This window comes from Saccostrea echinata, unplaced genomic scaffold, assembly GCF_033153115.1.
Source record: "Saccostrea echinata isolate AGI-Se365-2 ecotype Australia unplaced genomic scaffold, CSIRO_AGI_Sech_v1 ptg000001l, whole genome shotgun sequence".
In the NCBI taxonomy this organism is placed as follows: Eukaryota; Metazoa; Mollusca; class Bivalvia; order Ostreida; family Ostreidae; genus Saccostrea; species Saccostrea echinata.
Genome location: NW_026889750.1, coordinates 35,873,146 through 35,945,234, shown reverse-complemented (window position 1 = coordinate 35,945,234; position 72,089 = coordinate 35,873,146). Strand labels below are relative to the sequence as shown.

General features: G+C 32.4%; 2 protein-coding genes across 2 annotated transcripts in view; both read right to left on the bottom strand.

Moving 5' to 3' along the window:
- LOC133178809 (uncharacterized) overlaps nt 1-1,392 on the bottom strand; it is a 1,661-nt gene extending 269 nt beyond the window's left edge. Inside the window, exons 1-3 of the mRNA XM_061313501.1 lie at nt 1,126-1,392; nt 443-625; nt 1-127 (exon numbers count right to left, since the gene is read on the bottom strand). The exon at nt 1-127 is cut by the window's left edge and continues 269 nt beyond it. Of these exons, the coding sequence (XP_061169485.1) occupies nt 1-127; nt 443-581 (266 nt within the window). The 5' untranslated portion in view covers nt 582-625; nt 1,126-1,392. The remainder of the gene's footprint in view (nt 128-442; nt 626-1,125) is intronic.
- A 38,550-nt stretch (nt 1,393-39,942) lies between these two features.
- Nucleotides 39,943-64,723, bottom strand: LOC133178798 (atrial natriuretic peptide receptor 1-like). The gene is made up of 20 exons (XM_061313494.1): nt 64,597-64,723; nt 64,264-64,460; nt 63,656-63,781; nt 63,420-63,555; nt 63,048-63,178; nt 62,780-62,888; nt 62,063-62,144; nt 60,238-60,334; nt 58,936-59,103; nt 58,690-58,794; nt 51,626-51,697; nt 49,166-49,331; nt 48,422-48,574; nt 45,667-45,838; nt 43,990-44,130; nt 43,635-43,827; nt 43,279-43,468; nt 42,110-42,193; nt 41,807-41,898; nt 39,943-40,253 (listed from the first exon to the last, which is right to left on the bottom strand). The coding sequence occupies exons 1-20, from the start codon at nt 64,721-64,723 to the stop codon at nt 40,071-40,073; spliced, it is 2,724 nt and encodes a 907-aa protein (XP_061169478.1). The 3' UTR covers nt 39,943-40,070.
- Between the last annotated feature and the right edge of the window lie 7,366 nt (nt 64,724-72,089).

Below are 72,089 nucleotides of genomic sequence, written 5' to 3'. Positions count from 1 at the left end.
TTTCCACTGCTATCTGGCTCACCGGGTACCCATCGAAAGTAGGTGATCGTTTGGCCATCATCGTCCACGAAATTAGAACCACTGGAGCGTGTTCCCTGAAGGTATATCGCTCCTGTGTTGTAGCTGTCTGTAACGTACATGAATTGTGAGGTGGTTAAAATTAAATTCATGAATTGTGCTGTGATATTTTGAGGTGTCTCGAATTGTTTGACATGATTGATTTGACAAAGGAATTTCCCACCACTCAAATAAAAAAAATTATTTATTCCCACTCATGGATATCATTTCATAACTCCTTCCAAATGCTAAATGTAATTGATGTCAAAGTTACAGTAGGTGTCATTGACTTAAATCACTATGAAATTCTCTTATTGATAAGCCTTTGAAGCATAATGCCTGTTTTTCATCTTTGAATGTTAAAAAACAAGGAAAAAGCAAATACCTATGATATTTACAGCAAAGCTGTAAATGGAGTCGGAATTGATAAGTAACAGTCGGCTATTGGGGTGGTCTGACAGACATTGAGATGTAGCGTCAGAATGAATTCGTGCACTACTGTGGAGTTTGAAACAAATGGACATCGAAGATTCCCATGTATAACCGAGCTCGTTACAGGAAATCGTCTCTAGAACAAACATTTAAAATATATGTTTCAAACATTAATATCAAAGATAATGTTTATACGTTTGATACATGTACATTTCCTACTTCAAAAAATGGATTACTGCAGAATTTTTCTCCATAATATTATCCGATAGAAAGATGTATATACTTAAAAGTAACACAAAAACGTTATTCATGCAAAGAGACACTGGTTACCATCTCCAAAATATATAACTCTTCATGGTTAACAAAAGCTATTTTGATAAAGCCTGTTCAACAATCCATCATATAGGACAATTTGGTCATATTAATTAGTCCTTTTGAATAAAAACCCGTCAAAACATTTTCAAAGTTTAAAAGTTAGACCCGTCAAGGAAAAATGAAAGAAAAGATATGCATCTTAACAGAACTCGTAGGTTGGACATAAACAATATCTATGCCAAAAAATAAAATTAAGTACAAAACTCTAAGGGATAAATTTTTTGAAAAGGTAATTTATGCTAGAATTGAATTTTTACTTACTTGATATCTTTGAAGTAAACGATCGGGTTCCAGTTTTGAAGATCAAAGAAGGTGATGTAATCTCATAAACTACGGCGTGTCCTTGACAGATATACTCAGCTGTAAGAAACACTGAAATGCAGTCAGTTGTTGAAATGCATTTGTGGACGCATCGCACAGCAGAGCTATTTGTCTTATAAAATATTGCCGGATCAGTTGTAAGTTTTCCAGTCAGAATAGGTACTACTTTATAATTATAGATGTCCAGATTGGTGAAAATATTTCTCACTTGATATAACAAAATGATGATAGTTTTTGATAAAAAACGCATCCTCGATAAGATGAACTTGAAATCTGTGACGAACAGTTTTTAGAGATTGCTTGTGTCCAAGGTGTTACTTCTGCTAACAGCATTGATTTGATTTTCAAAAGAAAAGTAATCAATTTTTTTTATCGATGTTCCTTTTGATAAATAAAAAGCTAATGTAACATCTATGTTTTGAGCATTTAATTGTGTAAAAGTTTCATGGGTATTGGGTTTTAACGGTTTACATTCTATAGATTGACACAATTTTCTAAAACTTGATTGTTTGAAGAACAATCTTCACACAGAGATATGAAGCTTCTACTGCTAAATAAAATAACATAGGTAAAAAAAAACTTCCGCCAAAGAAAGAACATTAGATAAATATTATAGATGAAATTTGAAAATAACGAACGGTAATGAAGCTCATAAGTACATTGAAAAAATTCAAACTGAGAGCAGAGCAAAAACGGACCTCCAGAGGTGGGATCAGATACCATGGAGGATTCAGCATCTCCTGTCGAGCGGTCATACCGCCGTTTGCTCACTGTCATGATCGGATAAATGACAAAATCCGTAAACAATTCAGTGTGACAAAAATATCCTATCAACTTGTATGAAAACATCAGTCAACATCCGACTTTACAATAAATTGTAGATATACTAATAAGGTCTTGTATAGACCATAGAATTTGCGAAATGTTGACTTAAAACTATTGTTGATATCCTTGAATCATCAATTTATTGGTCAAAAGCTTGTCTTGTTTCAGAAATTGTTCGTACGGAGAACATCCTCCTGCATATCAAATCAACTGGGAGACAGAGACTTCAAATACAGGTGATAATGGTATATTGCTTCATAAATAAAGGAAGCTGACGATAGAAAAGCTAAAGTCATCACTTCATCCTAAAGTTTAGCTGTTCGTTTGCCGTTAATGTCTTTCTCCAGTAATTTATCCAAATATGATACAGATGTGTCGGATTCTGTGGGGTCTTTTATATTGAGTTCACAGGGAAATATTATTGAATCAACGAGGACACTCTTACACTTATTCAAATATACCTGTATATCTTTAATTGTTTGAAAAAGAAATTAAAAAAAAAATACTTTGCTTCTAATGAAATATGAAGGTAACAAGCAGTAATCACGTTCATAAGTCCATTGAACCAATATACATGTAATTGTCCAAAGCAAACACGAACCTCTAAAATATCAGAGATGGGACCATGTGCCATGGAGGAGTAAGAACAACCTGTCAACCGGTCACTCCCGCTGTGTGCTCCTTGTCATGATCGAGTAAACGGAAAAATTATTGTCAGTTCAGTATAAAAATAAAAATTTGATAATCTCAACAAGATTATCAAATAGGAATCTTGTTTTCGAATGGCAATGATATGTTTTTGAATAGGAATAACAAGTTTATTGCCTATAAATCACATAATTATCGAAATAAGAATGACAACATTATCGAATAGGAATGGCAAAACTATCGAAATAGAGTAACATTTTTTTCTTATATGAATAACATGTTATCAAATAGGAAACACATGTTTTCGGAAACGAATGATATATTTTGAATATCAATCAGATTTCTTCCAATAGCAATAACAACTTATCGAATAGGAATAACATTTTATCGAATAGTTAATATATATATATATATATATATATATATATATATATATATATATATATATATATATATATATATATATATATATATATATATATATATATATATATATATATATATATATAAATAAATAAATAAATATATATATATATATATATATATATATATATATATATATATATATATATATATATATATATATATATATATATATATATATATATATTAGAATAAGAATACTAAATTCTTTGAATAAGAATAACAAAAAGTATAATAATGCAATGTTTTACACGCCATAGACGAGCAATTATTATAATTATTTTGATTTAATGAATTTTTGTATTTCTGATCTTTTTTAATCATTGTAGCATTTCAAATTATTGGGGTTGTCAACGAGTTACCAGTTACTCGTCGGCGAGTACTTGTCTAAAGGCCCATGTCACAATTTGTGATATTCCCTCGCTGTAACCAAATCGTTGAAAAAGAACAAAGAGTACGTGCAAACAAGTTTATTATAGTGCTCCAAAAAATGCAAAGAATATCTGCACACCTGCACACACACAACAGGCACATCTACAACACTCGCACAAAAAAAAAACAAAAACAAAATAATAATAATAATAATAAAAAATAATAATAGTATCAATATACCGACTATAATAGAGTCAAACCAGACCCGACAAATGTTTCATTGCCATGTGCGAATAAAATCAAAATCGGAAACACTGACTGGCGAGACCACAGAGGTTGACCCAAGACGTTACCGTATACTGTTCATGGACACACAGTCGTTGGTTACTCATGGAATTACGGTTACGACACTGTCCAAAGGCCACACGTCCCTCTAGCCTTCAACGCCTTAGTACGTAGGATTTCCTCGAATGTCTCAGTATGCCATAATGTTCACCTGCTACTGTAAACACGCACATACACAGCTGATCACCTATAATAACACATTATTTAAAGGTCTGGGTTTCCATAGTCGGTAATAAACGCATTCATAAGGAATACTTGAATATGTCGGGTACATTATCTAGTACAAATAAAACTTAACTAAACAAAGTAATGAAATAATAACTTTTTCTTAAAAAAAAAAACAACAAAAAACCCCTTAGCTAACAAAATATACAGTTCAAACTCACCGCTGCCAAAGTTCTCAAAATTACTCTACTGTCCAGTCAGGAAAACTTCTCGAACACACAAACCATTCAGGCCAAATGCACGCAGCAATTTTTCTCGCGACCACACAGGTCATACAACATTTTTACTTAGGAAGGACACACCTTCTCACTTCTACGGCCTGCTCAGAACTAACTTACACGTAGACAAAATTGTTAAAACCGGTCTGACAGCCGTGACCAGCTATCCGTAACGACTATACGATGATAATGAACCTATGGTACACCATAACCAACATAATCAAATTAAGCAAAATTGTGACAGTCCAAGTATCGAATGCTACACTTAACATTGAAGGACTTATAAAAAATAAAATTATACAATATTTCGTCATTTTTAGAAAATCTTCGAGGAAATCCTACTTTCCGAGGTAATCGTACAGTTAACCCAATTGCTTAGCGTGGATTTAAGTCCCTGTCAATTTTTGACAACTTAATCATTATCGCCTCAGTCAGTGGCAGTGCATTGTTTTGTATACAGGCAGGGACACGCCTTGTTTGAAATCAGAGTTAAAACTTGTTCATTGAAATATAGCATATTCTCTTTTATAAGTTAAGAGCTAGCAAGAATGTTTTATCTTCTAAAATCGGAATATTTTTAAATGAACCGGTAATTCTTAATCTATAAAATGTCAGCCATGTGAAGCTGAATTAAGTCACACGGATGGGAGAAATAATACGTAAAATCATCAGGGTATCAGACATAGTAACATACTAGTGCAATCATAAATTAAAATTCTAGGTTTTGGAAACGATATGTTTTAGTTTTATCATGTATCCTTGTTTACGTGAAAAAGCGGACAAGAAGCAGCTTGAAAGGCGCTAAAAGGTATCGCTATGGTAAGTACGCTTACAGTATTTTTGTTTTTACTTAATTCAATAATTAACACTCAAATATCCACGTAAGCCCATTCTTGGATCTGAACTCTGAACACAGGGATCATGACATAGAAAAAAAAACCCTTAAAAAGAGATCATTGCTCATTATAAACGTTAACATTTTACTTGCCACATGTGTACGAGTAGAAACTATCTTTGAAAATGGCATTTTTTTTAATGGTTTTGGCAAACCTTCCAGGGAGGGATGCAGTCACGAAATTCATATTTTTTTGTTTTTTCATTATTACTGGCATCTATCATGTCTATATAATTCATGTATGAATTAGATTGCTTTATCAAAGACAGTGCAATACTCAGTTATTTCGCTTTGTACAATGACGAGTACTCAAAGTACATATTAGTTATCTCCTTGTTTTACATTTGTGTGGAGGCACTACCTTTGCATCTTGCTAGTCATTGGAGCTTTCTGAATCATAATTGAAAAGTCAATGTAAAATTCCAAAGTGTTTTCCTTGTTAAACTCACCCTACCCCACCCCTTTATTTAACTACTTGTTCTGCGCCTGTGTAAATAATGCATTTCCAGTTTTGTTTGCCGTAAACAATTGATGCGTGATCTTTCGATTTTAATGAAAATGTACCAAAAGAATCTAAAACATCACACAATTTTTCCTTTTCAAATTGTTAGATTCTTTTGCTATATTTCCGAAAATACATGTATGTACACTGTTAAAATCAGTGACTTGAAAATAGATGCACTCAAATGCAACTTGATTACCGGTAGATAAACCCTCCCCCCTTCTCTCTCTGGGATATATAAGGGTAAACTAATTTTTAAAACACTTCTTAAAAACATTAATTCATTTTTAGAATCAAAATGGAAGTATTTCCTCATAGTGTAGATTAAAGTGGATTAATGTTGTCACTTAATCATAAAAACAAATCATTTTATTCGAAAGATTTAATGAGACCAATATATCGTCCACGTATCCTCATTTTACGTATACCTCAGGTGAGTATTTTAGTCCACAGGCCTTTTGATTTATAATTCTTAATCTTTTAACGAAAAAGAAAAATACAAGTATATATCTTTAAAAATCTAAAGCTTTTAAAGGGGTCATTATTCTAAAGAGGCCATTTCTTTTCAAGTAGGGTATGCAGATTTTAGGTTTGATGGCGCTTTTTCTACAGACAAAAAGGTCATTTTTCGACGTTGAATAATGATTAGGAGTCATTTTTCTACGTGGGAAAATGACCGGGAGTAATTTTTCGACATCCAAAATGCCCCCCCCCCCGTCATTATTTCACGGGGTCATTATTCGTCTTTACACAGGCTGTTAATTTTTTCTTCCAGGAATTTGTGTGTACCATTACTTCAAGATAAATGTAAATCAAGACTAAAGAACTAGCATTCTGGTACAGCTTTTTGGCATTGTGACATTTTGGATCTGATTATCGCACTAATGAGCTGCACTGTCAGAATTTGTGATGGAATGTGAAAATGTATAAGTCCTTGGGGTGTAGGGGGCTCAGGATAGAAGAGAACCTTTGTTGCCTGTCGATAGTGGATAGGCGTCACTGGTCTTCATCCATCTCCTATACTCTCACGTGCTGGCTCCTAGCGCCAGTTCCTGGTAAACCGCACCAGTCGGTGGACAAACCCACCTGAGGGGGAGGGGTATGTTAACACGGCATCACTGGGCGTACGAACGTCCACTAAAAAGTCACCGGCCAGAGCAGAAGGGATCACGTGTTCGTGATCAAAGCGTGCCACTTGGGAAACGTGGAACTCGGTTGTGGTCAGGAAACTCGGAGTGAAGTCCCGTAGGCGGTCTCTTGTGCACATGTGACAAGACTCCGGCAACTTCTGCATCTGGATTCATCTCTAGCCGTCTTGACAACGTCTTGCCACTAGGTCAAGGTCAAGGTGAATTCAGACGAGAGAGTGAGGTTGGTGGTGCGCGACCCTACTTCACTTAAATCAAAGTTTCAGCGCAAGTCATATCTCATCTCGTAATATCTCAAAGTCCTGTGGCGATTGAAAGTGGGCTACTACCAGAAAGTCAGTGTGGGTTCCTTTCAGGTCGTGGAACAGTGGACATCATGTTTGCTGCCAAACAACTGCAGGAAAAATGCCAGGAACAGAATAGCAACCTATACATAAGGTTCGTAGACCTCACGAAAACTTTTGATACCGTCAACAGAACAGGCTTATGGTTAATAATGGAGAAATTTGGGTGCCCACCAAGATTCATCAACATGATGCGTCAGTTTCATGATGGCATGCAGGCCCACGTTCTTGATGATGGCAACCAATCAGCTCCTTTTGAGGTCACAAAAGGGGTCAAGCAAGGCTGTGTTTTTGCCCCAACCTTGTTCAGCTTGATGTTCACAGCTACGATCCAGGCATTGACATCAGATACCGTAGGGAGGGGGAAGTCTTCAATCTGCAACGTCTGAGATCGAAGACCAAGGTCCACATTGAAAGACTGAGGGACTTTCTGTTTGCAGACGATTGCGCCCTAAACGCATCAACAGAGGCTGACATGTAAACAAGTCTGAACAGGTTTTCGGATGCTTGTGACAACTTTGGTTTGACAATAAGCACTAGGAAAACTGAAGTCATGTTCCAACCGGCACCAAACAGCTCTTACAATGAGCCTAACATCTACATCAAATCTGAGCGCCTCAACCCTGTGGAAAAGTTTACATACCTTGGTTGGACACTATCCAGAAATGTCCACATTGACGATGAATTAAGTCAACTCTGCCTTTGGCCGCCTAAACAAAGCAGTATGGGGCCGTAGAGGCATTACCGCAGCAACAAAGCTTAGTGTGTACAGAGCAGTTGTACTGACAACTCTACTTTACGCATTTGAGACCTGGACGGTGTACCAGAGACACACCAGGAAACTAAACCACTTCCACACAGTTTGTCTCCGGAAAATATTGGGCATCAGATGGCAAGACAGAATCCCAGATACTGAGGTTCTAAACCGGGCAAAAATGTACAGCATTGCTACGCTCAAGTCAACTCTGTTGGGCTTGACATGTTCGTAGAATGGACGAAGCAGCTTCTATACGGCGAGCTAGTAAATGGTACACGTTCCAGGGGTGGTCAGATAAAACGATACAAAGATTCCCTAAAAGTGTCCATGAAGCTGTTCCATATTGAACCTACCACATGGAAAAACCTAGCACTGGATCGCAGTGCCTGGCGCTCAAGCGTGAAAATGGGGGCAAACCTGTACCAGGAAAAGAGCATCAACCTGGTAGAAGAAAAACGTAAAAAGCGCAAAGAGAGGGAAGCGTCTGTCGACACTCCATTCGGACCTTCTTGTCCGGTTTGTGGAAGGGCGTTCCATGCGAAGATTGGACTCATCAGCCATCTTCGCACTCACAACAAAACATAGAAACAGACGAGATGAAATTATGGTCATCTTCGATATCGAAGGACGAACTATCAAGTCCTTGATCTCTGTACCTCCTAGGATCAAGGACATGAGATGCTTGACCTCTGCACCTCCCAGAGTCCAACACTCTGTAATATCATTTTAAACTTTGAGCTGTGAAAATGGAATATCTGACTTTGTTGCTCGGCATATGAAGTTTGTAAATAATTTGGAAAGAAAATAAGTTGTGTATTGTAAATGTGAATATTTGATGTTGCATATGCTTCTGATGATGCTTTTATTGTTTGTTAAGGCCTGTCCTTTGTCATACTGCTTTGTCATGCCAATCCATTTTGTTTGTAAATACACGCGTGCCCATAAACGACATATTAAAGAATTATGTATTCATATTTTCTCTGTTTTATCATTGCACTTTTCTGAGATAAACAACATGTTAACATTTTATTGTTACAGGTGGAGGAGTAGAAACTATCTTTGAAAATATCAAAAATCTAATAGTTTTGGCAAATCTTCAAGAGGGAGTGGAATCACGAAATTCACAATTTTTGTGAAAAAGATTCAATATCCATTACATTCAAATTATTTCTTAAAGATTTTTTGATAGCAGTAAAACACTTTCCCATGGTTTTGATCATCTACAAAAACAAAAGAAAACAAACCAAAAAAAAAAAAAAAAAAAAAAAAAAAAGTGGTAATCCAATTTTTCCCCATAGCTCCCTTTCTAATGAGGAAATTCTTCAAAATTATATGTCAGTTTTGAATATTTTTTGATATTCCCAACAACTAAAACGAAAAAAACCTCATAAAAATCCTTACAAACAAAGATACATAGCTGGTTCCAGTAAATATTCTACCAAGTCATCTCTTTCTTCACTCCTCAATAAAATATTAACAGCAGTGAAGGAGAAACTTCAGGAGTACTGTGCAACAATATATTCGAGAAGTGGTGTAAATCAGATGTGGGTACTTAAAAACTCCAAAGAACTTTTGGAAAATTTGAAATCCCAAAATTTTACTAAAATCGATAGCATCAAAACGTACTACTTTTTCAACACTTTATACAACCATTCCCCACGATAAATTGAAGTCCAGGCTTTTTGACATCATAGACAGCTGCTTTTTCAATAGAAGTGGAACTCGTAAATATACTTACCTTGTCATCGGTCATTTTACAAAATTATTTTGTTTAAAGGCACTCTGATTGTACACACAAGTACTCTGAAGTTGATATTAAAAAGATGCTTGATTTTCTGATAGGCAATATCTATGTAGTTTTTCGACATCAGGTCTTCCAACAATCTGTTGGAATTCCCGTGAGTACCAATTGCTCCCTCTTATTAGCAGACCTATTTTTGTATTCATATGAAGCAGAATTTATTCAAAAACTTCTACTTGCTGTGGCCTTCAACTCGACATTTCGATATATCGACGACGTATTATCAATTAACAATAATTACGTTCATTCTTATGTCGACTCGATATATCCCAGTGAGCGTGAAATAATTGATACCACAGATTCTGACATATCTTTTTCACATTTAGATATTCTGACATATCTGTTTCACATTTAGATGTTTTACTAGAAAAAGACTTTAATGGTAACCTAACAACAAAGCTTTATGATAAACGTGATGACTTCGGCTTTTCAATCATCAACTTCCCTTACTTATGTAGAAATATACACATATCACCTGCATATGAGGTTTATGTCTCTCAGTTGATTCGATACGTGAGAGCATGTTTTACGTATGAACAATTTCTAAAACGAGGCAAGCTATTGACAAACAAGTTGATGAAATAAGGATATCACCAGTCTCGTTTGAAGTCATCTTTTCGCAAGTTTTACGGTCGATACAATGACCTTGTCAGCACAGACAATCTATCATTGAGTCAAATGCTGACAGACTAGTAACTCGTTAATTTTCTTACCTTGTCATCGGTCATTTGCAAAATTGTTTTGTTGAAAACATTTTGATTGTAGACATAAATACTCTGTAGTTGATTTTAGGAAGATGTTTGAGTTTCTGATTGAGAATACCTAAGTAGTGTTTGGAAATCAGGTCTTCCAACAATCTGTCGAAATTTCCATGGATTAAAAATTGCGCCCCGTTATAAGCAGATTTACTTTTGTATTCATATGAAGCAGAATTCATTAGAAAATCTCTACATGAGAGGATAACACTTCCTGTGGCCTTCAACCCGACATTTCGATATATCGACAATGTATTATCAATTAACAATAGTTACATCCATTCATATACCGACTCGATATATCCCAGTGAGCTTGAAATAAATGATACCACAGAGTCTGACACATCTGTTTCATATATTTATGGATGTTTTAAAAGAGAAAGCATTAAGAGTAACCTAACAACAAAACTTTATGATAAATGTAAAGACTTCAACTTTTTTATCGTTAACTTTCCTTACTTATGTAGCAATATACCTTTATGACCTGCATATAGAGTTTATTTCTCCCAGTTGATTCGATAAGGAAGAGCATGCTCTACGTATGAATAACGACAGTCTCGTTTAAAGCCAATATTTTGGAAGTTTTATGATCGATAGAGACCTTACGATCTATCATAAAATCGAATGCTGACTGACATTTTTCATACTTATTATTACGCCATTATTCATGCACTTAATTGTCTACGGATTTTTCTGTTTGCCCGATATTGAGAAGGAGCACAAGGCTGGTGCGACCGGTCGACAGGGGGTGATTACTCTTCCATGGCATCTGATCCTACCTCTGATGTCTTTAGAGGTCAGTGTTTTCTCTGCTCCAGATTTCTATTGTTTCAATAGACTTTAAATCTTGATTAATGTTCTTTATCCCCATACTTCATTGGAAAAAACGCACACAAAAGTATATTAATGATCTTATGCATAAATTTTAAATTCTATGTCTTCCAACAGGTTTCTACAAACTTGCATACACAAAATGATTTCTGATGACTAGATTTATTGAATTTCAACAGAAAAATAATCAAATTTGTATTTGATATTTAGTATTTCTTTTTCTAATTACCAATTATCAAAAATGCACATATTGTAATTTTTATTGCTTGATTGTTTTGTGTACTGTAGATTGACAGTTTGCTAAACATGCTTGTTTTAGACCTCTGTTAAAAAATTCGAGCCTTTGTACAAACATAATTCGAAATATATATATAAAAAACTTGAAGTTGATAGCTCATGCATACCAAAAATAAAAAAATACTATTCAGAATGTATATCATAGAAAATAAAAGAACATGAGCGAATAAGCGAAGAAAAAACACCAATGTTCGACAAATAAGAAATTGAAGAAGTTATCTCAACCATAACAAATTTCTTGGATACATAATATAAATACTTTATATATAACCTTGATTATGTGTTACAAGTCCATAAGAATTGAATTTATTTGTCTATGAGGTATGGTGCAAACACCAAAGAGGGCAAAAACGATAATTTCTCTATGCTAAAGAACCTTAACAAATTCTAATGAATTTCAAATCACAAATTAAGAACAAAATAAAAAAAAACCATTATTCATTACTTAGCGCTTCCCAGTACTACTTTGATTTGTTGATTTGCTTTTGTATTTACCCCATTCTCATCAGAGTGATTTTCATAAATTTACTAACTTTTGAGGTAAAACATGACTGCATTTCCACTTTTATTGACCGTATTCAGAGGATGATTAAAACTCGCTTTGTAAGGATGCATGGAAAGAGTCGTGCACGCTAACTCTCGATTCCCGCCTACATTTTACATTCACATAATTCAACATACTTGACATTTTTTCTTCAACTTTTACTTTCTTTCAATTAAAACTCTTTTTGAAAAGGGTTGTAAAATTTTGTCCATTGAAATAAGACTTTAAAACGTGACCGGATTTTAAGATACTCAAAGAAGTGGATAAATCACCAGTGAATCTTTCACAATTTAATTCACATTTAACTATATCTGAAATTTGTAAAATTTGAAAAAGAGGATCGATATTCTTCGGTGTATATTTGTCTGTAAACAACCAACCAAACAAACAAAAACAAAACAAAACAAAAAAAAAACATTGGAATGAAAATAACATTTTTTAATACCTAAAATAGATTTTTTTTTATTTCTTAGGGTGTTAAAATATTTTTCATTTATTTCTATTGTAAAATCCGTGAGTTTTTTTTGAAAAAAAATATAGCGTTTTCTCTCTTGTTTTTTGATAAAATATTTCATTTTTCATTTTTAATCTTATAAAAATAATAAATCTATAATAGAAATTTAAAAAATAATTGAAATTTGATAACTTTTTAAAATTGACTTGGAGATAGACGTACGGAATTCTTTCACTCGCAGTTTCATATCAAAATTCTTTTTAGAAATTTGTCTGATTCAAATTGTATTCAGTCGGTTTTGATGAGAAACTTTGTCTTTATACGCGTAATATGTTTAGAATTTATATAATTTTTTTTTTCTTCCTACCAACTTATTTCTTCACTTGAAATTGGGAGCTCTAGTTTTAAAATAAACATTTTGATATGACACAAAATAACATTATGCATTTATTGACTGGGTTCGAGGGCAACATGAGTTTTGTCGAACCCAAGAACCAAACTGTTTGCCTGAAACTGTCTGTCAATAAATGTTTTATAATTTTTTTTGGACATACATGTATCTTGTGCAGTCGTCCATGATATCAATTTCCTTTACCAGCACTGCGTTAAAACTCGGTCACTGTCGAACACCAATGAATGCAAATAAGATTTAGCTTAATCCGACCGCAGTGTCATGTGTCGGCCATAAGCTATGTGCATAAACTTTGTAACGTTAATGACCCAACACATCATTTTGTGGTTCGCAAAATCTTGAAAGGCTGTCAACAGTTAAAAACTTCTCCAGATACTAGAATGCCCATTACTAAGCCCATCCTGCTAAAACTTTTATTGGCTTTACAAAACACTGTATCTGATAACAACAATATCATTATGCTTCGTGCTATTTTCCTTTTGGCTTTTCATGGATTTTTTCGCCTAGGAGAATTAGTTGTACAAGACAAAGAACACGTTACTAGAGTTCTTCAAAGGGCTGATCTTAATTTTGTCAAAGATCAGGGTGTACAAATCAGGCTCAGATATTTCAAGCACATGAAAAACAACCAACCTGTAACCATTTTGCTCTCCCCTAGTAAAGATGTTCAAATATGTCCTGTACGTGCCCTGTATTTGTACACTTGCAGTTTCAGCCACAAATCTGGTCCATTTTTCTCCTTTAAATCTGGTGCACCAGTTTCCCGTTCATTTGTAGTGTCAAACTTGAAAGCAGCTTTGACATTTTGTAACTTAAATCCAAACCTTTATAAAGGACACAGTTTTAGGATTGGTGCGGCAACAGAAGCCGCCCGCCTGGGTTTTTCTGAAAGTTATATTCAGCAGCTTGGTCGATGGCATTCAAATGCCGTTCAACGGTACATAAGGATCAATTCATTTTCATTATAAACGTTGAAGCAATCCGTTTAATTTCCATATTACATGTACAATTACTCCCATTTAATTACACCCTTTTATGAATAATGATACAGGGGGAAACAGGCCAGTATTTGACTGCTGTTTCCGGAAATAGGCCAGTATTTGACTGCTATTTCCCATAACATACCTATGTTAGCAGGATATTTTTGCTTGATGAATAGTTTTTATGATTGATTTTTTCTTAGTTGAACAGGCCAGTATTTGACTGCTGTTCTTATGTGCCATGAACATTGTTGTAGGCCAGTATTTGACTGCTACACAATGTATGCTTTACTGTATATAGACTATACATTTAGTTTTGCCCCCAACTCATGACATTCACTTTGTGACACTTTGTTTTAGATATTTTCAATGTTCTTGAATTTTGTTGTGTTTGTTAAAATTTAATTTGTATCCATTTTACACGGTATTGCACAGGCCAGAATCTGTCTGCTGTGCTTATTCAGTCATCATTGAAATTGCAGTTTTAATTGTTTTACCTGGCTATTCTTGGGTGGCGCAGAAAGTCACATACTGAAGGCAGCATGTTTCCTTTCTTTATGGCTTTTTTGTGCACCACCTTTTTGCTTCTTAAGTGTTTTTTACCAGTTATACTATTGGCTGGGCTATTTTTGTCATGTGTTTAGCAAGAATTATGTCATGTGACTAGTCAGCATTTTTAACTAGTCAATTTGTCATGTGACTAGTCAGCATGTTTATCTAGTCAATTTGTATGTACTATATATTTTGTTTTAAGCCCAGCCAATTAATTGTGATATAAGTTTATGTAATAGTTAAATGTAGTTTTTAGTCATTTGTTAGTTTCAATAAATGACATTTTCACTCGATGTTTCTTTCTTAATACTGTATATAAGAGGTTAAGCAAAAACAAGCTGCGAATAGCCAGAATTGTCCCCTCTCACTACAGGGAAAATTTGTGGATATAAATAAACATTTATTGGTACAATAAATTGTTTTATATGCAAAATTTTTGTATTACCAATAACTTATGTAATTTATTATTTAATCATTATCCCTTTGGGTGCCCCTTACACTTACTACTTGGTCTTTACGATATTGACCAATCAGATGAGGTTATGCATATCACGTGGTTAATTCACTCTAGCCATTTTCAATCGGAGAAGAAGCCACGGAATTTTCCAACAACCTCCTCTTCCCCTCCACCACCCTTTTGTGTAATACTTGCTATCTACCTCATTTAACTTGTATATTTTTGATTATGAAAAATGTATAGATTTGATGTTGGTTATTATTTGTATGTTTTAACATTTATGTCCTTTTGTGCACTGGCTTTTTTGTGCACCACCTTTTTGCTTCTTAAGTGTTTTTTACCAGTTATACTATTGGCTGGGCTATTTTTGTCATGTGTTTAGCAAGAATTATGTCATGTGACTAGTCAGCATTTTTAACTAGTCAATTTGTCATGTGACTAGTCAGCATGTTTATCTAGTCAATTTGTATGTACTATATATTTTGTTTTAAGCCCAGCCAATTAATTGTGATATAAGTTTATGTAATAGTTAAATGTAGTTTTTAGTCATTTGTTAGTTTCAATAAATGACATTTTCACTCGATGTTTCTTTCTTAATACTGTATATAAGAGGTTAAGCAAAAACAAGCTGCGAATAGCCAGAATTGTCCCCTCTCACTACAGGGAAAATTTGTGGATATAAATAAGATTTAGCTTAATCCGACCGCAGTGTACCGTATGCGGTCCAATATTTCATCGAAAGGTCCATTATCTCACTCTGCGGTCAAACATTGATTTTTTTATGACCGCTAAGTAAAACATTGGATTTTTTAGTATAGATTTATATAGGAATTTTTTTTAAAAGGTATACGTTTTTGGCTGAATTTTTTAATCTCAAGAATAAGTGGCAAGTCAAAAAAATCTATCAATTCGACACTATTATCTGCAATGTCGACGCAAGTAGCTGACAAGTCGACATAATTATTTGACAGTGTTTGGAGAACTATGCCTACATGAATTACAGTATTTGTTTAAGATTCATCTTCATATACATGCATTTTAATTTCATTTTGATTTTTTTTTTCAACTTATCGTACTCTAATCTCTTCACACCACCATTAGATACATGTACATAACCCTCTATGGGGCCCTTGCTGGCTCGTCAGTTTTCTATTTTGTTCAAAGTTTACAAAATATACACAAATGCAGTGCTCTTCACCAAGAATACCGTGTTATAGAAATCTGATTGAAGAAAACTAAAATGCAATATATATGATATTCTATTTTTGTTTCACCTCACTCACTATTCTTTCCACATCACTTCAAACATTTCAAACTTGAATGTTAGTGAACGCATTCTAAAAATATCACAGTGACTCATCTATAGTTAACACTTGAGGTCTGTTTTCCTTGCAATTGTTTAAAAAGAAGTATTAAAAATGCATTTTCAGTATGGTCTTGTTGAAAGCATTCATAAAAATCTTTGTTTTCTAGAAAATATTCACGATAGTATACCTTCTTCATCCTTTTATATTTTTATTGTCAATCTTTTTCTCAAACAAATTAAATACTTAATTTTTGTACATTTAATAAGTATTTTACAATATTTTTTTCTTTTAAAAATATCCTCGTGAATTTAAATTATTATGATTTAAATAATGGGTAAACCTAAACCTACAGTCAGATAAACAACAGAAGGAAATTCCGAAAATTCTAAAAACAAACTATAATTCAAGGGATTGAACGTGTTGTCTTAAATTCTGATATTCATAATTAACATTAAGATACAGTTAATATTGCATCACTATTCTGTTAAAAACTAATAAAGAGTTCTCAATGATACTTTTGGCAACACAATTATTTCCTTAATTACAATCTTAATAAATTCAATATTCCACTTTGTTGCTTCATACATCATTGTTAAATTGACAAGTTTGATGAAAAACACTAAGAAATTTAGGTATCCGTTATATGTATATAAATAAGGTAGAATATGCTGAGAAATGTTTTCTGCGTTGAAATACATAAAATATTTGCTTAAAAAATGATTTAGGAATATAACTTAACAACTACTTGTATTAACAATAGTATAGCAAGATTCAGGATATTAGATATCACTCAGAAGAGTGTATCACTACGTGCTAATCGAATCAACATTCGAGGAATATGTCTATTTTAAAAGACGTCCCTTTTTAGCATTTATAATTGAGGAAAGTGTATATAAATGATCCACTTTAATAATAGAGTGAGCCGGTAAGTGTAGCTTGGTACTAGAGACAAATTATATTTGTAAAAAAAACGGAGTGATTGATCTATGTTGAAATACATTTAAGATTTTTTTTACTTAAATAGTGAATGTAAAAAAACAGAAACAATGTCACAGTCCACGTTAAATATGACAACAGAAACTTCATCAAATGAGGAAAGTCGTTCTGCAATGGAGTTGATCACAACCACCCCTCTGGAGTCTACAACATCAGAAAGCAGCACAGAAGTAGAGAACAGTACAATGATACAGACAACCACATCAGAAATTTGCAATACTTCCGTCACAGAAGAATTGACAAAATGTGTTTTCTCTTCGTCGATATCCAGTACAACAACTGGTATAATACTTAATGAATATATTTCTGCTCTTGAGAATTGATATGATATCTGTTAGAATTGACAAAAAATGCAAAAATAATGAGCAATCTTTTTAGTGAGACTGTGTGTAAATTATTTATTATCATACATAATAATAATGGTAATACTGGCTGTTTGGATATGCAAGACAATTACTTAATAGTAACCGTATTAGCTTCCCCGACTGATATGGATCATGCAGTGCTGATATGGATCTGCAGTGCAGTGCTGATATGGATCCTGCAGTGCTGATATGGATCCTGTAGTGCTGATATGGATCCTATAGTGTAGTGTTGATATGGATCCTGCAGTACTGATATGGATCCTGTAGTGCTAATATGGATCCTGTAGTGTTGTGCTGATATGGATCCTGCAGTGCTGATATGGATCTGCAGTGCTGATATGGATCCAGAAGTGCTGATATGGATCCTGCAGTGCAGTGCTGACACGGATCCTGGAGTGTTGATATGGATCTGCAGTGCTGATATGGATCTGCATTGCTGATATGGATCTGCAGTTCTGATATGGATCCTGCAGTGCAGTGCTGGCATGGATCCTGCATTGCTGATATGGATCCTGCAGTGCAGTGCTGACATGGATCCTGCAGTGCTGATATGGACCTTCAGAGCTGATATGGACCTGCAGTGCTGATATGGATCCTGCAGTGTAGTGTTGATATTGATCCTGCAGTACTGATATGGATCTACAGGGCAGATACATATCACACCCTTGCAGACAAAACATTACAAAACCTGTTATTGATAACACTTTTTTTTCATTGAATGTCTCTATTAAAATATTCACGTTGATTTTATAATGCCGTCATTTGATATAATAAACTAGTTTATTTTTTAATAACTAGTAAATTTGTTCAGTTAGATGTGTTCTGTATGTTATTACTTAGATGTAATAAGTATAATAATACATAAGTACATTGATACATAATTAAGGCTATTATCATTGTCTATATATATATTTACTTTTAATTAGAACAAATGCTAAGAATATCATGTCAAAGAATATTCTTATCAATTTTCTTATATTCCTTTCAGACACACCTGGAAATGATGGTCTAAAAGATGGAAGTAAAGTATTAAATATAATAAATTATGAAATTCCTTCGTTTTCATCACTTGATTTTTTTTCACTGTCAGCTTGATTTTTAAATGAATATCTCATTTCATCTCATAGATTAAGCATTAAAATTGATAAACATTGCCAAATGTGTATGTGTATAAATATAAGAATTAATTATGGTTAACATTCACAGCTACTGCTAATATAAATTAATTAATACTATTCTACTGATAATCAAACCCTTATCTTATTTCAGTTGTGATTGCTGCGGTGCTCGGAGCTTTTGTACTGGTTGTATTTACAATATCGTTGATAATAAATACACAAAAACGGCCGAGGTAGGTATATTTTTAAAAATAAAACCATCATTAGACTGAATGTATTTCTGTTAGTTTCGCAATATATATAGTCTATGCATGTAAATTAATGTTTAATAATTTTAAGATGTTTTGAATAAATAACTTAAAGAGTTAAGAACCGCACTATCTGGCAATACATTCTTCAGTAGTCCGACGACTTGAATATGACAAGTATTTTTTCAGAATTTTCCCCCTAAAAACAAGTGAGAATTTTCAAGTATATCGACTCTGTATTTGCAAAACGTTTTTCGCAAAGTCATAAAATTATGAACTATTATAATTATCCCTTCAATCAAAATATATGCTGTTTTAATTTGGAAATTTACTTTATTAAACAAAATTAAAGCAATAGTCGCATAGCCATATTCATTATTTTTCGAAAATGACCTCAAGAAAACTTTGGTCAAAACTTACACGTACTTGTTATTAGAAAGGAAAGTTTATATGCCTATTTTATCAATTGTTTATGAATGTACACTCTCATAACTTAATTGCTAAATGATGATTGTCGCCTTTATTGTAAAATCTCTTGATATAAACCCATTGAAATAATCACTCTTGAAAAATACATTTTTAAAACATCATTCAGCAAAGTCAAGTATGAAGCACCGAAAGATGGTAACACAGAAAAGAAATTTATATATACCCGGACAGCATTATATGATGAAATAGACCCAGACATAGAAATAAAAGTTGTGTCAACAGCGGGGCCAAATATTGAAGAAGAGAAAGCTACACAGCATAAACAGGATGTCACGGTAGAGAGCAATCCGTACGTCGATTGTCCGGCAAACGTTTATGATAAAACATTTAGTCCCAGACCTTGTGTGTACGAACTACAGCGCAATATTTACCACACAGTTGATACGTGTGCAGATGATGTGAGAAATATAAAGGCGAATTAAAAATATTATCTTAATGACATTATTGCTTTCAAAGATTTAAATTCAATAGAATTTAAAATGTTTATTTTAAAAAAGTTGGATTATTGTATTTTTTACAATTTTGGTTTTTAATGAATACTAATTTCAAGTGTTTACTTGTAAAATATTAGACTGTTGAGTGTTAATTTCCTTATTTAATAAACAAACACTATATATGCACTGCAAAAGACAGTATACTTATGCTTCACGTTACTCTCAGTATTTGTGGTAACATGGGTTATGCATAAATATGTCATTGTTGTTTGCCAGGAAATTCCTGATGTACAAACGACTTTTTGTTGTAGTAATTAATTAACAGGAAATAAGGCTCAAATAGATCCCAACAGCAGAATATCTAATTCAAAACAAAATAATCGGGGAGGGGGGGGGGGGCGCCAGGTTTTGTTTTTTACTGAAATATGCAGACTGACAGAAAATGTAAACAGATGATCTGCTTCTAGACAGAATTAAAAATATTAAGGACTCTACCTGTATGGATTTTGAAATTAGATTAATTAAATGGTATCCGGACAATCACGGATCAAGTCTCGTTATGTAATTTTTAAACATCTCTTGGAATCTGAAGTAATAAGAATTAAACATTCTGATTTTTAGAAATAATTTATTTATATGAATCTACAGCTTGGCATATTTCATTTTAAAAAATATAATTCTCATAAACATTTTTGCTATGTCTCTTGTTCAATGGAAAATTTCATTTTGATATTGTAAATGATACTGTATGATTTTGTTTTTTGTAGATATTAATTTACAATTTATATATTAATTCATTAATTTAGATATTGATTAAATGTAATAACGATATATATATATATATATATATATATATATATATATATATATATATATATATATATATATATATATATATATATATATATATATATATATATATATATATATATATATATATATAATTTAAAGTGTTTTGTGTGTATATCTGTATTCAGTCGGTGGTTAGATGATAAATGCTAGGACAAAGGTCCATTAAATTTCAGAACTCGTGCCCAACAAATTCAATTCAAATCCAAGATAAAAATCGATACATTATACTCATTATGATCAATTTTTTTTCCTAAAAAAGCAATAAAAAGATTGTGTATAGTTACATTTTTAAATTTATTTACGCTCCTTTGTACATGAATGCACTTTTTTTTTTTTCAAAATTTAAGTACCAGTCCACATAAAAATCAGACAAAGGGTGATATATGAGGGTTCTCAGAATTTGATGATTTTCCACACATAGATTTGTTTTGAACTATGAACAATGTATGTAAAATGAAAAATGTTTTGAGTCATGGTTACCATGGAAACCAGGCCAAAGAAATTTCCTTAGCAACCAGCAAATTTTTCTGTGTTGATGGACAAAAATTCACCAATCTTTAAGGCTTACCATGAAAATTATTCTCAATTACTGGTGTAATAAAGATACGAATTTTAAGTGTTTTAATAATGCAATAAAAGAATTTTAGGTCTTAAGTTAGCTCTGTGCTAGACATTGGAAGGTACACATGTTTTGTAATTTTTGCTGATTCAGCATTTTTCATGATTTTGGCAATATTCAAGGCCAAATTTTAAAAAAGGCCAGATTAATACAGCTGTTGCCTGTATTTCACATAAAAGCAGATGAATTTCTCTTTTAGAATTTGAAGTCAAATCCACGGGCCTTTTTGAAAATCGAATCTGTTGCCTAGCAACAAATATGGGCATTTTGATACATAAAATGAGAAACAATGTAAAAAGTTTACGGAAAAATCAAATTAATTGTTATCTACAAAAACGGAAAACAAATTTTAGAATAGTACAATTAAATTTGGACTTCCTAGCAAATTATTGTATAATTATTTATCTCCATAGCAACAACAGGTTCTCCATAGCAACGGGGGCAAAGAAAGTCAATTTTGACATGTATTCATGTAATCTTATTAATATTTATTCAAATTAAGTCAGAAAAATGTCGTCGAGCAAAATTGACAATGAAATGTTGGTCTTATTAAAGTTTTTTTTTTTGGTACTTAATCAACCCATGGCAACTATTACCAGTACATGGCAACCAATGTACCCTATGCCTCCTGTAAAACAGATTTGACTTTGGGATCATATTGTTTGTCATGGAATTGAATATTCAATTGATGTGTTGATGATTGTATATGTTGAGAGAGAGGAAAGAATATAAAATGTTCTATCAGTTGTTGTCATGGCAACATGCAGTCTCCTAATAATTAAGCCATGGCAATATGCAATCCCCTTAGCAACTAAACATAAAAATTCATAATTCACCGAAAAAACATTCCAGTTCAAAGTAGGTACGAATGATGTCGAATGGAATGTAAAACAAATTCTGCAATACAGACAACTTAAGCATGTAGCAGGTCTTTTCAAAGTATTTTATTGCTTTATACACCTTAAGTAACAACACTTGAAAAGTTAAGAATTAATTTTATTAAGAATGAATGTAACAACAAATCTCTTTTTTTTACTCCCACTTCGACCAGTGCATGTACCATTTTAGCCCTCTGTGTAAATTTATTTAGAGCTCTCAGAAGTGTAACTTATTTAAGCTCTCTAAAATGAATTGATCAAGATTCCTCAAATTACTGATACAAAGAAGATCGGCGAACAAGGCAAGCGAAGAGCCTATAGTATAACAAACATAAAGGTGAAAAATTAAATCTCAATTACAAAATTTTCTTTGATATTTCATCTAACATTAAAGTATACTTTATGTAAAATTTCCACAATTTGCAAAAATCTCACGAAGATTGAAATTATTTGCCTATGAAATAGCATACACGCACACTAAATATGGCAAAACGATCATTTTCTCATACTAGAACACATTTTTTTTTATATGAGTGGGTCATCGCTCCATTTTATTGAAAGGTTACCGTCAAAGTTTGCATAAAAATATACATTTTTTGGTAAACAAAGACATGGAGCAAAGACCCACTATACCTTAAAAATACACTTTTATGACACAACATTCGCATCCTCTGAGAAATACTTTTAAGTCCATTTAGTCAAGGGTCATATCACTAACATGATTTAAATGCCACTATTTATCAGGAGTTGTATAGCGTAGTGGTTAGCGCGTTGGTATGAAAGGAAAATGATACTCAGGATTTTTATTGCTATGGGGTTCGATCCCCATGAATACCCCATTAATTTTTAATAACAGAATAATTTTTGCCGGGAAAATTTTCCTCGGAAAAGTTTCATCATAATTTCAGGAATTTCAATAAAAAGAAATTTACTAATACTAATTTCACAAATTGAATTTGATGTTTTACATATCTGAAGCTATAGGCATTCTGCACGCCTTGTTCACCCATCTCCTTACATCTATCTCTGATCTGTTACCAAAATAAGGATGTATTCCATAAATAATGTTTTTCATGTAACTTGTACACATACATTAGTGTGTATTGTGGATTAAATCCAAGACATGTGCACGGTATTATTGGCATAGTTTCAATGGCTGCATTTCATTTCAAGAATTTTTTGAAATTTTCATCTTTTATTTCCAACATTTTAAAGTTTTTATCTCCGACATTTTTCAAGTAGTACTTTTCTGCAATGAAAGCAGGATTGAAGACTTCACTTATGAAAAATTTTAATTAATAAATCATGGAGAAATCATTGAAATCCAAATAATGAGTTTTGCTTGAAGCCAAAATAATGATTAAAAAGATTCCCTGAGACACATGTAAGTATTGTGAACTTTCGTCATCTCCATTTTTAAATGTTCAGATTTAAGTTTGAAATCAGATATGCTAGGATGGAAATTATAAGGCATACAGAAACCAGTCGACGTAAAAACAGGCCCATAGGAAGCAATTTCAGTTGGGGGGGGGGGGGGGAACCAAACACTTTCATTTGGGAGGCACTATCAACTACCAAAAATTCCTTGGCAAAAAAGGTCATCAGACATTATTATTGAGTAGGCACAAACATATTGTAGCGAAGTTTTCTATAGTATTCTATATATCGGCAAAATTATTGGGGGAGGGGGGGGGCACAGGCCCCCGTGCTCCCCCGGTTCCTATGGCCATGAAAAAACCATCATCGTTGAAGGGATTCTCTAAAGACAGAAGAATGTTTTTAAAAACAAAGACATCACATATGCATGTACATGCAGCACAGGGAAAAATGCTATAAATCTTAATGATTCCTGTATAAATGTATTGTATTATATGTTTTTATTTATATTTTGAAAACGTAGTTTGAAATTAATTCTTTAAAAATTCTATTTCCACCTATTTGGCTAACATAAAATTGCCAGAAAGGTATCCTGCAAATATTCTGGAAATACAAAAAATTGTCGGAAATAAAAAAAAAATTGTCGTAAATGAAATAGAAAATGTCGGAAATGCTATGCAAAATACCGGAAATGAAATGCAGTGAAAGAAAAGGTAGAGATTAAGTGAGCAAGCACATACATAAAATTATACTCTATACACCTAATAAAACCCTTAACCCTGGTAATGTTGATCTAGCATATATTGTGTTCATTTGAAATAATTTCCATTTTTCAAAAGATCAGATATAAGCTTGTATCTTTTACTTGTTGTTAAGAAGCTGACATATACGTTTTTGTCTCTGTGTAAGTCCAAGTTATTTCATATCATGGTCTTAAGAATTGGATGAGGTTTAAAGGGGGGGGGGAGGAGGGACAAGTGGAAAAAACAACCTCGAATTTGTTACATATACGTAGGTGTCTATGATAACCCATTTTAAGAAACATTTGAATAAATGTAGGGAGACTTTTTTTCAATGGAGTATGGAACTGATCTTCATTGAATGTAAAGATATTAAAATATACAACAGAAGGAACAATCAACTATGTTTATTAAATATTTACATAAATTATAAAATTACATATCACTTCATTTTGTACAAATTTTTAACATCCAGTGATTTAAATACATTAAATGTATTTTCGGGGCTTGCCGGAAAGGCCTGAGAAGATGCAATTCGGGGAAAAAATCTTAAAGAATCTTCTTCTCAAGGACAACAAGATTATAAGTATATTGATAACCAAGCACCTCATTCAGTGCAGATTCAGTTTGCCAAAATCATGGACCCGATAGGTAATCTGGCATGATCATATTAATTTAGGAAAGGGTCATTTCAACTTCTTAAGAATATATATAGCGAAAATATTCAAATAACAACAGGAACAGTTAGATTCAGGTGAGACTTGTGGCCCATGACCCCTTATTTTACAAAAAGAAATCCTGGAAGGAGATATAGTTTTTTAGTGAGAAATTCAAAAAAAAAAAAATTCAAACGTACATAAATAAATATGCATACAATAGCAGATAAAAAGCAAAAACAGAGATTTAATACATAGATTCCCCTAAAATGTTTTGTTCCTTATTTTAAATGTATGATATTGTTGGTTTCAGTTTAATTTAAATTTGTTTATAACACAACCTGTTTTTAAGTCTACGTTATTCTTTTAGTCTTTCGAAAACCTTAAATCCGAGTCACATTTCCAAAAATGACCAAGTTTTTTGAAACAAAAATAGGATTTTTCGGGGGACAGTCGGCAGTTCATCGGGTGTTGTCTGATTTTGACTTCTTCTTCTTCTTCTTTTTTTTTTTTTTTTTTTTTTTTTTTTTTTTTTTTTTTTGCGTCGACCGGCCAATTTTGTGTCTGTCGGGACAAGTTATACTTTTTTCCGCGTTGGTGGCCGATTCCTTCAACATTGCTAGGATGGAAATTATAAGGCATCATTGTCAATATAAGGATCATTGTCCAACCATCGCCAGACAGTTTGTCATGTCGGTCGTAGGTCGATCGACATTTCAGGATTGGGTTTTCATAAAATGTTAGCCGACGGTGAAAATCAAACAGCGGCTCAGCGAACGATGATCTGGTAAGGGTTGGCCTACTTAGAAATTTTTAACATGTAAAGGCATCGGTCTTCCTAGGAATCAAAAGGACATTGGCAAGGTTTCTGGTTATCATATAGAATTTTTCAAGAACTCTTGAGTAGGTTTAATTGTATTAAACAGGCTATATTCTGGATTGTTTAACATACCAAGCCAACCTTCCTTTTTAGATTTTGTCATATCAGTGTTTTTGCAATTCTCAATGCATTTCCTACCGGTATGTAAAATGTTGATAAAAGGGACCTACATAATTTTTCACCATAATATTTCTCCAAAACCCACTTATTCCATATAGTTTTTGTATTATATACATTATTGTATCTTCATTTCCTATGACTTATAGATATTTCGACTGAAAATGTATATCTAAGACATGGACATACCAGCACCGATCTTTTTTTTTTTTGAGTTACTTCCCTTAACAGCTATAATTACATATTATTCATAATGGTCAAGAGAGTCAGACTGGTTGATTGATTCTATCATTTAATTGACTAAATTGATTGAAACACATTGTCATAAAAATATTGGCATGGATTTATTTCAATTTTTATTCGATGTTACTAAATGCTGCTTCCTTCATCTGTTCATACAACATAGGAACTGATCTCAGTAGGTCTACCTTTCAGTATATGTCACATATTTGCCCTTCCCAGCATACTGAGCACAACAATGGTAAATGACGACCTGTTGGTTCTTTGTCCCCTGAATACAATGCATAAAAAAGCCATTACTACTTTTCTTTCTTGCTGTATAAATGATGATTCTACCCATTGAAGGAAGTACATGTGCTTTTGTTTACCTCTGTAAAGATTGGTTTTAATTGGTTTTCACCACCTCAAGAATTCTACACGGGAGATCACTCTCAATCACTATTTCATAAGTAAAAAACCCATGTATTAAACCTTTTTTCTCTGGAAAACCTTGACTTGCCGATGTCCTTAATGTGACTACTCTGCATCGCCCGATACTAGAATCGTCTGATTAAGTTTTTCAGCCGACGATCGGCTTAAATCATTTAATAAATGTGACCTAAGTATTACTCGAGGTTATTGATGCATAAAACTCTATATTTAGATATGAACAAACGTGTTTATCCTCTTACTGTTTGAAAAGAAAACAACTCTGCAATCTGTAATAAGTATAAATAGAATAATTAAATCCTGATCTTCCTACTCAATTCGAATCCTCTTACCAAATATTATTAGATACGTTTCCATAGTAACGATATTCTTTTTATTTATCTATTTATTTTCATGAGGAATAATTGTTACATTGTAATGCTTTCTGTAGTGATTATTTGAGAGTCATACATGTATCCCCGAAATCTGTGACGAGTGCCAAATCTTTCAATACAGCGGTTACAGAGAATGAATCCCATACTGACAAAATTGCTGGCTATGTGCTAGGAATCGTTGCTATGGGTTAAATGAGTACAAAAATACTTTCCTAAAACAAACATGACAATGTCAATTTTTCTCAAACACATTTTTTTGACTTGATTTAGATAAATTTTACAGGTTTACATGAATATGTGTCAAAATTAAGTTTCTTTACCTCGTTGCTATGGGGAAGTGTTGTTGCTATGGAAATAAGTCAATGTACGATATTCAATAATTTGCTACAACATTTTATATTCTTTCCACACTCTCGGCATATACAATTATCAGCACATTACTTGAATATTCAATTCCATGACAAACAATACGATTCCAAAGTCAAATCTGTTTTACAGGAGGCATAGTGCGCATTGGTTGTCATGTACTGGGAATCGTTGCTATGGGTTGATTAAGTACCAAAAAAACTTAAATAAGACCAACATTTCATTGTCAATTTTGCTCAACGACATTTTTCTGACTTAATTTGAATAAACTTTTAATAAGATTACATGAATACATGTCAAAATTGACTTTCTTTGCCCCGTTGCTATGGAGAACCTGTTGTTGCTATGGAGATAAATAATTATACAATATTCAATAATTTGCTAGGAAGTCCAAATTTAATTGTACTATTCTAAAATTTGTTTTCCGTTTTTGTAGATAACAATTAATTTGATTTTTCCGTAAACTTTTTACATTGTTTCTCATTTTATGTATCAAAATGCCCATATTTGTTGCTAGGCAACAAATTCAATTTTCAAAAAGGCCCGTGGATTTGACTTCAAATTCTAAAAGAGAAATTCATCTGCTTTTATGTGAAATACAGGCAACAGCTGTATTAATCTGGCCTTTTTTTTAAATTTGGCCTTGAATATTGCCAAAATCATGAAAAATTGCTGAATCAGCAAAAATTGCACAACATGTGTACCTTCCAATGGCTAGCACAGAACTAACTTAAGACCTAAATTTCTTTTATTGCATTATTAAAACACTTTAAATGTGTATCTTTATTACACCAGTAATTGAGAATAATTTTCATGGTATTAAAATTTTATTTTAAGCCTTAAAGATAGGTGAATTTTTGTCCATCAACATGGAAAAAATTGCCGGTTTCTAAGGAAATTTCTTTGGCCTGGTTTCCATGGTAACCATGACTCAAAACATTTTTCATTTTATATACATTGTTCATATTGCAAGAGAAATTTATGAGTGAAAAATCATCGAATTCTGAAAACCTTCATGTATCACTTTCATACAATTTTGTCTGATTTTTATGTGGACTGGTACTTAAATTGTAAGGAAAATGTAAATTGATTAATATCATAAATTTTGTAAGTAAAGCAAATTATAAAGGGGACAAAACATGGACACTGGAAAAATTAAGGAGGGGAATTAGGAGCCTAAGAGAATCAAGCATCCCTTGTCGACCATTCACATCCACTCTGAGATCTCTGTATTGAGAATTTAGACGGAGTGATTCATGGTAAAGTTAGTATAAAACCATGGCATGACAGTTGGTCTGATATATGTAAGTTAAAATACACGACCATAGAAATGTCGGCTTTAAAGAGATTGAAGAAAAGTCTGAAACATTAACTTACATGTATTTGTCTGTAGCCTGCCTTGGTTTACAAATTGATCGTATTTAAAAGATGCTCTTGTTTACAGAATCAGTTTTGGAACTAAATTTTACGCTTTACTTTGAAGACTACTTTTTATAAACAAAATTCTTAGAGAACCATTGTGTATTGATAAAGAGGATGAATAACTTAAGGGGCACCTTGATTGCTTCACATATTTCCACGAATCTATTATTCAATAAACAACTCTGTATCATTTTGTAGATAATATACAACCTAAAAAACTTTTCAAAATAACGTGTTTTTGTGAAATAGTTAAATGTGCATGTTTGGAAAAAATTAATTGCTATTAGAGAAAGGCAAAAAAAAAGTTTTATAAACAGTACATGAATGATAATAAATTCTAAATACTAGTAATGAAAAAATAAATCATGAGTGTGAAAACTATCGGAAATTGCAAAATTTATCATTTCCTTGCTTAGTAACATTTTTTTAAATTTCCAAAATGTACATTATTAGTTCATAAAAGCATGTTAGGTTAAAAAGATTTTTTAGCTGTAGAGCCAGTTTCTGTATTTTACACGTTCCAGCAAACATATAGTAGGTGTAAATTTAAACTAATCTACATTTTGATCTTAAAACAAAATACAGTAAAAGATTTCAATAAACGAAGTAAAATTTATCAATGAAATAAAAAAAGTAATTTAGCAAATACATAAAAAACAATTTTGATGAAATTTTTAATTTCAGCATGAATGGAATAACTGTGTTTTATATAGTCTATTTAATTATGTTATATTCACAATACCAGGGTACGTCAGGAACTTCCGGTTTCAGATGTCTATAAAGAAGAAAGATCTATTTTATCAATATCTATGCTGATATAAATTCTTTTTACCCATGATTAATAATTTCCCAGCATTTCATGCATGACCTTTTCTTGAATTTTTACAATTTCGATTATTTCTCACATTTTTTGTCATAACATTGGAAAAGCTTCCCGTTAATCTTGTAAAATCGACACAGTTTTTAAACATTTATCTCTATAAGATATTGCTCCTAATTTGGAATACTGAATAATATTTATGAATACTGTAATGTTAATCGTAAAATACATACATCATGCCAAAATCGAACATAAATCATAAAATAAGCGAAAATGTACAGACGTCTATTTTTATGATAATCAAACTGATTTTGATGTACATGTATAAGCATACAATATCATCCATTTATTTTCCTGATATAGCTTAAAATAGAACAAATTGAGGAAGAATACAAATATCAAAGGAAATGTAAACTAAACTCAACGTGCATATTTAGCAAAACAAAACATTAACTATCATGAAACTTGGGTGTGTTACATTGCTTTTTCTATTTGTTAAAGGTAAGTACATGCAAAGTTAATTTTCATATCTTTGACTTAAATATAGAATTTTGAACAGTTTTATTGAAATGAATACATAAAAAAAATGTAGATCTATGTAAAACATGTAAATGTATAAGACCTTAATCTATTATGCTATTTACTGGTCACAACAACATCACAGTAAATGTTTCTGATTGTCGTGAAAGATACATAAGCTATGGTCGGAGTAATCATTACATCAACACACGTCCAACAAGGATCCATCATGTGTGGGATATTGTTGCACCAGAATGTACACAAAAATTACTTATTTACATTCAAAAGTTTGATTTTGGAACGGGATGCAATTATTTCCTAAAGGTATCAAAGACGATGTCTGTTGAAGTTCAGATTTAGATTTTAACATAAAGTCTAATAATATAAATACATGTTATTAATTTTATAAGTATTTCTTTTTAGATAGAGGAAGTAAAATCTTCTCAAATTTTGTTAGAAAATTGTACGAGACCAGGCTCATTAATGGCAAAAGGAAATAAACTTAAAATAACTCTAATGGCAGAAAAGTCTAATGCAAATCTAACTGGCAGCGGATTAGTTATTAGTATTAAAAGTATGTTGCATTATCTTAAATTAGTTCGACATTATTATTGTTAGGAAATTTAAACATTTATAACATTTTCTGAAGTTTTATTTTTATTTCCTTAAGATGTATACATGTATAGGATCCTTGAATTTGCAGTACAATTAAAAGAAAAGTATACAGCTTCTTCCTGAGTTCTACAGCAATAACACATTTTCTGCATCACCTGTTTTTTTTTCATATTTATTATGAAAAAAATATAAGCAAACATTCATTACTTTTCAAGAGATGAATATACATATATTTGATAAAACAAAAAGTAAAATATTTGTAAAAAAAACCAAACAAACAAGAAATCAAATTTTGCAGGAAGTTGCACCGATGTAGAGTTATGCAAAATAGGACCAATGTCATCGATTCATGTTCATAAAGATGAAAGCACAACATCACTGGGATTTTTCACCAAATCTACCTCTAGTACAAGGTTAACGGATACAAATAAAGACAATACCTTCATGGACGCCAGATCTTCTCCGGATACCGTGACATCCATTCCAGAAAGTAACAAAGTCAGCTCTTCAGGCATAACATTTTTTTTTACATTTGCAGAGATTTGTTAGAATTAATTAGTTCTTAGGATTTTTGTTTCAAGAAATTTGTCTTTTTTGGTGTGAATCAAAACTAAATTATGAATAAGTTTGATATCCGTAATATTTTCTTCTGCAATGTGTATTGGGTTTCTTAAAAACTTTGGGGGAAAATTTTTTTAAAAAATTCAAATTTAAGTTTAAAAGATTGCAAAAACGATAATCCTACCATTGTTGGTGGAAAGTAATCCACTTTTGACAAACTTTGTTTAAGTCCTATAGTAGAAGTTAAAGCTTTATTTTCTTTTTGATTAAATAAAAAATTAAGTGTTTCTGAATCACTAGAAAGTAAACTTGCTTTGAACAATTATGACATAGAAAGTGAATTCTCATTGTGAAGGTCTCATTGTAAGTACTAGTAGTCATTTAATTAAAGACTAAAGCCAATCTTTGCTGAATGTCTATCGTAAAAAAGTGCTGTTTTGACAAGAAGAAAGACATTTCATTTTCACGTCAGTAAAAGTCAATTTGCTAGAATGAAAATAAATGTAAGAATTGTTTTTGAATTTGGAACTCTGAACTACCAATTTTTTGTGAAATCAAATGAGTGATTTCCTTCAACTTAAAATTGTTGATAGCAAGGTATTCTTATCTTACATAAAAAAAAAATTACTAGAGCTTTCGACAGAGAAGACGACAAATTATCAAAATTTCATTTTTTTTTAAAATTTCAGTGACTGTGATGATTTTCACTATTCTAGCTGTTCTCATCGCAGTGGTTGTCTTCTTTATAATTGTCACTATAAGGAAAATAAGGTATTTCTTTTGTGCATTGTTTTCCTGGTTTAACATACTGTAAACAACTTTTATTCGCCACATCTTTTATTAGCGATACTTACGCCTGGAATCTATCCACGACTACTAAATGTTCGCGACTGGGGCAACATTCTAGATAAATTTGGTTAGCGGAGAGAAATATTCGCGAATGAAAAAAGGTCGCGAAACTCGCTTATGTTTCTCGCTCGCTAATAAAAATTGGTTTACAGTATTTAGCGACTATTAAGCATTTTTCATTGCGATTGTTGCTTTCTAGAGATACACACACATCAACATGAGATACCTTTTTTTAAAATTAAAGCTTAAATCTCTGCTTCCTTGTAGATTTAAACAAGAAAGAAGGACTAAGAGCAAGAACAGACTTATTTGTACTTCGATGTATTCAAAAGCAAATATTCAAGAATGCAGAAATATATCACAGGAATTTCAATATAGTCTGGCATCAGAAGTCAAAGTTAATTGACAGAATGAAAAATATCAATATCCATTTTTTTTTTTTTTGAAAAACTAACAGCTGTGTATAACGGCAACGCTTTTGTAGATGATTTACAAAGGGTAGATGGGAAAAAAAACTTTATTGGACAATCCACCAGATGATTACGAAATAAAAGTCTCCAAAGTAATACTAGTATACTAGTTTGTCTCGATAAAGAATACTTACATTTATATGTAATAGGTTTTATAGTAACAAAAACCTAAGTCGTGTTCTTTTTCAATATTTATTGAATTTGAAAAACTAAATGCATTAACTTGAATTAAACATTGTTTACAGAACATGAAAAGATTTAAATAAAATACAGCTGCATATACAAATGGAACAAATAAGCTAAAGCATTATCAAAATATTAATCAAATAATACTATATGGGGATACTAAATATAAAAAAGACTAAGTTGGCTTTGCTGTTCTAGAAAAAAAAATGTTAAGCTTGTAACATAGACTAAGATTATTTTTTATTTTTTAACATCGATTTCTGCCCATCCCTAACTTCTCCGTCTATGCTTGAAAACACTTGAATCAATTATTATATCAATTTGATTTAGTGTGGTCCTGCTACTCTTGAACAGAATTATTTTAATTTTTTTTAAATATCGATCTTGTATAGTAGGCTTTCTCCTCTAGAAATCCTTCTCCCCGGAAAACTGGCTTTATAGTAGGATCCCCCCGGAAAATAGGCTCTAGAGTAGGATTTCTCCAACGGAAATGACTGTAGAGTAGGATTTCCTTCAGAGTCATTCCCCCAAATGAAATATCATGCCTTTACTTATATATGAGGGGGAAGGGGGTAACATTGTTACAAGTGTCCTTTCTATATTTTTCAACAGGTGCTATAACACAGAAGACAAACCTTACAAAAATCATAATGAAAAAGTCTAGTTGTGCAATCAATATTTAGAATTTTCAAAAATGACGACCAGTTCCATTGAAACATACGAAGCATGAAAATTTGAAAATTTTAAATCTCATTCTTTCAGTAACTGCCCAACCAATCCGTTTGAAGCATTTAGGTCATTCTCTTACATCTATTCAAATTGGTTTCTGAAGAAAAAAACTATGCTACAAGGTAATCAGTTGGACAAAAAGCAGGATTTTTATTTTAAATGGATTTTTTCCTCCAATTGTAGTTCAAATTACATGAACATTAATATGTATAAATAATCAAAATAGCTGTCATTACCAGAGAACTAAAAGTGGGTCAATTCTTAAAAAAAATTCGAAATTTTGCAGATTTTTGAGAGAGCATTTGCTGTTTTTAAATTCAATATTACACCGCTGAAGTCTATACTTATGCTACGGCCTTCAAAATCAGTGTTTCTTGTATACCACGGAGTCTGATACATCTGTTTTATATTTAAATATTTTACTAGAAGAAGACTTTAATGGTCATCTAACAACAAAGCTTTAGGATAAACGTGATGACTTCAATTTTCAATCGTCAACCTCCCTTAATTATGTAACAAGTTTACCTTATCACCTGCGTATGGGGTTTTTGTCAATCAGTTGATTCGATACGCAAGAGCATGCTAAGTATGAACGATTTCTAAAAGGAGCCAAGCTATTGACAAATAAGTTGATGAAATAAGGATATCAACAGTCTCGTTTGAAGTCATCATTTTGCAAGTTTTATGGTCGATATAATGACCTGGTCAGCAAATACAACCTATCATTAAGTCAAATGCCGACTGACGTTTTAAATACTCATTGTTAGGTCATTATTTACACACTGAATTGTCTACGGATTTTTTTCCGTTCATGTCAAGGAGCACACGGCTGGTGTGACCGGTCGGCAGGGGATGCTCACTCATCCATGGCACCTGATTCTATCTCTGATGTTTTTGAGGTCCGTGTTTGCTCTGCTCCCGATTTGTATTTTTAAAGGACTATGAGCTTGAATAATGTTCGTTATCCCCATATGTCATTGTATTCTTTGGTATTTCATTGGCTTTTTCGCCCCTTTGAAGAACTACTTGATTCAAATACATGTACATGTCGAGGGCAAACACATTAAATTTCTAATGGTGACATAATTCGTGCGCCAAAGAAGCGTCGAAACATCGAGTCATGCCATTTTTTTTTAAATGATTAATTTTACAATTAAAATTGATTAAAATTTTTGGTTGAAACAATCAATGATTTGATTTGAATTATATATTTTAAGATTGCATAGTAACTTGAACAATCTTTGACTCGAATACACTCATATTTTCATTAACAGGTCAGGTACACTACCTTTTATGGAAGGCACTTCCATAAAAACGTTACTAATGTATTCGTCAAACCCATTCTCTAATTAATTGAATGAGTCGCAAAGCATGACGGTCTACTACGTGTTTACGATTCAATAGCGACATGTGCTTTTCGTCAGTTTACTGCATAATATTTACTTGGTCACCGGAAAAACCGTAAAGCTTCTTTTTTACTTTATAAGGCTGAAATTGAAAGATTGTATTCCGAAGACACTGTTTCATGCTCACATTTGATATTTGAGTTGCTTTAGATGATTAATTATAATAGTTGCTTCAAATACCGTACAAACGCTTTGATGTTTGAGTGTACATAAAAAATTTTGATGATATCGAGGAGTAAAATAATAATTGCGCACCTTGTACTGCTGTCTAAAACTATGTACATGTATATCACGTGAAAAAACCCACACCCAATGCTTTATCGACACAGTAGCACCTGCGTCTCTGTGACAGTGGTGAACAATGGTGTACGCCGATGTATTATAAGTTGATATAAGGCTTCATGAAGCAAATTTTGTAAATGTGAGCATAGAAATGTAAAGATTATGCATCGCTTTCAATATTTTTCTTATAAATATCAAAAAAGAATTAAGAATGAGTTTCCAAGGGACAATTCAAGTTGCCCTTTATTTTCAACGCAACTGAGTTCGTATTGATACTTGTACATGTAGTAGCCCATAACGCATTGCGACTCATTCAACAGTCGGTAAAGTAAACAGATAGCTAATTTACATGCAAATTTTTGCTAACGTCAGAAAATCTAGTGGTCTCGACTTGATTAAAAAATATCAGTTGATTTTCTAATCTTTAAGCCAAAATATGATTTTTGCATTGATAAAATAGGGAAAATCCACTATGGAGAGAAAAAGGAGGAAATTTGGCTCCAGTCTGAGATTTCCCCATGGCAAGAAGTTGTACTCTACTATATTCCAGGTGAATTACTTCTTTAGGCGCATAATGGAAGATGAAAAAAGTTGATTCCATCACGTTAATCACGTTCTCATTTAGAAGCTTTTTTGTAAAAAATGAAATGAATATAAAATAGTTCTGCCTATAAAGGGGCGCAATGAGTACCCATGGAAATTCTAACAGATTTTTAGGAGATTCAAAAACTACATATTGTCAGAAAGTCAAGCATCTTCTTAATATCATCTTTGGAGTACTTGTGTGTACAATCAAAATTATTCTGCAAATGACCAATGACAAGGTAAATAAATTTACGAGTTCCATTTTTATTGAAAAAAGCAGCTGTCTATGTTGTCAAACAAGCTGAACTTTTATCTATCGTGGGGAATGGTTGTGTTAAGTGTAGAAAAGTCGTACGTTTTGATGTTATTGATTTTAGTAAAATTTTGTGATTTCAAATTTTGTAAACGTTCTTTCGAGTTTTGAAGTATTCACATCTGCTTTACACCAATTCTCGAATATATTGTTGTACAGTACTTTAGTTGAAGTTTTTCCTTCACTACTTTTTAGTGAGGGGTAGAGAATCGAAAGAGGTTTGGTAGAACATTTATAGGAACCCGCTATGTATCTTCGTAAGAATTTTTATGTAGTTTAGGAATCCAGTTTAAATATGGTAATTCAAATTCAATATGATTGTTGGGAATATTTAAAATATGTAAAACTGAAAAATGATTTTGAAGAATTCCTTCTTAGAAATGGATTTGTAGGTATAAGTTAGATAACAACTTGCAGAATGAAATCCCAGCTCTTCTAAAATACAATTAGAATAATAAGCCTTACAAACAAAGACACTGTTTTACCTGCTTTGTCAGCTAGGATCAGTACATATTAATCGTGTAATCTAATTCTTTTTTCTCTTCTAAATCATTGAGGACAGTAGGATAGATCGTTTTCATATTACCCCCCAATCGCTTAATACGAAATTTCAATATCCATCTGATACTTTTAATCCATTCTGACAAATTGTCAAGGTCTTTTTTGTAATATTTGGCCCATCGTCTGGCATAATCTTCAACAGAATCCATTTTTATGAAATTATGACGCCAAAAATTATGACAGCATTTCCCGCAATAATGGGAAATACGAATATTTCCCGTTTTATTTTTGCCAGTCCTGATATAAACATGTGCAGAAAAAAAACCCTTTAATTTGAAAATAACAATCGTTTTTTTTATTTTGATAATTTACAAGAACAATATGATAATACATCATTATCTTAAAACAGATAATAAACATGCGATCATTATTTCCTTAATATCTTGAAATTATACATATTGTTTGAAAAGCAATGATACCGAGGTGTACAATAATTACACAACTATGAAACCAAGTGTCATCCTTGATCCAAAAGGACCCCTCTTAATAAAAAACATGCAGGAAACAATATACGAAATAATGTACTCAATCCATTACTTTAAACACACAAAAATACTGAAACAAAAATGACGAACTGACTAGATAAAAAGAATGTCGACGTCGTATAGTCAGTTTTATTCGCAGAACACTTATTAAATACACACTTATTATTAATAATTTTTTGTGTAAAAATTAATGTGGTTGCCAATTACACTGAAGTAAGTAATGAAATAACTTGTCAACATTATTTGATATTTTGCTGTGAAATTCGCTACAAGTATTCATGATCGTACAAGTGATATGTAGCTTGTTAATTTGATCATATTTTTGTCATTTCGTTGGTTTTGGGTTGTAATGTAATCTGTTTTAATATTATCTTCTCCTTCGCAATACTGAGTATATGGGAAATATAATTATATTGTTCCAGCCATCGCGGTATCTTGTCTATTATAGAAAAATAAATGAATTCGGAAATGAATCTGAAACACTTGACTGGAATGAGCTTTTGTCCATTACCTCAAGTGTATCATGTTTTGATTTAATGTACAATTTCAGGAATTTCAAATCGTCTCCTGATTATACTTTTAAAACTCATAAAAATGTTCAAAATTTCGGCTTGACATTACTAACGTGTATCATGACGATAGACCACATCGCAAAGGTAAGTTTCATTGAGCATCATTATAAATTAAATCTGATTCAAGAGTTTTGGCCTCTCCAGATCTTCATTAGAAATTAAATGTAGAATTATCAATTTTAACGCAATTTAACAGTTGAATAAATTCTTATCTGAGGCATTATCCTTAAATTGTAAAGAATAGTTTGTATATGGAGTTATGAACTTTTGAAAAATACCTTATTAATCCTCTGCTTACCCATCAAGGGAAAGAAAGGAAAAGGGTGGAAATAAGAAACTACTTAAATGCCAGTTCCAAACGTAAACAAGAAACAGAAATAAGAAACATTGGAGGATCACAGTGAATCTGAAGACGACAAACAGAGATAGAGAACAATTCCCCAGATAGGGTGGTTGAAAAAAAAATTATGGTATAGAAAGTGGTAAAACGGTTCACGACATGCGAAACCAATGGTTAAGGAGCCCATACAGCACGGGTGGATCAAAGGGAGCAGTTCCTCAAATGTTCATGTCAGCTGTTCGATACCGAAAATTTCCGGAATCCGGAAAGATAATCGTGTTTCATGTACAATGTACGACAAAAATAATTTTATTTTAACAAATTGAGGGAAACATTTATAACGCGGAAAAATTGATTATTTCAGTAAATAGTAACAGGGCACTTTTTCAGCCAAATAGAAATTTAAACTAACATTGATGACGAAAATGAAGGGGTCCAGTCATTGTTTAGGTGTAGAGCATCAGTTGATAAGATTTATCAGTTTATAAAAGGGTTAGTCAAAAGAATAATACGGACAAATAATTTCTTGATTGGATGTCACGTACGGAAAAGTGTAAAAGACTTTGAAAGGATGTTATAAAGAAATGCAAATGATTTCAGTCCCTAAATTTAATTCACCGAAGACCGAACTTTTTGAATTCGTATGTTGAATTTTTTTTAAATTAACAACAATAAACACATTCAATCCGTCGTTTGTTGTTCAATTCTATTAAATGTTGATGAACTGCTTTAAGGACATGTGTGAGGGCCTTTCAAAATTACGCAGGCTAGCTGCACAGAAAAAAATATTTGACCTTATAATCAAGCAAAAGTCACACATAATATAGAAGAATCTTTACTTATATGGTCATCAAAATAAGTTTATACATATAAAATTCCAGGCTTGTAAAAAAGGTCACATTTAACGACGATGTCACTATTTTTTTATTAAATATAACCTAAGTCATTGTAAATTGATATTAATTTTTGGTGATTTAACAGGACATATCAAGAAGTCACAAATCGTAAATTCTTGGACGTCTAGGGCATTATAAGGAATGCAAGCTTTCATTTTCTAAACATTTTCGCTCAGTTTTTGACGTCTGTAAGAGAAAATAATAGTAAATTTTGAAAAGCCCTCGTATTATTAAGTTTTCAAACTGACGACTAAGGCTAGAAATGGGGAATAGGTAATGTCTACCCCAATAAATTTACTTATACCCTATGTCCCATTTCATATATCAATATAAAGTAGAGACTTAGTGCTTTCATTTCCTATTTAAAAAGTTTTCCTTTGAGAAAAAAGGCGTTTGAAAACAGGCTTTGTGAAGTTGCATTGTTCTTGCATTTTGCAGAAAACAGGTGTATTTGAGTAACTTCAGCAAAGCATAAATAAATGAACACAACTCTTGATCCAAAAAATAAAATATGCTCTATAAACTTCAGACAGTTCTATAAAAATATTCCTGCACACTTTGGATCAGAGGCTGTGTTGTGTTCAATTAATTGAAAAACAGCTTTAAATTCTGACCATTTTTGAAGGAATTTTCAGAATCTGGGTATTATGACGCAATTCATGACGTCATAATGCATGTTCTAGTGCGAAAAGTACGTCATTTCAAAGGAAATACAATCATCAAGGGTCCAAGTGATGTTTGATGCATTGTCAAATAAAATTGAGCAGTTTTGATTTTTCAGAAATTCACAGGATCAAGGAAGCCTTAAGTGAACCTCGCTTATATTTTTTTTAGATGTTCAAATGGTGTCGTGTTTTAAGCAAGTGCTTTCGCTTTTCAAATTTTCAATTGAACCTTGTTAGTCAGTATTCTGCTGTTTGGCCCGCTGGCATAACAGCAATGAATAAATCATGTTTTGGTTACTGTTAAACAAATACAACCCTGCTTTGCGTTGTACGAAGATCCTAGCAGTAATGATCAGTGTTGTAGCAATCAAGTAAGTCTATATCTGTTGTTCCTTGCTTTAAAGATGGAGACACACTGCGAACTTTAGAAAACTTCTTCTTTGTCATTCCTGATGTAGATTGTGATTGACTTTCCTTTCTTACCATTCCCAGAAGCCAATATGTGAACATCTGACCTTTTCCCTAAATAAAGAAAGAAACGTCACTTGGATAACCATAGAGCATTCTATCTGAACTCTTTGTATAAAAAAAAGAAAGTACAAATTTAAGAAAATCTAACCAATAAAACCAAAGAATGATTTTCACATTTTGACATTAATGTTTAAAACGTCTAAAGAATCTTAGAAAAGCGCCATGGCAAAAGCTTACATTTAGTAGAAGGTATAGTTATAACAAATTTAAAACAATTCCGAAAACAGACAAAAAAAAAGCCCGAAATGAAAGAAGAGGCCCAGGACGCACGTTTCTTTTGCTGTTCTTTGAATAGACATGAATTTTAGTAGATTTTTTCTTTGTTTTTACTTTTATAAAAAAAATTGCCTCTATACGGTGGCACCACCTTAGCTCCAAAGGATCATGACTTATCAAAATTTGAATCAACATAACATGTGGATGCTTCATATATACAGGAAGAGCGTGGCCTTGTTCCGGAAATATTTTAATTGTTTTCTTCCAAATTACGTTTATTACGTAAAAAAAATCGTTCCCGATTTCGGCCCCATCCTAACCTAAAGATGCATAATTTTAAAAACAATCAATATTTTGAAAAAAGAGATTTTCTACACATTTTGGGGTGTTTGCGTATCTTAAATATGTATAGCGGCTTTACTACTCTTGAAAAGATTTTTGTGTAAATTCCGTATTATCAGTTTTCAAACTTTGTTCTCTCCTGCACCTGAGGCCATGATTTGAACAAACTTGAATCTGAATCTAAATGCTTGCATATTCAGATGACTAATATGAATATTGCTCATCTTGAAAAAAAAAGAAATTCGATTTAAAAAAAAATAAATTAAAAATTAAAACGTCTTTGCAGAGGAGATTTCAACACCTCTAGCAAGAGAGGCGTTTAAGTAATTTAAGATAGTTTGTGTCTAGTCCGGCTAATTTCTATGGAAACTCGTGGTACTTATGAATTGTATTTGGACGTTGTTTTAAAAAATAAATAAGGTTAAAGATGACCAATGTCAAGGTATACAAATTTATGACTTCCATTTTTATTAATCGAGAAGCAGTTGTGTATGATGTCAAAAAAAGCCTGGTCTTTAATTTACCGTGGGGAATGGTTGTATAAAATGTTGCAAATAAAGTCGCACGTTTTGATGCTATTGAGTTTTGCTAAATTTGGTTTCTTTAAATTTTCCAAAAGTTCCTTGGAGTTTAAAAGTACCCACATCTCAGTAATACCATTTATCGAATTTATTGTTCTTATGAATTTGTTTCCTTCTGTGGTGATAATATTTTCGTGTGTTGTAAAGAGAAGTAGGATATTAACTACAACCCACTATGTATCTTTGTAAGGATATATAGATGTTTAGGAATCCATCATAAGTATTGTAATTCAAATTCAATTTGGTTGATGAAGACTATTTACTTATGTAGACATACATGTGGAGTATATCAAAGAGACTTGTTAATAATAATGCATTAGCGAGCAAGCCATTATGAAAAAATCTTTAAATATACAAGGTACATAAAAATGATATACCTATTGATAATTGCAGAACTCTTTATACCTTGATATCTATGAATCCCCTTTCAGCAATATTATACCCTCCTAAGTCAGCCAAAGCACTCCTTGTCATGCCAGTAATATGTATTTTTCCGCCTTGAAAAAATATAACATCCTCTTTGGCAAGTTTGTACATTAACGTATGTCTTCATCAAACTTTATCAAAACTATTATAGATTTCTAAGACATAGCCTCTAAGAGTGGTATTTGCCATGAATTCAAATAATAATAATTGACTCCAGTATTTAAAGAAAAAACTTTTTTTCAAAGTAATGAGAAGATTGAAGAGTTAGAACCGCTTTAACACCTTCTCCGTATGTTTCCATCCTGGATGCAGTGTTGACCGTGTCTCCAAATAGACAGTATCTAGGCATTGTGTGTCCAACTACACCTGAAAGGTATTACAGTCGAGTATCGTTAATCCGGAAATTTGTGATCCCGATCAAATTGTCCGGATTAGTGAAGCGTACTGATTACTAAAAAACATAATCATGGTATATTTGAATATAAATTGGCCTCTATAATTTCCATCAATAACAAGCTTTAGCAAAAAAAAAAAGGTCTCGGATCCGGAATTTTGAAAGGCTGTCGACACTTTACATAATCATATATTTTTACTAGACACCATGTTTTGAACAAAGAATTACATATAGATAGGATCTCCCATGGTGTGTGGTTGGATATGAATTTTTTATCCAACGCCTTGTGTGTTTTGGCGAGGTGATAGAAACACAAAACGAGTTGGATAAAAAATCATAACTGACCATAAACCTTGGGAGATTCTTTTTATCACATTTTTGCACATGGCCACCATATGTTTTACTCTTATAAGCCATTGTTACGTCACGACTGTGAATATGAAAACTATATTCTATGACCTATATCCACTGTATAAAGGAGTAAATATGTGATAAACTGTTTTACAGATTCATTAATATAAAATTGGTCACCATTGCTTCGTCTTACCAAAGAGTTCATGATGAAAGTTTTAATTACAATGACATTGCCTTTCCATATCGGAAAAGATCATTTATGATCATGTCCAGCTTGTCTGATATGAGTAGCCATATCCTTATTGATTATTGGTCTACAAGAATGGTCGGTGTATTGTTACAAATTGTCTAGTTACAGGCGGAGCCATATGAGTTTCAATTTCCGGATCTCTCAGCATGTAGTGTTTAATTAGTACAAGAAGTTGACTGCTGTTAGTATCGTATAAGGATGAAGGTGCACTAAAACATTTACAAACCAGATTCACAATCTTTATAAAATGAAAGAATGTAAATACATTTATAAACGTCTACTGAATATTATTTCACATTAATAATTACCTGGTTGTAAATTATACTCTTAATTGTGTTACGCTTTGCACCTTTTTGATGGAGAATAACTTCTAACTACTAATAATATACACAGTTATAATCATTATAGAAGATAGATCACAGAATTATATATATTTGATGAAATGAGAAAGACCTGCACACACTGGCCCTGTATGTAGTCCAATTCGAACCATGACTTTTTGTTCAGGAATAGCCCTCATTCTGTAGAACTGGAGGCTTGTCAATATTGACAAGGACATACTGGCTATCTCCCCGCTATGTCTGCTGCCATTATCTTTTGGCAAACCGCTTACAACCATGTAGGCGTCACCGATTGTTTCTACCTGCATTGAAAATTTGATTTAAGTTAATAAAAAGAAGTTGCATGAAATTGACAATAATCTTGAATTAGTATGTTTTATGAAAACTAATCAAAGAAATGATTATTCCTCAGAAGAAATGAGGTAAAAATCACAGGATGTTTTGATATCACAGAAAAAGGTTTAATACCTTATAAACGTCATATCTGGAAATAACGTCATCAAATAATGTGTAAACATCATTGAGGAAGTCAACAACGTCCAGAGGAGACAGTTTAGCTGCAATTGTGGTAAACCCCACAATATCAGAAAAGAATATGGTAACAGCCTCAAACGCTTCTGGGAGAACCACTTCTCCTCTCTTCAATTTATCAGCAACTAATCTTTAATGAAATAATACATCTAATAGATTTTAACTCTTCGATCGATCGAGAGAGAGAGAGAGAGACTTCAACATCAAACAAATCTCGTTGAAATACTAGATTACACTGATTTCACTGATCTGAGTATTGTATTGGCTTCAACTCCATGATAGGAAGTCTTACTTGGGCAACATTTGATAGAGAAGACGATCTGTCTTCGTTTTTTCATCATTTAGTGCGACCGTTCTTTCCTCCACCAGATCTTCAAGGTTATTTGCGTATTTCTCCAGCATGTTAATCATGGAATCAATTATACTCACGCTCCTGTGTAATTACAATATACAGAGTATCACAATCATTAGTAATGGTTCTCCGGCAATTACCAAAGTATTTATATTCAAGACCTTCATTAATGTGTGTTCGTGAACAAAGGTAGTGATTTGAAAGAATACAGATTGATGGTACCATTTCTATAACTTCAAGGAAAATTGCTTAGATAATATCATTACTATAATTGAATCTCCATTAATCATAGCATTGGTATTCTGGTATTAATCCAGTGTATTTATCTGTATATGTTTACCGAAATAAATATCCTTGTATGTTACAAAATTAAATACCTTTATTTTCCATATCGCTTTTTTTTGTGTTGTATTTTTTTTTTTTGGGGGGGGGGGGCTTTGTTTTGTTATTTTGACTTAAGTTCTTTCGAGAATATTTCAGTCATGTTGATAGAAAAAAATTAAACCTGTACTCGACAGTTATTGCTGTTGAGGAGTGAGGGTACTACAGCGACACGGGGCCTCTATTTACAATATCTCATCCGAATGACCAGTGTTGGAATTCGAACTTCCAACATAAGGATCGGCACATATATCTGGAATACATAATTTACACTGTTTCTACTTTTCCCTAGTTTTGAATCGATAAATTAGAATTTTATTTAGTAATTTTATAACTTTTAGGATTCTTTTTGTTGTTAAAATAAGTTCTTCCTATCAAAAAAAAGCTTTAATATTAGAATGACTTTCTTAATCTTTATTCGTTTTTCAAAAAAAAAAAAAAAAAAAAAAAAAAAAAAATTAAAGGTTCTTGAGTCTCCCCCTTTTGATTTTAACAATCAAAGCTAGATTGTAGAAGAAAGCTTGCCTTTTGATCTTATGTAGAAATGCTGTTCCTATGAGTTAACTAGTTTGTTTGCTTTATGTTCCTTCGAAATTTTTCACTTATGGTGGGACGCCTTCAGTTGCCAGTGAAAGACTGCAAATCAAGTTTTGTATGCGGTACCAAAGGCCATTAAACATTAAAGGATATTTCACTGCCAGTAACTTCTGCGAAAAGGGGCCTAGGCTTTTATAATCGAAGGACCCGATGGAACAGTACAAGTAATTTACGGATCAACTCCTTACTTCGCGAATCTAAAACGAAACACTCTAACCACTGTTCTAAGTGGGCAATCATGTTTGTCTTGAGATGGAATTATTTAAAAATGATTCACCATTTTTTGATAAAATTTTATATTGAAGTCGTCTGGAGGCTACATTTTGACCACAGTTACCATAATAACACTAGGACGAAACTCTTTCTATTCGTCTATCAGCAGTAGTATTAAATTTTTTAGAATTAATTCAACCTCTTATCATAATCTCAAGCTCCCCTGGAGCAGCCGATAATCTGAAATATTATTTTAATGACCAGGATCGGCTGACGACAGAGTAACATTATTCAGGAATGCTCATTATAACATTTAGCATTAATTATTACTAATGATATACACAGATCACATCATTATATGATTCATTACTCGATTCCATCAAAAGACACCTAAGCTGTTAGGGAAAAAGTATATGGATTACTTACGCCTCAATGTTGTTTTCTCGAATGAAGTTAAGGATTCTATTGAAGTCAGGTCTTTGTCGATGGTCTTCATTCAAACACAATCTCATTAAATTCAACATCTGAGGTTTCACATTTTCAGACTTATTGAGATCAGGCGTGTAAATAACGCCATTACAAATATCCTGTATTATATCTGCAACGAAAATTACAATTATATTGAGTACCAAAAGCTGTGCATGCGTGCGTATGTGTATAAAGTGCGAAGTAGGACAATGAAAGTTAGAACCTAATAAATACCGAAATAGCTATTTTCAAGATTAATTAATGCTAAATAAAATTTTTGATAAATTCCACATGTAAAAGAAATGCCTGGCAGCAAAATAATGAAACATGTCAAGGGGAATGAGTTCCATCAATGATATTTGAAGAATTTACGAGTAAAAAGATTATTTTTTCTGTTCATCTCTTCAGAAATATAAACCACTGCTCTATTATATGTCATTGTCGTTAAAGGTTATGATTATGTTTTCTAGATCAATGAAGCAATAGCTTTCAGGCCTTTCAGAAAGTTTTTACCTGGTCATGACAACAGTTCCCTAATTTTTTTTTCAATCCAATGAAAGATCTGGATTTAATTTTGAGAAATTTACTACATGGACATTGCACTGAGAATGAAGGGGGGGGGGGGTAGTTTGAAAGTAAATAAAGGTAACTTGAAATAAACTTATATTAGAAAAAGATTAAGAAGACTTGATGGTTCCTACTGAACTGAAAATCATAGAAGTTCAAAGGTCGTGAAATTTTTAGAAGTTTAGGCCCTAACGAAGAAAGTTTATCAACTACAGATTAATTCCTCAAATTGTCTCGCATCGCTGTTGGCATCTGATTCTAACAATATTGGGGTCCTGAGTCCACTCGTGGCCATGGGACCCCTGACAAACTTCATTCAATTTTTTTCCGGGCAGCCTTTTCTCAATAAGAAGTACCAATCAACTTTGGGTTTCCATAAATTAACACAAAAAATAAACAGTAAGTAAGCAGTTGACACCTCAATGCACCAGCTTCTCGGGCCTTTCCGGCAAGTAGAAAAAACCTCGATTGCGTTACGTAGGTCCATTACAACCCTCTTTTCATAAACATTTAAATAAATGTAGGGTCTGGAGCTTGCCTTCATTGAATGTAAAGGTACTATCTTAATATACCACAGAAGGGAAAATAAATTCTGTCTATCCAATACTTTATTAAATAGGAAAAGATTCCACTTTGGATAAAATTTTAACATCAAGTGATGTAAATACATTCGAGATATTTTTCCAAGCTTCTCGGAAAGACCCCATAAGATGTCATCCTCAATGCATGTGTTAATAGGTGTTTGTTACCAAAAGTGTTAAAGTCTTAAAGGGGCTGGGATACAGATCTAAAGCTCATACAGTACCAATTTTGATGCACCAGATGCGCATTTCGACAAATTATGTCTCTTCAGTGATGCTCATGAGGAAACGTTGGAAATCCGAAATATTAAATAAAAGAAACTTTATAGAGCAAAACAAAAAGGAATGCCAAAGACTGTAGCCAAATACGTCGAAGGATCAGAGCTTTGTATGAGGGAGATAATCCTTAATCTAAAGCTCATATTTTCTAACATTTTCTAAATAATATCATAATTTACATGTTGCTAGAGCATTTCTCACCGAAATATATTAAAATCGAGTTAAGAAAATTTTTATCTGGAAATTATTAAAAGTAAGATTTTCGGGACGTGTTTGATTGATACATATCCTTGCACTTTAACAAAGTAAACTTTATCCATAATACATGCGTGTACATAGGAAAAGTAGAATTTTTGTTGTGTATTAATGAAAAATATGTAAACCATAATCCAGAAAGTTCAGAGTAGAAATGATAGAAAGCAAAACCAACTCGCTAGTATTGTCAGTCCGTGCTTAGTGATGTTTGCAAACTTGACCAATTGAATACACCCGGTAACACGTAAAAACTAACAATAACAGATACAATAACAATAACAAATACCTGTTAACAAAGTGAAACACAGATGTTTGAAATGATGTAAGGAAGAATGTTGTTGTCATTGAATTCTTAGAATATTCATGGAAGTTCAAATCATTAAACTAAAAAGACGAACTCACCTTATCAAGATATTAGTGCTACCTGCCTGATTCTTACGTGGAATAGTACTTAATAATGTATTACCAATTCTAAAGTCTAGATTTTCTCAGTATAACGAAAACAAACGCTAATAGAGATACCTTTTTGTAGTTTGTACCTTTCAGCTGCAAAAGGCAACCGTCGATTGTAAAAGTAAGACTTCAACAGTTTACTGGACTATGTGCACACTTTTAAATTTCATATGTATTTACATGACATGGCTTTATTTCACTAGTGCAATTACATTGTTCTAAAACAGTTTTCATGTTATATACATTTTTCCCGAACCGCGATCGCAGTGATCAGATTTATATGTAGTAAATGTTGTGTGATTCAATGATGGATGAGAAATAGTTTGAAATACATTCTAGAATTTTGGGGTTTCTTGGTTTATTTATGGACATCTACCCCCACCCCCCAACACACACACACACCCTCACACACACACCCTCACACACACCCTCACACACACACAGAGAGAGAGAGAGAGAGAGAGAGAGAGAGAGAGAGAGAGAGAGAGTTTTATTCTACTGATCATAGAAATTTATTGAAATCCTCATAATGGATAAAATTAAGGAATCTTTAATTGGTATACATAATCCTGAATTACCTTTGTAAGTCTTGCCCGCTACAGGAAATGTTCCACACCTGTAGAATGTCTCATGTAGAATTATCCCGTAACTATATACATCCCCAGCGGGTGTTCCATTTCTTGGCATTATGTCATCGCATTGCAGAATTTCTGGGGAAGTCCACAATAAATCTTTAATGAAAAATATTATGTTCTTAGTATCATTTCCTTTATGAACTATTATGTGAACTTCATTTTTTTTTCAGATTTAAAGTATTCAAATGAATACTCTTTATTTAAGTTGAAAATGAAAGCATTATTATGACAAGTAATATTACTGAACTTAAGGTTCGTGCTTAAAAGAATCTTTAATAGAATTTGGACTTTACACCATTTTATGTGAAAAAACAAACAAAAAAAACAAACAAAAACAAACCTCCTTAATTAAATATCATTATCAAATACTCCATATATATGTATTCATATAATAGACTGAATCATATTGAATCAAATCGACATATTGAAGTTAAATATTCTATACATATATATTAACATGAAACAGACCCGCATTTGTGAATAGGATGGTATATTTTTATTATATACGAATGCAAACTGTCTTCATTTAGTGTTAAGATCTTTGTGCCATGCTTATGCATATATTCATAGTTGTTCATACCTCAGATGTTTATAGTCTATGACAAATATATGTAGATTATGCCACCCAATGATAATATCTGAGTCATCTTTTATTTGAATTTAATTATTACAAGTAATTAACAATACCCTTGAAATCTTCCATCCTTGTAAGGTTTTTCAGTCTCTTTTGGTTGAAGAAAGCTGAAACTCCATAATCTGTGACTCTCACAGTCCATCTGTTGTCAATGATACAGTTGGAACTTTTGAGACTGCCATGTGATTTCAGAATGGAAGAGTGGATGTACTTCATACCCTGAAAAAGAATCGTAATATCAGTATTATAATCTGAATATATCAAATGTTTACTACATGTACATCATGATAATTTTTGTATTTTCTATTTTAAAGTTACTAGACAAAATTGATAAAGCACGATCCTAGAAAATTAATATTTACCTTTTCAAAACTTGTTAAAGCCATACCTGATGTCTAAATATGTTTCCATAGTTAGAATTAAGATTTTTAAATTTCAGACTTATTAAAAAAACTGAGCTCACAATTTTTTAAGGACGAATAAATTTCCATTATCTTTATTGTGTTCTTCATGTTTGCATTTATAAAAACTCAGAAAAAACATGAGCGGATATGCTACATTTGGCCATAAAAAAGCATTGTGTCTTCAGGGTTTTCTTTGAAGGGGTTTAAAAAACAAAAGGCCCATGGGCAACAACATTCACCTGATTAACTAAGGCCCTTCAACAGCATATTTTTTGCCTATTTATTCTTAATAAATAATTTAATCATATATTGTGGCCCTACCTCAATCCCGGAGGTCATGATTACAATAAAACTCGAATCTACACTACCTGAGGAAGCTTCCTCATAAATACATGTATGTCTGATCATGACTCTTCTTGAGAGAAAAGATTTTTAAAGATTTTTCTTATATTTTTTTATGTAAAGCTTGATCACACATTGTGGCTCTACCCTATCCCTGGGAGTCTTAATTTGAACAAAGTGAATATTAACTACCTGAGGATGCTTCCATCTAATTATGACTAATCACGGCTTTGCTGTTTCTGTGAACTTTCTAAAGACTTTTCCTTTCTATTACCGTTATGTAATACTTTGATCGCCCATTGTGGCTCCACCCTACCCCCAGGGTTATGATGTGAACAAATTAAATTTACACTACCCGGTATATAACGAAGCTTTCAAAAAGCTTCATCTTTTCTGGCCGGTGGTTCTTGGGAGATTTTAAAATGAGTTCTATGTAAAACTTTGATCACCATAGTAGCCAAACCTTACCGCCAGGGGTTATGATTTTAACAAACTCTAATCTACAAGATTACACACAACCTGAAGAAGTTTCCATATAAATACGACTACTCATGGCTTTGCTGTTCTAGACAAGAAGATTTTTAAGATTTTTCTATATATTCTTATGTATTGGATTGCCAATTATGGCCCAGCCCTATCCCTGTGGCTCATGATTTGAACAAAATTGAATCTATAATAAAGATGCTTCCATATAATTTTGACTTGTCATGGCTTTACTGTTCTTAAGAAGAAATTTTTAAAAGATTTTTCCGATGAAGTCATGTTAAACTTTGAAAGCCCATCGTTGCCTCACCCTACATAGGAGACATGATTTGAACATATTTGAATGTACACGACCTGAGGATGCTTTGTATAATCGTGGATAATCATGGCTTTGCTGTTCTTGACAAGAACATCTAAAGATTTCTCTATATATTCTTATGTACAACTTTGATCTCCCATTGTGGCTCCACTTTATCCCCGAGGGACTTGATTCGAAGAAACTTAAATCTAAAATACCTGAGGATGCTACCATATAAATATGACTAATCATGGCATTGTTGTATTTGAGAGGAAGATTTTTAAAGTTTTTTTCCCTATATAAACCGTTGTAAAAAATTGATCACCTAGTGTGGCCCCACCCCTCTCTCAGGGATCATGATTTGAACAAATTTGAATGTACACTATGTGACGAAGCTTTCATATGTTTCATCTGTTGCCCAGTGGTTCAAAAGTAGATTTTAAAAAAAATGCTATGACATTTTCACAAATTCTTAATTAAATATTTCCACTAAAAGGAGGGCGTAGTCTTTTATTTTAACAAGCTTTAATTCCCTTTACCCAAGGATGCTTTTAGCACGTTTGGTAGAAATTGGCCCTGTGGTTCTTGAAAAGAGGTCATATATGGGAATGGTTTTTAGACAGACAGACAGACAGACAGACGCACGGACGGACGGACGCCGGACAAAATATGATCCGAAAAGTACACTTGAGTATTCAACTCAAGTGAGCTACAAAATAAAACAAAATAAATATTTTTGCTTCTTCTAGTTGAAAAAGCTGAAGTAGATTAAAAAATATGAATTCAATGTCTTCTTTACGTGAATAGTGGTGCATTAATTAGCAACTTTGTTAAGTGTATTTCTTATAAAATTATAACACTATGGTCATGTAAATGGTTTTCCTACTGTAAAACGATAGAGTAAAATACAGCAAATGCAATCTATAGTGTTGTTACAATAATACAAGAACTAAGAAGCTGGAATGCAAACAATTCACTTTATTTACCATTGCTATGTCTTTTAAGATGCAAATTTTGAAGGTCCATTCTAATTTGATGTCATCATTTTCCAAAACATCCTGTAAAATAATACATAAATTTGGTATCCAAGTAAACATTTATATAAAACAGTCAATCAAACTCACATACGTGTATAATTTTTCTATTGGTCTACCTAAGTAACAATATTAATAGACAGCATAGGAAAAACACCAAAGAAAAATGAATCATGTCCTTTTAAAAATACTTTTTAAATTATACATGTATGTAAGAAAAATCTCAGAAATAAATAAAAAATTCAGACAAACTGAAAGGCGGCAATAAGTGATCAGTCAATCATTATGTCACTAAATGGCAAGTCATTGTGTCACTAAATGGCAAGTCATTATGTCACTAAATGGCAAGTGCCTTTCAGTCATCATTTACATGTCAGTGACCATTCAGCAGATACACGTTATCTTCCAATGATCTCCACTTGAACCTTCTGTTGCCTTTCAGAGACCGTTCGCTAACTTTAGTGGTAAGTCAAAATCCCCTCAGTGGACCTTCAGTGATATATATGAGTTACCTGTAGTGACCATTATCTATTAGATTTAGTAACTTTTAAAAGCTTATCCATGATTCTAATTTGAGTAAGAATAATCAAAGAGAAATTAGGAACTGGTCATTTAACTGTCTGTTCATTATTTACACATATTTGAAGTGTTAGAATTATGAATTTTGATTTTATCTAAATGGTATATGTCTAAATCAATTGAATAATAACTGAGAATTTTGAGCTAACACTCCAGCTGATAAAAAAGTGGATCAATAAATCTTTTTATAAACTGTTGTTTTATTGCCTCAAAAATAGATGAAGAAAAGATCATTCCTACTGAAATAAGGTCGGCCGATTATAATATTTATAAGAATTTATCTGCATAGACATTTACTTTACCTCTTCAAATAAATCTTTTATGAATATTCTTACAAACCAATTTGAATATCTTAATTATAAACAGATGAACTAGTAAATCGTTTACAATTTCTATTTTCAATTCGAAATGATATCATTTCTTGGATATCTTATGTGGGGAATCCTTTTTGCTCATAAAGACCATTTTCCTGAAAAAAGGTGTGTAAGGATCAAGTCGTACTCGTTGTTATTTAAGAAATAAGATATCAATTTTTGAGTTTCAATGGGATATATTTACATTACACATGTATTTTGCTTATAAAATGTGTAGAAAGCTATGGCATTCAAAACACTATAACTCGGACAGGGGGTCAAAAGGTTAAAGTGTGCGTTTTATTCAAGACAAGGAGTTAAAAAATGTAAATATAAGCATTAAATCATTATTTTTTTGAAGGATATAGTCTCATAACTTCAACGGTGTGTGCAAACAAATTTTCATAACGCAGTAACGCGCGTTCCTCAATTTGTTTGCACACACCGTTGCAATTATGAGACTATATCTTTCAAAAAATAATGATTCAATGCTTCAATGACCTGAAGTTAATACGTGATCAAATCTAGTATAACGCCCTTCAGGCGTTATATGATTTCATTACGTGACCATACAAACTCTAACAAATGATATTTTATTTCTTATATTTATGTCGGCCCGAACGAAGTCTGGCGACACAGCTATTGTACGCATGAAAACGTTGTCCTGGGAATTTCTCGCAGATGGCTGGGGCATTGTTGTTGGAACTTTCCATAAAAGATGATGACCATCTGTATATATGTGGAAAAAATTTTCAGTTTCAACATGGCTACCGTTGCCATGGAAACATACGAAATGTGACGAAGTTTGTTAGGGAGTGTTCTTTCTGGTCCTTTGAACATTCATCATGAAACTTTATGGAAATGATGATCAGTAACTGTAGATATGCAATTCGCATTTAAAATTTTCAAATTGTCAATTGTTGCCATGGAAACAGAGGAAAAGTGAAAATTCTTTAACTTCGATTTTCTCAGTAACTGCGCAAGCAATCACTTTGAAACTTTAATGGATGATTCCTTGCATTGTGTCAAAGTGAATTCTATTTTCAAAAAAAACCCCTGGAATTTGTCGAACACAGTTACCAGAAACTAAAAGAAAACTAAACAGAAAAAAGTATTGTGCTCACATATGTTCTCAGAGGTCGCTTGGACAATCTTGATGAAACTTTACAGAAATTATAATTAGAATCTCTAAGTGTGCAGTCAACATTCAAATTTTTCTAAATTCCTACCGTTGTCATTGAAACGGACGAAAAGTGAAAATTCTTTAATTTCTATTTTTCTCAGTAACTACGAAAGCAGTCTTTTGGAAACTTTAAAGGTTTATTCCCTCTTCTGAATCAAATTGTTTTCAAAAAAAAAAAAAAAAAAAAATTGGAGCAGGTCCATCGCTTCGGAACGAAGTTCTTATTTTGGTTCACCTTACTTTTGTACTCGAGCGTTCTCGTAGATGGCTTTCAAAATCTTCATGAAACTTTACAGACATAACAATCACCAACCCTAGTTGTGCATGGGATAATTTATTTATTCTGAAGCCAGGTAGGGAACAAATGATTTAAGAAAAGTCGCGGTCACGTGACCATTGTATGCTATCAGAAGTTTCTTTTTATCAAAGTACTGAAAGGACTGGTACGAGTTGATGGTTTTCCACGCTTTGCTAATGGGTATTGCTTTAGTGATGAAAAAATGAAGTGTCTATTTAGAAACAGAAATTTAAATTTCCATTTATTTCTGATGTCAATTTCATGACATGATGCAATGTATTTTAAAATCCCATTAACAGATATTACTTTATGAAATTATAAGAAAACGATATTTCTTTCTTTTTACAGTATAATAATACAAGTTATACATTTATTGAGCATTGCTGCCTTATTTTAAGAAATGAAATAAACTTGCACAACTATCATAAAATATATTAAAACCACAGTTTTTGACATTCCTGTATGCAGCAAGTATGTTTTTGATAATAGTCGTTTTTCTCTGATAATTTTTGTTCTTGAGTAATGCTTTATTTTCACATGCAGTTTTCAAATAAAATTCTGTTAACTAATTAATGTAAAGTCAAAAAAGTTATTGTACATTTTTACCCCCCCCCCCCTTCCTTACACACACCCGCGCGCGCCTCACTCAGAATAACAACAACATAAAATATTTCTCTTAACCCGAATTCAACCTCTGATCGACTTTAAATCTACTAAAGACTCAAATAAATTTTCATGAAAATGTTCTTGCCTCAATTAGTTAATCGAATTTCTGTACTGATGAACGGAGATATAAAATTTACTCTTGGTAAATCAAGTTTCCCTAATATATGAGTTTATATTCTGCTGCCGTGATGCTTTTTCTGTTGCGTGTGTGTAAATCATCTTATTTTTACGATTACTTCATCTTTATATAAACCACTTGTATTAGTTAAATTATTTCCGGTATCAGTAGTGTCTAAAAACTAGCGATATTATTTCTTCAATACAATCCAATTCTCCGGATATGTTAGTGTTAGTTACATGTATAAACATCTGTGTTCTGATGTATTTCATGTTCATCAATCAGAAATAAAACAAAAGAGAGGTTTTTGAGGAAATCAAAATTTTTATTAATCACCAATCCTGACTGTCAAAACTATTATCCCCGCACAACAAATCCTCCACAATCCAAGAGTCGGTAGTTCAATCCCAGCAACTGGACCATATGTTTTTAAAAGGTTCTTTAAAAACAACAACAAAAGAAAAATACACTTTTAGGCCATTTCTAATAAAGCCAGTTGGGGGCGACATACGCTATTGCTTGCAATAGCAGACTTTCTAGTTATATTTTCATTTGTGTTACAAAAGACTATATTTACATTCCCCATGTAAAGTGTAACGAGAGCTACGGCATTCAAAACACTATAACACGGGCAAGGGGTCAAAAGGTTAAAGTATGCTTTTTATTTTGAAATTTTCATAACGCGGTAACGCGCTCAATTTGTTTGCAAACATCGTTGCAGTTATGAGACTATATCTTTCAAAAAAAAAAAAAATGATTCAATGCTTTATTGCTATTGAAATGCAACGTAACATACATGTACGACGTCATGTGAAGTCACAGTCTAGACTTCCAAATGTCTCGTGCGGTTTGTTTTCCATACGCAAGAAAGTGTTATCACGTGACAACTTCATGTCATTGAAAAATATATACATTTGTGGTATCTCTCTATTATATAAACTTGCAGAGAGCAAATATCTTCATACCTGTATAAAGTCTTTTTAGAGGTCATAGGTCATTACGTGACCTAATCACACGGTGCAATAATATCTACATAAAAAGACTTGCTCTACTTAGCAATTAGCATGCTTTTCATGACTGTATAAGCTGTTGCCATTGTCTCTGTGTCTACATCAAAATAAATATGTCTTACTGAAATAGTAGATACAATGTTTTTTGGTCAAATTTTATAAAGTAAAGCTTGTTTTGAAGTTAACTGGCTCGGACCAGTGTCTCCATCCATACCGAAATTGCTCCAACTTTTTATTATCAAACATTTGTTTCTTGTGCCTTTTCAATATCGAACATCGATTCTTACTCAAACAAAAATTCCATAACAACAATATGCTCACTATAATTATCACAACTAGCCTTTTACAGAATATTCCCTTCAAAACAGAATCCTTTGCCAGATGAATTCGAAGCGTAAACGCTTTTCAAGCCGGTTTACATATTACGTAATTTTGTCATAATCTACGACGGACAGTTAGTGCAATATTTATATTCGATTGTCTAGATCAAATACCTTCGGCCTTCACAGGATTTGATCACGTGACCGACCCACTTCATTTTCTAGTGAAGGTTTTAAACTTGTTATTTATTTCTTAATTGAATGTCTATTTAATTTGAATTGTCATATAAGAAAGAAATTGGCAAATGCAAATAAAAAGTTTTGTTTTCAATGAAACAATTCAAGTCTTATTTTAAATAATATTTAGGTGTGAACGGCTTGGAATAGCTGATGTCATTTTCCGATGTCGCTACTATCGATTTTTAAACGGATAGAGGAAATATCAAGAAGAAATGAGTCTCTGAAAAGTCCATTCGAAAGCACAGGCACTTGGGGGCTGGATACATCCCCCTTTCCATTTTTTTTCCTTTTTACTCTGGGGTTGATACACCTTTTCCCCAATTTTGTATATATACAGTACTTGATATCGATAATGTAACCCTTTAGTCTCAATAAGCTGTTTTTAAAATATATCGTTTTCGACTGACACATAAAAAGAGAGTATTACATATCAGTCGAAAACGATATATTTGAAAACAGCTTATTGACTAAAGGGTTAAATTATCGATATCAGGGGGAAAATGGAAAGGGGGATATCTATATCTAAACATTATCTCAAGCAAGTGGCAGTATCGTAAAATATAAACAAAGAGTGGGAAAAGGAGTACGTCTACACGAATATTTGGATAGCCTCAGCTCTAACATGATATAAGCTGAAAAGTTGAAGATAATGAACAGTGATTGATCTAAAAATATCTACATACAATACAAATCGGACCCCAAAAATTCCAGAGGTGGGATCAGGGGCCTTGGAGAAATAAGCATCCCCTGTCGACCGGTCACACCCGCCATTATTCCTATGTATTTAAACTATTTATCAGGTGGACGTAAACGTTCGTAGTCAAAATTATTATAAAAACGAAGGCTTAACAATTGGTATGAAACACGGCAGCCTATGATAGGTTATATTTGTTTACAAGGTCATTGTAACGACCGTAGAATTACGATATGCTGACTTTATATGAGGTTGTTGAAATCCCTGTTACATCAACTTATCTGTCAGTAGCCTGTCTCGGTTTAAAAAATGATTGTAATCAGAGTATCGTGCTCTAAAGTATCGAATAAGTTGGGATATGTAAACACCATAGACAGGTGATAGCGGAATATTACTACAAAGATAAGGAAAATTGACGATGGAAAAGCCGAAGTCATCCCGTATGTCATACAATTAAGTTGTCAGTTGGTCTTTATCGTCTATCGTCAGTAAAACATCCACTCTCTGATGTCTTTTATTTCATGTTCACTTGGATATATCGAGTCGACATGTGAATGGAAGAAACTATTGTTAATTGTCAAATTTGTCGACACAGCATAACAAAAAAAAAAAAAAAAATAAGAATAATGATAAAATAAAATAATAATAAATTCAGGGTTTGTAAAATACACTCAAATTGTATGCGAGTGTATTCAATATAAAAACAGCTGGGTGGTATGCTACCAAGCGATAAATTATTATACAAAAGAATTATAAAGCATGACCCTGAAGGCAAACAATCTTAAAAGGGAAACAAACGGATAAAAAGGGTTTCATTTTACCTAATAAAGAAAAATCTAGGAAATTATGTACTATCGATTCTGATATGAGGCTTTCCATTCGATACGCATGGGTGAGGCCTTAGTAGTTTTCTTATGCAAAGCTCAGTGACACTGATTTCAATTATACACACATATATATTACATGTCTAGTCTTTTAAGGATTCTTTTTATTGTGATAGCCATAATTATAAAACCCAGTCTTCCTCGCAGAAAACAATATAGAGCGATCAAAGAAATTTAATTAACATCTTCCAGGGTGAAAGACATATTTATGACCATGTAGAAAGCGTAGACTGATGTAATTCATTCCTTCCTTTATATTCGTTGCTTATAATTGATTTAAACAAAAGAATAACTGATTTTTAAAAAAAAAAAAAATAAAGTATGTCAAACATCCTCATAGGAATAATTAGGTCACTATTTAATCATTTATTTTGTGTATTTTTCGTACATAACATTTATTTAACAAATCTTTCTTTATGATATAATAGGGCAACATAAATATAATATAAACATGTAATGGTGTGTGAAACAAAATCCCTCTTAAACTTGAAGGTTCAACTCAGGTACAACTCAGTAACTTAAAATATATATATGTATATGATCCTACTTATGTAAACTGTGATATTAACCTGTAGACTGCCTTTAGTAAATTGTGAAATTAACCTGTAGACTGCCTTTAGTAAATTGTGATATTAACCTGTAGACACCCTTTAGTAAATTGTGATATTAACCTGTAGACTGCCTTTAGTACCATACAGAAACAAGCAGCAGATATTCGGGGAATCAATACAAGCTCCAAGGAAAGGGTTCACATTAGGATGGATAAAATCACGCATCTGAAATAATCAAAACAAAGTTGATCTATGATAAGAATATTCTTGGTTGCAAATACAAGGATTTCATCTCTTATTTGACATCCATGTAAGTTGTAAGTCTGATGTAGACTCCCGATATAGTCCTAGAGGTTAAACACCTACCTCTCTGAGTTCCACCAGATCTGTGCGGGAAAGATGGACCGTCAGAAGAGGACTTTTCTTAAGCGCCACTATCTGACCATTATATTCTGCGGTAAGTGTAAAATTAGGATTATCTGTCCCGTTGCTGCTGCTTCCTGATTCTCCAAAAGATGTCGCACTTTTACTTAGCTGGAAAGTAAGATTGATTAAGCAGCTTCTCTGCCTGACTATGAAGTACATGATCTACATATACTGTAAATCACTTTTTATTCGCGAGTACGTTATTTTCGCGTAATTATGTGAGATAGATTACTTGTGAAAATATCATTCTCGCGTATATTAGTATTCCTAAATATTATATAGAGCAATGACCACAATTCTGGAAAATCTTTTCTCGCTTATAAGAATAAATGTTTATCTCGCAAAAATAAGGTGTCGTGATCTACAGTATCTAAATCAATTGCAGCTTGATGATTCTTTTAAAAAACGCCTCCTAGAAACAAAGCAAATTGCGTTTTTGTTGAAATATAGGAGAAAAAGAAAAATGCGATGGGACCATGGTCACTTCTATGTAAAAATAAACATAACTGATACTCAACATGCTCCATTATTTCTTATAATTTACGATGCGATACCAAAAAATGAAAAATAAGCATGAGAATTCTTAGTCTTGAAAAGTAAAGTTTTCAAATTGGTGTAAGGCAGAAAATAATGAAAATTCCCTCAATACACTAGGTACTTTGCATTTTCTCTGTCAATATTTTGTGAAGATATTATTTGTAATCACTCAAAATTAAAAGGTGAAAAGTATCCAACATTCACTCAAACCAGTTTTCGATTCAGTAAAATTCAGACATTTTATGCGTTCAGTTACTTGCCAATTAATGAACGTTTCTTGTTATATTTTGCAACTTACATAGGTATAGATGATGATAATCTTAAACAATGGGCTATCAATTTTTCTTTTATATGAAGGCAGGTGAAATATGTTATTTAGAGATAAATACTTACATGTAATGGTAGTAATGAGAGAAAAGATAAGGAAAAGGAGTAAAATACAGTGTATAACAAAATGAAAAGTCTTATCTGCTTCTTAGTAGTGCTTCTAATAAATTATTAAGCTTTTCTTTAAAAGAGTTACACATGGATGATGAGAAAAAATTCCAACGGGTTTTGCATGTACAGTGTATATAAACTTTCAAAACTATTCTATGGTATATTCGAGCAACTAATCGTTCATAAGTGAAAGTATGCTAAAGTTTACTAAGGAACCATTTAATAACTCATTCAACCATAGAAAATTTAAAGTTCTTTTTATCTTACCTGACTTCCTATTCCTCGTTTACTAATTTTCATCCCGATTTCAGTAAATTGGACTTTCCATGTCATCTTCAGAATCTGCAGTTCATACTGTTTCTTCCTGTTAAGAGAGACCAAAAGAAGACGTTCATGTCGTACAAAATTATTTTTAATGGCAACAAAGAAATCAATTCCATTTTATTTAGATAAGATGAAGTAAAGGCTAACCGCAGAGCTTGCCAAAACTAAATATTCAAGGCGATTTCCTGGTAAATATAATGTACTGGCCTGATATATGACTGAATATGCTTGTACTGGCCTTGTACATATACATATGCAGACCTGGTGTACTGGCCTTATATATATATATATATATATATATATATATATATATATATATATATATATATATATATATATATATATATATATATATATATAGGGATGTCAACGAGTACCCGGTTAACCGGGTACTCGCTCGAACGTCCGAGTATCAAATACTAAGTACTCGGTTTCTCGGATGTACATTTTTTCATATTTCAAAGTGCATATATTTATTAAAAACTTACCAAAAATGTGATTTAAATACGCATTGTCCATGTCTATACAGTAATTACCGTCACCTTCATCAGTTAATACCCGTAATCGCCTGTGGCTGTGTTCGTGTATATACAGTAATTAATCACTGGACACTGTACACAGCCGTTCTCACCTCTTGTGACCCTAAATTTTGAGATGGCTTTCATTATTTGTTTTCAATGAACATCGTTTAATTATGATCTATTAATTATTCTATGATTATTCAATTAGCATACGGAAACGAAATCGGACATACATAGAAATACCGCTACCAATTCACCAAGCTGTTCAAAAGTGAATAAACATTTATAATTAACCGAAGATTAAAAAAATGTTAAAAGCGTATAGGGTGGAAACAACCATATATTAAAGGAATCACTTTTTATCTGCTGTGCATACCAGGGCATCAACGGCAGTTGGAAACGGGAAATAATTTATGCATATCTGGTGGAGTTGTAAATATCGAGAAATTAACATGCTTAACTTTCAGAGTTATCACAAAGAAAACATTTGCAAACGTAAATAATATTCGACTCGCGATCACGACGGAGTCCATTCCCACTGTTCCCAAAGATATTCTCTCTCGTTAGTCTATAACTAATCATTACAAAGTTGCGTCCTTCTCTTCCGTTGACCAAATAGTCTTCATAAATAAGAACTGTAACGCATTTGTAATTATTGGTGTATTATTTGATCATGTCTTTTGTGTTTGTTTGATAAATAAATTAAGTACCAAAAAAAAATCGTTTTCGTTGGGCTCGATGTTTATGTACAAACTGTACATGCATTATAGCATGTTATAAACGAAAGAAAACATCGATGTGGTAAACAGGTCTCAAACTTTTACATGTATAGACACTTTTTCCGAGTACCCGGGTACTCGATCGGAAAATCGTCCGAGTAACCGATTATCAAATATTGACCGATTTGACATCCCTTATATATATATATATATATATATATATATATATATATATATATATATATATATATATATATAAAATATATATATATATATATATATATATATATATATATATATATATATATATATATATATATATATATATATATATATATAGTCATTGTTCAATTCTCTGAAAAGATCGTGCTTTCTACCTACAATGTATTTGGACGCAATGTCTATCATCTGAAGTTTAATGACATGTGAATGTTCTTTCATAAACTTTAATTTATAGGTGAGTGAGGTTCTACGTCGTCAATTAATGGTATCAAAATTGATATATGTAATTACATGGATGAAGTTTACCTGACAGTGAATATTGCAATCAGAGAGCTGATTATTATGAAGATAACAACAGAGGCAGCGATGACAATATCTATCGTTTGATCTACAATTAAATATCATTGCAAAGACTTTAGCAGAAAATAGTTTTCATTGACTGAAGTTTAATTTTTCGTTGCTTTTATTTTAAATTTTTTTGCAAATTTGAAAATTCAAAAGCTTTAAGAAATATTCTACTTCTCTTTAGACATCATATTGAAAACAAGTGAAGCGATCAAATTACCCGACACAGGAACAAACACCATGTGCATTAATGGCACTTGCTTGTACCATACTGTACATATTAGGGATGGCAAATAATAACATTTAATCTGCAAAATCATCAATGTATCTAACATCTCAGGCATTTTTAATTTTCTTATTCTTTCTTGTCTATCAAAATTGAAAAAAAAAATATTATGTGTAATATTCTGAACAAGCGTAAAAAAGAGTATAACTAATTTTCTTTTGTGTATGAATAGAGCTTACTTGGGAAAATATATTAAGAAAATCTGTATTTTGATATGATTAACCGATTAATCGGTCGGAACAATATGACTTTGTGATTAACCAACTTCCAATTCTATATTCGATTGTCATCCCTAGTATATACTGAAAAACTGTAAAGCTTAAAGGAATCAAAAAAGAAAACACATGCAAATGCCTTATTCAATATCATTCTGAGAAATGGCATAGCATTACCCTTCACATGGGGTGGACAAAATTCATTAGAGAATCCGCACACGGGGGAACTCAGAGGAGGCTTTCCGTCCGCAGTAAACCATAGTGGGTCCTCCCATAAGGACAGCATCTGATCAATAACACGCCCAGTAATGTATACATTTAGGGTTTAAATAAAATTCATATAAAACACAATATAGTGAGTATATACATACTCTTACTGAAATAATAGTATGCTTATATCAGTTGGATTATTATTTTATAGATGACGAATGATAGTAAACTGTACGTCTGAAGCTGTTTTGTAAGTTTCGACGATTGCAAATATTCTCTGATTATCGCCTTCGACTTTTAGATCCTCCAACCAAAATAAGGGTTGCTTGTCTCCATTACCATCGAAGTGAATATACCCACTTGTTCCTTAATTTAAATAAGAATCATAAGACACAACATTTCGTAAAAGTAAATGGTGAATAATATGGAAAATGAATGCTCAATAAATAAAGAAAATGCGGATTAGAATACCCCCTTTCACAGAAAATTAACATAAAAAAAAATTGTGTCCTTTAAATTTGAACTTTAATTCTTAAGTTGAGCGAATTCAGTCTCAATAGAAACTTGCAAAAAAGAGAATTAATGTTTCGATTTAAAATTGCCGTACCACTGTAAGTCAAGTTGTGAGTAAACTCAAACATGCCAATGCCATTTCGGTGGTCAAGTCCGTTATTATGACAATAGTCCCACCAGAGAACAGCAAGGTACATGGAGTCGTGTAAGGCAGCCGCTGCAGATGGTGGCTGAAAACAACAATTTTTTGTACGCAAACAATGTTCAATGATAGCAATCGTATTCAAATAATCATTAATAAAATTTATACATGTAAGTGAAAAACCATACAACAAGATTTTCATCGAGTGCTGTAGAGTCATTCCAAGGTGGCTCTGCCATACGCTGTGGAATCGTTCTCATTAATTCCAAATGTCGAGCTTTGCTACTCTCATCGAACCACCTCGCTGTACTGAACTATCAAGGGTATACAAAACATGGTTTTTAAATAAAAAAATCTACTGTAAACCAATTATTATTCGCATAATCTTTTATTCGCGATTCGTCAGTTTAAAATCAATCCGCGACTCGGAAAACATTCTCTACAAATACTAAGCACAATAAATGGTTCGCGGCGATTGCTATTCGCGAGTAAGTGTAGGACGCAAAAGTCGTGAATATTTCTCGCACGCGAATAAAAGTTGGTTTACAGTATTAAAGGGAGAGTGGTTAATTGTCGTATACTTTTAGTGCTATTTAATAAGATCTTGTATGAATTTGAATATACCGATTTAAGGTATGAAACATTTATGCTAATAAAATTCTCATTAAATCTTTCCGATTAACTGTTCAATATAATCATCTATCTTCAATCATTCTTTAGACATTCTTAGAAGATATACAGTTTGGTTTTATTATTAACAACCGTTCAACTTCGAATAAATGGAAACTCTACTCACATGGATTACATGTCGAAAAGCCTCTCTGGAAATGGCGTCATTGGAATCATTGTTGAACCACGTTCTGTATCGGTACAGCGCATCGTTGGCTGTAAAATTAGGATCTATGAAAACGTAGTCTCCATTTGTCATCCGGGAAGCATGGGCTTGTATCATTATTCTTCGGAAATTGTTGTCTCGGGCGCACATGAATACAACTAGTAATTAAGAGGTAATTAAAGTTTTATTTTTAATTTATGTGTTCCTGTTTAATCAAAGATTCCAAAATAAATTCAGCGATATATGATAAATAGTTTAATATACTTTGTAGAAAGGATAAAGAAATAATCATACTTCTTGCAGATTTCTTTATGTCAAAGAGATAACTATTGATATCGGTCGTCGAAAGGCTCTCTGTGAAACGCTGGTAAAAGGCAATGGTTATCTTATTTTCAGCGGCATTGGAAAGAAAAGCGTTCATCGCACTCAAACATAAACCTACAAAAATTTTAAAAAAATATATTTTTTTTAATAGACAAATTGAATATAGTAAGATTTTTGCAAAACTAAAACTTCACTGCTTTGATGTAATTTTAGTTCTTAAATTTAAATGCAATACACCCCGGTTTTAACAATGACACGAAATCAGTAATTTTTTTGCGCATTAAAATGGATAATTGGGGGCAGATTGGTAAAAATATTTATGGATTTTTTTTTTTTTTGAAAAAGGGGGGAGGGAAAAGAAGTGTTGGCACCCATCCCTCCCATTATTCCTCTGTACTACGACCATGAAAAATAAACAGGGTATTGAAAGAAAATCTTCAGTCATTTTTTTAATTTTCTAAAGAAATAAAATAATAGCCAGCTACTCACTGTAGGATGTTTCGATAAGAACCGCTGTTTTCCGCCAATTGAATTTTGTATACAAAGCTATGGTGGCCAATCCAACCTTATTGAATGTGGTGCGCAGGCGTACAAACGTTTTAAAAATATTCTTTTGGCTAAAGGTTGGATCTGTAGTGCCCCAGCTGATGTGAGGAATGTTATAATATGGCGTCACGTAAGCAGGTCCCATATTTCCTTCAAACACAAAACAACATTTAAACTTCCTTACTTTCAATTTTAATGTAAAGGGAATTTTCTTTCAAAAGAAGGCTACAGTGGATGGTATAATACACGTATACGTTGAATTATTTTATTTTTATTATGATTATTAAATGGCCATTAAATGGAGGAAAAATTGAAACCATGAAATTTGTGATTGTATGGTTTCTGCTAGTTATTAAAAAGTTATCAGCTTTATTACAGCTAATATTGAAGTATAGACTATCAGATTTATTTATTGCATGCAAGTTGTAAAAAACATAATTAGAGAGAGATTTTTCTGAAACCGTAAAGTGTAACTGTAATCTAAACATCGTACCACATTAATTACCATCAACCTAAGAATAAAGAAGATTGAAATAAGAAATCTATATGTTTCTATCTTTATGAACATACGCGTTGACGATGGATGTCCTAGCAACAGGTCAATTTTGTCTTCAGTGACCATTTTTACTACTTCTCCCCCGGTCCGAGACATGTCCTCAACGAATCGTGAAGTCACACTGGTAAAAAATAACATGTAAAATAAGTACGTTGATTAATATCAATTATGCTCAGCATGCTCTTGTATTGATTTCAACATTGTTACCAAAAATACTCTGTCAAAGTTATGTATGACAAAGTGTGTTGATAACATCAGTACAAATTTTTCATCAAAGTACTGAAAGTACCAATGGGAGTTGATTTTCGATTGGAAAGTACAAAACTCGGTTATGTTCATATGGTTTACTTAAAAATAATTAGAAGTTTTTCATTCCAAAAAAAGTAGACTATCAAAGCAGATCATACCTTGATACTTGGTCATTTTTTAAACGTCAGACAAGTGTGATTTGAACTCTAAAATACAATGTCTGGTCTATAATTCTGCAATTGAGTATCTTTGAAAAAGGTCATTACACGGCAATGAAGAAGAATTTATAAGAATGTTCACTGTTTATTTTTTTTTATATAAATTCACGATCATTGGTACAAGTAGATAATAAGAAGTGTAAAAGAACTACGCTCGCTTACTCTCGATTCCCGCCTACATTTTACACCCATTTAATTCAATACTTATGGCAACTTGACCATAAAATCTTTGTTGAATGCAAAGAAGAGTTCAATGGTAATTAATTATAATTTTAATAACAGTGTTAAATAGTTAATTGCTCTTAATTCCAGCTCTTCTTGTAAGGGGGGTAGACGATGTTTTCCATTGCAATCAGACTTGAAAGCATCAGCATATCTTAAAATATTCTTGGATATGGATAAATGTTCTTTAAATCTTTCCTTTAAATTAAACATATGTAATTGATGAAATACAACGTTTAAGTTGTAAACCCCTTCGATGTTTGTCAAAAAATGACCATTGTTGTCGTTTTTTTGTCTGTAAACAAAAGAATTTGTGAAATAACAATCCATATTACCCGTAAAAAGGAATTTTTGTTTCACGGGGGGGGGGGGGGGGGGGAGATGTTTTAAAAATATTTTCCGTTTTCCGTTGATTTCTATTGTGAAAAACACAAGTTTTACCAAAATTATAGAGTTATCTTTCTTTGTTTTCCCAAATAAGTAATGTTTTATGAAAATTCATATAAATATCTATTTAAATATTGAAAATCATTCAAATATGTTAACTTTTGCAAATTGACTTGGAGGTAGGCGGGAGAACAATACTATTGTTCGCAGTTCTTTTATTCAGGTACACATTATCGCAATGGAAAACATTTAATTCTAATTTAACACAAAGGTAACTAGTGACCATAGATTGTCAGATTGTATATTTAATAAACATGTTTATACAAAGATCCAAGAGATGTGAGCTTGGATTAAGCTTCGATTAAAAATTGAACACTGAAATGGAACGTATTAATACAAGATTTTTTATGGGAACATACTTTGGTTCCTCGAGATTGATGAAAAAGACTTTCCGAACCTTCGAAGGTAAATTGAATAGGAGTAGTAACGCATTTTTGATTAATCGCATGCGAATAGGTTTAGCCTGAGTACAGCATCTTTACGATGAATTTTATAAACGCAGAATCACAGAAAACTTTTCTAAATTACATGTACTTCTTGATGGAAACTTGTGTGATTTTTTTTTTTTTTTTTTTTTTTTTTTTTACATATTTTCTCGTGTTCGTTGGGATTTTCTGTGCACGATTATAAAAATCATTCTTTGCACAGTTCTCAGTTGAAGCTATTCATAAATACATAATTTATATATGAGAACAAAATTTTAAACTAATTCTGTCAAAAATAATCCCAAAATATCAAATTCACACTCATTGCGTGTCATTTGCTCAGCAGCAAGTAGATGGACATTTTTATACTAAGTCTTTAATTAACACACACGCGGTTCTAGTATTTAGGCAAACTATAGACGAACAAACATATCATATGATATTTGAACAATAATTTTATTACAGTGACATACACATCAAAATATTTTTTGGGAGGTATAAGTGAAATTATATTCAATCTCCCTAGGCATCAAACAAATCCCACACTCATTGAATTTGTTTAGTGAAATATAAATGTATAAAGATAACGAACAGTATTCAAGCTCAGAAGTCCATGAAACAATACAAAATAGGAGCAGAGCAAACACGGACCTCCAAAACATCAGAGGTGGGATCAGGTGCCATGGAGCCATAGGCTATATAATAATAAATGGCTCGGCTTCTGCGTTCTGTTCAAGAAAATATGTTTTTATCAACTTTTCAATAATTTTAATGATTTTCTTTTTTTCATAATTTAAAAAAAGTCTAAATCCCGATATCTTTCAGGTGTTGAGTCCACTGTAGGTTATATATGTACATATTTATGCAACACTAGGAATATGTGAGAGAGTTCAAAGCTAATTCTACAGTAGATTTGCCTCTGTCGGGAATCATATGTACTTTAAAACTTAAAGGAAACATTATTTTTTAATTTGTATTACTACTGATTAATCTTATTACATCAATGTGTATGCAAGAATTTTTATGAAATCCAACGTGGCATCATTTAAAATTTACACGTTGCTTGATCTGTTGGTGAACAATTTCAGCTTATCTTCGGTTTTCTAATGTCTAATGCATTTTGATTAATGTTTCATGGTAGTTGTTTGGTGGAGTGCTTTTCATACTAGTGAATGAATCAACTTTAAAACAAACAATCGCCTATGACTAAAGCGTGTTGAACACACACATTGCGACATAGCCACAAGGACAAGGGTCCTGATTTCACATTTGCCATGGAAGCTCTGAGAAACTTCATTCGGTTTTTTTTTCGGGCCAGTTTCTCTCATGAGAAGCACAAATCATATTTGGCCTCCTTGAAATTAATTAATTTCCTTGAAATTATTGACCCCCACCCCCCACCCCCCACTTTTGAAACCGCACCAGTCAACTGCTGAAAGACAACGCAGCAAAAATAAATGCAGTCAAGGGTTCTGATTCCACTTGTGGATGCAGGTCTCTTGACAACTCTTAACAAAATGACATATCGTAGGTAACGGGGAATATATGATTTTTTTGTTATATGTTTTTTTTTTATATCAAGGGACGTTAATGAACCTTTAAATACACGTACCTTTAATAATCACTGCTTTGAGCTACCTTGGGTATACTCTGAAGTAACCCTATAGTATTCTTCTGATACAGAGGTTTTATTTTCAGATCAATCTTTAATCATCCGAGATGATGTCGGTTAACCGCCACCTGCGTACTGGTGACGAATGTAATTGATAAAAGGGAATACATGTACCTGATTATCATTCAGAGTATTTATAAATCTCGTTGCAGTTTTTATCAATTGCTGAATGTATGCAAACTATGACCCACGCTATGCCCAAAGTGATCATGACTTAATCGAACTTGAATCCACACTACATACATATAAGAATTCTGTATATAAATAGTCTAATGTGGCCTTGCTTTCTGCAGAAGAATTTGAAAAGATTTTCTTTTATATAAAGATATTATGTAAAGGATCCATAGTTTCGATCCTTGACACAATACCTCCGACTCAATAATTTAAAAGAAATCAACTGTCATAATTAACAGACCTATTTGTCAATTCAATTCAATCCCAAAGTTTCTAATAAAATTCGTAGGTAATAGGGAATATATGTTATGAAATATTTTGCAAGCATATCAGTCAACAATCATCTTAAATTTCCTGACAAATAAGGTTTAGAATATAAGTAAAAATGAAAAAATAGAAGATAACGGACAGTGATCAAACTAAAAAAAAAATCTATAAACAATACACATACGTGAAGAACATGAAAAACGGACCCCTGGAAATTTCAGAGGTAGGATTAGATGCCTAGGAAGAAGAAGTATCCCCTGTTGATCGGTCATTACTGCCATGTGCTCTGCTCTATGTATCGATCAGGTAGACAGAACATTATGTGGTCAATTTCGGTATTAAAACAAAGGCCTGTCAATTGGTATGAAACACGTCAGCCAAAATACGACCCAATGATGCTAACAAAAAAAAAAATATATGTATGAATATGCAAAATGCAAAAAAAAAAATAGTTTCTGTCTATTTCTCGAGATTCTTTCAAAGTCTTAAAAGATATAAAATGTGAAACGAAGAAAAGAAACACAGGGGGAAAAATACATGAAAAGAAAATTTAGAGGTCAACAACTGTTAATCACAGCTCAATAAAACCAGAATCGTAAGGAAGGATACATTTAAGACAGGTAATAAATCTTTAGGTAATATAGGACGGAAATTATATGTTTTCATTTTTTTTTTCAATATAGAGGCCACCTTTCACGAAAGTTATTTAAATGTAATGAAGTGCAATCGTACACAAATAAGTATAGTTGTTATTTTTAGGTTAAGGGTGGCTTTTGGCAACAGTTTTGTCATTGTTAAGGCAGAAACTTATATAATTCTTATATACTCCATAAAAAAAACTAAGTGATTTTTAATATTTTGCATATTAGGAAACTACATGTTTTGATATGAAATGTCAATTTTTATGATTTATGTTTACTTGTGTATAAGCTTAGATTGTACTAGTAGAAATGCGCCATGGTTCTTTGATCCAACCTTAACCCTATTGTCAATATTTTATGCATAACGTGGGAATGTTTGCATAGCAATACGACTAAGTAAGTGTCAGTCTACTACTCTCGAAATAGGTTTTTTTAATTAAGGACATACGCAACGTACCTTTCCTACTGATAATTTTTCAAGATATTTTTAATTAAAGATTATAGTGCCATCAAATGTTCGTAGACAAAAAATCAGCATGCATTACCAGGGGTTTTGAAAAGATATCAATTAATGAAAATTCTTGTATAATTCAAAGAAAAATGCACAAATATTACTGAACATATATTCTAGATATTTTGTTTATCCAAAGTTGTTTTAGAAGAAGTGTACAACAGCATATATAGACATAAAAATGTAGCACAGAGTTCCTTTAAGTATTGGAACTCTTCAACTCCAGGGGAAAAGACAATAAAGTACAAACTACGTTGCGTATGTCCTTAAGTCCTGAAAATCTAAGACATAAAGTGTCTGCATAATAATAAGATTTATATTTTAGTCCAGCTATTCTTAAAAAAATATTTTCCACATTCCCTGTAAAAGTTTAATCCGCAGTAATATTGCTTCCCACTTCATTCCAATGATTTGAACAAAGTTAACTTGAATACGTATACAACCTAAGGATGCTTGCTCATTGAAATGACCAATCATGGCTTTGTTGCTCTTGAGAAATAAAGGTTCCATAATTTATGCAAGTTAGTTACGAGGGTTTCCCAAACTCGAATTTCTTAAACAATATACATGGGGCTTGCTGAGTGTATTTTGACAATAAAAAAAGTTAAGAAAAGGGAATTGACAACTACATGTAACGAGAACACCTTATGAAACATTCTCTCCCTTTTCTTAAAGAGGCCTGGACACAGTTGCATTGTTTATATCTAAGATTTATATCCTTATTCAAAAAATAAAACCAGTTAAATGACTTGAATTTACATAAATATTCTAAGAATTCAATTACAAAGACATTCTTCTTTACATCACGTCAAACATCTGTTTTTTGTAAACAGGGCACGAGCTCTCTTATTGTTAATGTTTATATAATTACGTTTCACCGGGTGTGTTCAATTTGTTAAACTCTGCGCACATCACTGAGCACTGATTGACAATACTGGTGAGTTGGTTTTGCTTTCTCACATTTCTACTCTGAATTTTCTGGATTATAGTTTTATTATTTTTCATTAATACACAACACATTTTCTACTTTTCTTAAGTATTAAGGATAAAGTTTACTTTCTTAAAGTGCAAGGATGTGTCAATCAAACGCGTCCCGAAATTCGTAGTTTCAGTAATTTCCAGATTTTATTATATTTCCTTGTGAAATGCTATAGCAACATATGAGTCATGATATTACACAGAAAAGAGAAAATATTACCTTGAAAATTTTTCAATCTTTAAATTTTTAATATCTATTTCATTATTATGATTCGATACAAATCACTTATAAAAAAGTATCTCAGTGTGGACATAATATAAGAAGCTTGTTATTACTAGTATGAAATCACAACAGCCGATATCAAATACTCCTTTGGGGTTCTCTGACGTTAGAGACCCTCCACCCCAATCCCAAGAAAGGAAATTGTTTGGGAGTGATGAAACATGTAAGCGTAAAGGGGAGAATAAGATTATTAAAGATGCTTCTTATATATTCGTATGTATTAAATTTAATTTCCCATTCCGTATTGTGTGAGACACAGTGTCTGAAAATGCTT

What these genes read in the sequence shown, in the direction of transcription:
- LOC133178798 (XM_061313494.1), bottom strand. Translation starts at nt 64,723, where the DNA reads ATGAACGCTTTTCTTTCCAATGCCGCTGAAAATAAGATAACCATTGCC. An exon ending in TACAGGGCCAGTGTGTGCAG is followed by an intron (nt 42,194 to 43,278) that starts GTCTTTCTCATT and finishes AATACCTTTCAG; the next exon opens with GTGTAGTTGGACACACAATG. An exon ending in GATGGAAACATACGGAGAAG is followed by an intron (nt 41,899 to 42,109) that starts GTGTTAAAGCGG and finishes TATTTTTTCAAG; the next exon opens with GCGGAAAAATACATATTACT.